At 43.1% G+C, this 72,089-nt stretch overlaps 1 long non-coding RNA gene across 1 annotated transcript; it reads right to left on the bottom strand.

The window, feature by feature from the left end:
* Positions 1 to 15,006: 15,006 nt before the first annotated feature.
* LOC311592087 lies at positions 15,007 to 32,241 on the bottom strand. The gene is made up of 3 exons (XR_014777288.1): positions 31,400 to 32,241; positions 29,952 to 30,077; positions 15,007 to 15,129 (listed from the first exon to the last, which is right to left on the bottom strand). It is a non-coding gene; the product is annotated as an uncharacterized lncRNA (long non-coding RNA).
* Between the last annotated feature and the right edge of the window lie 39,848 nt (positions 32,242 to 72,089).

Raw genomic sequence — 72,089 nt, forward strand, 5'->3', positions numbered from 1 at the left:
TCAGCCTACTTACAGGGGCCTCCTCTGCTTCCTGTTTGCAGCTGAGGATGTGCTCCCACTCAGCTTCTTGTTCTGGCTGCCATGTCTGCTGTTGGGCGTAATGACACTCAGCCATCATGAAACTATAAACAACTCTTCCCTGGGACACTTTGGGTCATGGGTGTTTTATCATGACAACAGAAAAGTAAACAAGATGCCCTGGAAGCAAACTCAGGGGCAGGTCTGTGATGGACTAATGGATTAGGGCAATGGAGGAAGGAAGACTCACCCTAAATGTGAGTGGCACCATTCCATGGGGTGGCATTCCCGAGTGAAAAAATAGAGTGGGCTGAACAGCAGAATTCACTGTTTTCTGCTTCTTGATTGTGGATGCAATATGACCAGCTGCCTCAAACTCTACCGGCCACCGTGCCTTCCATACCAAATTGGACTGTGTCTCCTTGAACTGTAAGTTAAAATGAGCCTTTCTTTTTTGACACTGACTTTGTCACAGCAAAAAGAAAGTAAGGAATATAGGGGTCATTATGCTCTTTGTATTTATGAACACCTTTATTAGTTTTCTTCTGTGCCCTATTTTAGGTACTAGATTATAAAAACAGAATACAAATACCCAACTATATGGGTTCCTCCTACCTGTGTTACCAAGAAAAATCACAACCCAAGCAATCAGGCTGGGATTATTCCTCCATCCAGAAGCTGGGCATTGCTTGTGCCCATCACACATTTTTTTTTCCTAGAGTATGAGGAAATAGGGGTGAGGGGTAAAAGTCTTTTGGAGATCAAGTTATTTAAGTATACCAAACCTTCCTTTCGCATAAAGCAACACACCAAATCTTCACCAAGAATGTATAGGAGTGAAAGTATGTAAATAGAACTTCCCTTTAGTATGGGACACCCTGTATTATAGAAAGATAACGAGGTCCTGGCTTGGTAATTGTATATCTCTCCAGTGTAGATTTTGGCCAGTACTTTCCTGGGGTTTCAATCCTCTGCAAACATAACTAGCTTGTGCATCTGATAAGCCAGAGGTGGCTTCACACTGGGCTCTGTAAGATTCACTAATGTTAGGATTTAAAAGTAAATAGAGTGACACACAACAGATCTGATATGGAAAGACTTGTTTGAGGGAAGGGAAGTGGAGAGGAGTTAGGGCCTGAGTGGGCCATGAGGGTAGAGAGAGGCAGAGAGAGAGAGAGAGAGAGAGAGAGAGAGAGAGAGAGAGAGAGAAGGGGAATGGGGCACCCCTTAGAGAGAGTGGAAGAAATGTGTGTGTGTGTGTGTGTGTGTGTGTGTGTGTGTGTGTGAGAGAGAGAGAGAGAGAGAGAGAGAGAGAGAGAGAGAGAGAGAGAGAGAGAGAGAGGCAGGTTGGTCCCTTTATAGTATAGTACACGCCTGGCAGTGGCAGGCAATGGCATCTGAGGTTGCTAAGCAACCTAGAGGCAGGTAGCTTATATGGCAACAACTGAGGACTAGATACAGAGTGTCAGTGATAAAGCTCAGAGATGGAGCACTTGGGTAGCACACACAAAACCCTGATCTCCAGCATCAAACAACAAAACAAACTCCTGATAGGAAAGCTGGTTATTTGAATATTCTACACTAACATACTAGATCAGTCTCTGTGGTACAGACACTTTGACCATGTGAAGTTTAGGGCTGACAGATGTTCAACCCTTTGGGTATATCTGGTGGAAACAGACACTTGGTGGGGAAACACTAATTTTGTCAAAGTGTAGCTTTACTCTGCTGTATTTTCATGAAAAAAATTACTGGCAATTGGGGATGGGAAATCTATTTTCTACCTAGGTAACAGTAGGTGTCAGCAAGGCAGGTAATAGAGACTGACAGGTCTCAGCCAATCATCTGGCCACACCGAGATATTAGTCCTGCGTTCAAATGAAAACTGAAGATCTTACTCTTTCTTAATTTTATTTTTATTATTTTCATTTTATGTGCATGCACAGATTGTCTGCATGTATGTCTGTGTACTATGTGTGTACTTAGAGCCCGAAGAGGCTGTAAAATCCCTTGGAACTGGGATGTTTATGAGCTGCCATGTAGAAGATGGGAATAGAGCCTTGGTCCTGTGCAAAAGCAGTCAGCACTCTTTACCTCTGGGCAGGCTCTTCAGCCCTGAAATTCCTATTTCTTAATGCTGATGCTTTATGATGCCTAGCCAGTTTCATTAACAGGGTATAGCCTTTTGTCAGGGTAAAATGTTCTTTGAACGTTTCTAGTGGAAATAATTCCTTTGTCTTCAGTATTTGAAGTTCAAAAGAGACACTGATAACCCCAGTAGGAGAGAGAAAGGACCCTTTTAGCGATCCTGGGATTCAACAGGGTGGCTCCAGGAAGTCTAGGGATTTCAAACTTGATGCTAAGACTACTGAGCTAGGAAGGAACAAATATCAGTCCCCAGATAAGGAGGGAGCTCAAAATAGTAGGAACAAAGAGAGCTTACACCATCTGTAGAATCCGAAGTGGTGACAAGCAGAGAGAGATGAAGCTCACGCGGAAGAGAAAGTCTCACAAGAGGTAGAACAAAGGAATCCTAAACGTCCCTCAATTCTGTTTCTAGGAGGAGAAAATATGCCAGGGACACTTCTACCTTTCAAAGGTGGTTGTTCAAACACAAGGGACCCCACTTGGCCAGCGTTTGTTCTTTATCTAGGCAACCAAGAGCTCTTGGATTTGATAATGTGAGCTGAAGATCACTGAGGCTGTCGTCCTCTAGGGGGTTTCTGAGGGTGGGGGTAGAGGGTGGAGATGTGGGTAGAGGGTGGGGGTGGGGGACCATCACACACTCTTGCTGCATCTACTTCTGGGGCAGGTGAAAGCTATGTTACTTCTTTTCCTTTACAATCAAAAGAGCGTTCAGCAGTTTTCTTGGGACTGTCATGGAAGCAGATGTCAAGAGGGGATACAGGAGTTGGCTGAACCATGTTTGGGGACCCTGAGCTGCCTCGGGTGTTTACTTTAGGCAATGGCATTCTCAACTGGGAAAATTTACATGTGTGTGTAATAACACATTCTGTCCCTTCATTGGCTTTATCTTTGTGGGTACTTGGAGAGGGCGCCTTCAAGTTTGCTTGTGACAGAGCTAATAGTCCAACAGAGACCCATCTGTCTGCCTCAGAGCTCATGTCAGAAGCTGCACGGGATGAATTCACTGTATTCCTGGGAAGACAGCATGACATAGCTATGAGTGGTTCTGGCTTGAAATGAGAGAATCGATGCAAACGCCATTAATTTGTTCAGGCCAAGATCAGTTTTGTAAACAGCAGGGTTAATACTATGTTGTGTGACATTGCCAATGCGTGCATTTATATTTTTACTTTTAGGGGCTTTATTAATAGGTAGGCTGTGCAAGCAGCCAAAGGCCTTGAGAAGAAGCAGAAAGTTAGACATTTGTTGAAATTTAGTAATTAATCATACCCTGTCTCCTTTTGAATCCTAGGCCAGATGGATAGTGGGATAAGATAAATGAGCAGTCAAGTTCCTCTGCTGCTGCTGGAAGCAGAAGGCTGGACAACATGGCTGAGAGGACAGGCTGCAATCAGGGCTTCAAGCTGCTTCCCCGTCGGTGGAGCCAGTTTCCTCACCCAGCTGCAGACAGCACAGTGAGGCCGCTGATGGATGTACTGGGACCACGTGTGCTGAGCCTGGGGCGAGCTGAGTGCACATGGAAGGAACAGTTGGAAGGGGCAAAGGTACGGTGTTAACAGTTCCTCCCTCCATCCTTGCCAATCTGGTACTTGACTCTTTAATGTTTAAGAAATGAATGAAATACAGAGAAGTCAGGCCTTTTTTTTCTCTTGTTTTTTTTTTTCCTTCTTCTTTCTTTCTTAGGAGTAGAATGGAATGCTTCTCTCTTTCAAGGAAGCAGAGACCTGTTTTCCATGAAAGAAAGGAACTGCGGTCTCAGAATTTTCTGTTGGATGTCTCCCAGTGTCCCTTGGTCCCTACCTGCTGCAGGGCATGGCTGACATATCTCACCCTCTACCCTGAACTTTCCAGCTCAGGGGCAGGGACTTCTCCTCCCCTTCACTCTATAAGTCAGACATTTTGGTTCCCATCTCTCTTTCCTCTCTCTCCCTCTCTCTCTCCCTCTCTCCCTCTCTCTCCCTCTCCCCCCCTCTCTACTCTCTTCCCCTCTCTCTCCCTCTTCTCTCTCTCTCTCTCTCTCTCTCTCTCTCTCTCTCTCTCTCTCTGCACATGCCTTTCTTTCCTTCTCTGCCCCTCCTCTTGCTGCTTCAAATAAAGGTGCATTTATGTACCTTAACTTGTTTTGCATTAGCTCATATTGCCACCTTTTAAGTATGTTTGTCACTTTCTATTTCAGATCTGAAAGGAGAGATTTAAGATCGGTTCTGATTAGTGACCTTGTGGTTAGAGACACACCTGTCACTTGTGCAAGCAAAGCTGTTGTGAAGTCATCTACTCGAAGTGAAACAACTCCACTCTGCCAGCAATGGAAATACTGGTTAGTTCTTGCTGGCTTCTTGACTAACCCTGAATCACCACGGAGGCGCATCTCAATGGAGAATGCTCTACACTGGGTTGGCCAGTGGGAGGTCTGTGAGGATTGTCTTAAGTTAACCAGGGTGAGACGATGCAGCCCACTTGGATAACACCATCTCTTCGGCAGGGAGCCCCAAATGGTACAATAGTAGAGAAATGCAGGTGAGCAGAAGTAAGCAAGCAAGCCTGCGTGTCTTCATTTCCTCTCTCTTCTTAATTTGGATGTGAGATGCAAAAGCTGTTGCAAGTCCCTGACACCTCACCTTCCCTGTAACAAAGGACTATATCCTGGGAAGGTGAGCTGAAACAAACCCTTCTCTTCCTTAAGTTGCTTTTCGTCAGGGTGTTTTGTCACAGCAACAGGAATGAAACTAGGATGAGAGGGAAAACAGTGTTGAACTGGACTGAAAAATAATGAGGAGGATAAAGTTAAAAGAAAACCCTCTGTTTCTGTTTCATTAGGGAGAATAGGCAGAATCAGTCTGAACACGTGGTGGAGAGGAGGATGTTAATTTAGGCCACCCCTGTGCCTCACAGAGGAGAAAGGCATAAATCAGAAGAGATGAGATCACAGCTACAGATAAATACACATGGCAAATACGCCTTTGATATTAGCAGAAACCGTTGACTAATTTGGTTGAGTCTGACATGATGAGACCACATCAGAACACTTGTCACCTTGCTGAGGGATGAGCACACGTGTTCAGGCTCCGCGATGGAATTTGGTGTGTAGGGCAGCTGTGTTGTTCTTACATTAACACACAATATTTAATTGAGGGAAGAGATTGAACTCAAGCTCCAGTTGACGCCTTTTAAGGCAAGGGGAAGCTAATGTTTGGATTGAACGGAGTGTCTTCCATGTCAGAGGTGCATTTAGACAGGGATGAGTTCAAAAATGTCATGTCAGTGTACTGTGAGCAGCTTGGTGGTACAAGCCGGCATTATCTAATGATGTTAGTCTTTTATTGACTAATGATTTTACTGAGGATTCTTCATGGTCGCCAACATGGCTATCACTTTTTTTTTTAAGCAAACACATCTGTTAGTCAGCCCTACCAACAAATGACCCTTTATAGAGACAAGGACTTGAATTCCATGTGAAACAGTTGCCCACTGTGAGTCTAGGGAAGTCCCCTATTCATCCCCATTCACAGCTAATTTTTAAAGCACCTACATCTTTTCAGCACTGGCCATGATTTCTTCTTTCTTGGGATCCAAAACTTGGTGGGGAAGACAGACCACAAAGGAAGTTAGTATTGCCAAGTGCAGTAATGCTATTTTAGGGGGCACGCAGGAAGGAACTAGTGGTGTAGAAAAGAAGATACATGTGTTCTGAAAGGTCGGATACAATTTCCTCATGCTTTAAGCTGAGACTTAACAGGTTCAAAGAGCCATAAGGAGTGAGCCGTTCACCAAGAAGAAACTTAGTCAGTGGGGCAACAGAGCGGTTAGCATGCTGCTCAGTTTAGAGAATTTCAGTGGTTTTTGTTTTGGGAGTATAAGGAAGATGATTTGGGTAGATGAACCAAGATAAGAGGAATGTGGTGAAATGAACCTAGGGAGATAGTTGCTTTGTTTCTTCAAGCATAAACCCGCAGTAATAATGTTCACGCAACATGCATAGCCTAATAATCCAAGAAGAAATGTCTGTAAGTGTGGGGAACTCAGGGATCCCCAAGGGAGGTCTAAGGAGGGGATGAAGCCCTGGGTGAAAGTGTGTCATTGAGAAGGACCAGTGCCTCAGACCCACAGCAACTGGCAAAGCCTTCCTCAGGTCCGGCTCAGGAATGGCAGAGCTGAGCCTTCCTCTCTCACAGTATGAGTGTTTAAAAATGTTTGACCACTGTGTGTAAGCAATGAATAACTATAGCTGTCTTCTTCTGGTTTTCTGCAGCCTGAGACTGCTCACCTCCAGAGACCCTCTAAGGAGTGGAGCTAATCTCTTCCTCTGTACTGTAGGGAATAAATATGTTGAGGTTCCAAGTTGGGTCACTGCATAGTTGGTGCTGCTCTATCGAAGTGAACATGCCCGCCTGAGCCCAGCTTTCTGTACTAATGTCTGTCCTTTCCTTGGTCCCTTGTCAATTCAGTCGGGTTTGCAAGGCCTTGCAGTATGTGGCACAAAGTCAGTTCGTAATGACAAATTGCTACACAAAAGCTAACTGTTGGTGCTGGTGGCTTGGGTACAGAATTAGGTCCAATTTTTCAACAACTAAAATGATTTTGAACAGAACAATTCTCTGGTTGTCTTATTTGACTAGCATTACAGTACAGCAAGACTTCTGAACAAAGATACAGATTGCGATGACATGGCACAGGTGTGTGTGTGTGTGTGTGTGTTTGTCTTCCTCATGGATTTTCATATATGCCTTTGTTAATTCAACATGTGGCACACGTGATCTAGGAATGGAAGCTCTTGTCCAGAACCCTCAAGCCCCATCATACAGGCAATCCTGACCGTGAACAGGGTTATAAGCTCTCTGAGCGACTGTTTTCTGCCCCATTACCATAAATTCTCAGCCCTCTCGGTGGAGAGTTGAGTGAAGCTTAAATATTTCTTTTAAACCCACTTCATGCACTCTCTGGTTTTGCTCCCAAGAATAATAAATTTGAGAAATGCACTGCGAGCCATTTTCACACTAGCCAGCCAGCATTTGTCCTCTGCTGGATAAACCCAAAACCTGGGGTTTTTGGCCCAGCATGTGGCTCAGTGCGCTCTGTAAGCCTAGGCTTTTGTATTTTTATGCTTTCTTCCTCTAATGAGAGAGACCCCAGCCCAGCAAGTGCTCGGCTTGCTTGATTGGGTCACTCAGATTTCCAATGGATTTTCTGCTTTCTAAGGAAATGTAGGTGTAGTGGGTAGATAGGGCCTCAGACCTTCTGTTCCCCTTTCCAAGCCATGGAGATTCTTGGGGGAGAGAATGAATGAAGTTTGGAGCCAGAGGCACCATGTGAAGCCATCAGTAGCTTCTCACGTCTTATGTTTCTCTTAAGAATAGAGAAAGGGAAATCCCGGAAACTATAGCGCTGTGCTCAGGACTGACAACTTGGTGTTCATTAAGACTTATCTGCACTGTAGTTTTTGGCACTGACTAGGTTTGTTGTGTTTTGGAATCACCGGTGTCTTTAGCTTTGAAGTATTTCTTTTGATACCTGGAAGCCTGTGTGTGAGTGTGTGTGTGTGTGTGTGTGTGTGTGTGTGTGTGTGTGTGTGTCTCAGTGAGACGTCAAGTTAACGATGTCTGTGTTGGAAGGGTGAAAGACGACATGGAACATGCAGCCAGCTGCTTTGGAGAGTTGAAGAGAACACACAAGCCATGTGTTTTCTGTTCTAGAGAAGTCCAGTTAACCTGGAATGTTCCCTGGGAGTCTGTGTATGTGTTTGTATATGCACGCATGGCGGTGGTAGGGTAACAAATGAGCCATAACAATGAAATTAAACGAGGCTCTGGCCTGAGATGATGGGCCCTTTGCTTTCTGATATCCAACATTTTTTCTTTGGCAAGGCACCTGGAAATCCCAGATGTCCATGGAAGCTGGTCACAGTCTCCCTTTGTGGTAGCTGTGGTCAGTGTCCAACCAGGCGGCCATAGCTTCTGCATTGCTAAACTTGAGCCTGACTCCATGCCAGGGATCCGGCTGTTTGGCTCTGGTGATCCAGCCCCCTGCACTTTAGCCCTGTGGTCCTCACTTCCTTGTAATGTGGTGGAGAGTTAGGTGACAGTTTCCTCTTCATTTCCAGAACGGCCCCACTCGCATTTATTACAGCGCCCCCTAGTGACACCACATTTCTGTTTGATTGCCTCTATGCCCGTACCCAGCTGTGTTAGTTTTAGCGAACAAAAAAACCGAGAGCTAAATTCGAGTTTTAGATCAACATTGCAGAGCGTTTTAGCATAGCTATGTCTCTGTTGTTGCATGGCGCATACTTAGCCTAACGCGTTTGTCGTTATTGTTATCTAAAATTCAGTTTAACTAGGTGTCACGCACAGCACTGACAACTTTGTAAGTTTTGACCCCAAATTAGTGCCTTCCCGTGTCGAGCCTCCCCATCAGACTTAGTGTGTAGTTGGATAATGGATAATGCAAGGAGAATAAAGAGTTTATAGATTTCTTTGGCTCTTCAGAATGGAGCTCTAGGCAATGCAGAAGCGGGCCAGGGAGCAGTTAATCCGTATAAAAGGCATCCTCTGTTTAAAGTTTTCGGCCTAAGCACTAGCTCTCTAATATAGATAGCCTGGCTATCCAGTTGTGTGGTTCTTGAATTTGGTCAATACACAGGGTTCTGCTCATTTCTTTTGCATACAACAAATAGAATAGATGATAGAATTTAATAACACAGACATGTGAATTTTGAAAATCAAAGTATGTACACACATCAGTTAGGAAATCCTAAGTCATTTCTTGGAAAATTCAGTATGGCTACCTATTTCCAACTTGTCTTTTCTGACGTAAAATATAGGAACAATATTTTTTTCATGGCAACCACATAAAATATTGTCAATTATTGGAAAAGTGGTTTGATGAGCCCTCAGAAATTAAATGTAAAGCCACCATAAAGCAACAGGCCACCTCTGGGTATATAGTCAGAGTAACAGAAAGCCAGGATTCAAACAGGCACTTACATGGTCATGTTTATAGCAGAAGTATTCACAACAGCCAAACATGGCCAACTCAATTGCCCATTTCAGGTGTTCAGCAGCAGGTAAAAGAAAGACAAAATCTATATAGGCTGTGACTGAATGTTATTCACCCTGAAAGGGGAAGGAATTATGACATGTGGCACAATACACGTGAGTCTTGAGACAGTGGATACAGAGAAAGGGCAAACATTGTGTGAGTCTTCCTCTAGGAGGAAACTACACTAGGTGAACTCACAGAAGTGGAGAGGAGGATTGGGACTGCTGCCACAGGCACGGGATACAGGGAAAGGGGGTCAGTGATGTTTAGTGATGAGAAAAATTTCTGGAGTTCTGTTGTGTAATCACGTGGAACTTTTAGCACCGTGGGATGGTGTGCTTAACGTTGGTTCAGATGGTTATGTTTTACTAGAATTTAAGGGCAAGCAAAAGAAAATCTACCCTCTTGGTTTTTCTATAAACCGGTATAAACACAGTATCAGTTTATTCTCTTAAGGTTGATTGGCCAGGTGCATCCCTCAGGTCACCCCTGTTAGACTGTCAATCTACCGGGAAGCCTCAAATTTTGTCCCAGTGGACTCCCACCTGGTTCTGGCATTTGTGGTTGGATTTAACATGCCTGGGCTCCAGCTAACTGCAAACACATTGGGTTCATAATTTGGATACAAATGGGAGGGAGGTTCTCCTTTATTTACACATAATTTTGGAAAATTAGACTAATACAGGAGATCGGTGAGGGAGACTGTGTGACAGCAGTGAGGAGAACAGATGTTTAAAGATTATCTTTAAAAAGAGCTGTACAAAACCACCTGGTGCCCGAGCCTTGCATAGTACCTGGCTTTACTTATATACATTGTTCCAGAAATACAAAGCTCTAAGACCTTTAGCTTCTAAATGGAAGAAGTAATAAGTAGAAAACCCAGACATCCACGGCCAGCTTCCCACTGCTGTAGGATTGGTCTGGCACATCACCAAATGGCCATACACCCAACACTTTTTCCTTAGAATAGTGTGAGTGGAAAGTGGTAGAAATTGTAAGAGGGAGGACCCAAAGGGAAGTTGCCACAGGATGCCCCCTAAGGGGCAGAAGGATCTTGACATTCTCTCCTCTTTCTTTCTGTCCAGGCATGGAGGTGAATGGTTTCCTCCACTATCCAGCCCACCAGATGATACTCCCTAAGCACAGGCCAAAGGGACAGTCTGAAACGGCAAGATGGGACCGATTTTTCCTTTTACTAGGTTATCTCAGGCATTGCTACAGGAATTGAAAGCTAATTCACCCAACCACCATTAGATGAGGCAAATGCAAAATATTTTAAAGCAATGAGTATATATATATATAAATAAGTTTATAGTGCATCAAGTGACTTCCTAAGCATCCTCTTTAACATGATGTTAATTTCTCTCTTTCGGCCAGCCACTCTCCAGCTAGTTCTCATTTGATGTATTTAGCTTAGAGATCATTTCAGTTCTCGGGGGTGGGGGAATACCTCCAGTTTTGACAGTTTTTGTAACCAAAGACTGGGCGATTGCTTGGCTTCACCACCATGCCAAGAGGTGGCTCTGCTTTCGCAAAACCTTACTGCTGTGAAAACAAACTGGGAGTCTTCAAACAGATGGGGGACTTTTGAAGTTTCGTGTGAAATATTTTGGAGAAAAATGTTCAATATAACATCTCTCATTTTCAGTGCTGAGGGTCTGTGGGCTGAGGCAGAATGTATAATAAAATAGACTCCTACTATTTCCATAATTCATTCATTCAATGGGAAAACATGAGCCACACAATTAATCCACATTGTAGTATTCTTAATTTGATCTCAGTACATGAGTAATTGGGTGTACCTTGAAGGAAGCCTCCAGGAAGGCTTTATTTCCCCAGTGGTCTTTCTTTGGTTCGAATAATCTAGAGAATTGTCCAAATTCTCACACTCCTTTCCCTTCTATTATGAACACTGATGATGGTCCCTAACCTCACACAAGAGAAGAGCTATGCTGTCCTCACACGCCAGACCACCCATCCCAGCAAAAGTTTCAGGACTTGTTTCCAGCTTTCTGTGTCATTGCATATTCACAATAATGGCCCACCAAGACCCACTCACCTCTCCCCTCATGTGACACAGGAAGTACTGCCTGGACACAGGAAGTATTTCATGTGGACTCAAGAGGTACTTCATGATGGACACAGGAAGTGCTTCATACAGACACAGGAAATGCTTCACTATGTGGGACTCTTTATCTCTGGCTTTCGTAGTTAAAAATTCTATGGCACAATACTCATCACCCTTCCAAAATTCCCTTTATACAAACTTTTATGGAATGCTGTCCAAATTCTGCAGATGACAGCAAAACACTTGGAACAAGAACAGGACAGAGGGCAAGTGTACAAATAGTGGGGTGAAGATCCTCCACTGAATGGCCGGTTAACAATGGTAGGCAGAGGTAAGCCAACTGACAGGCTGCATAGTCTAAATGAAAGAAACCCCCCACTGTAGTCCAGAGGCAGGAAATAATGTCCACAGAGAAATGTTTTCCATCTTGTTCCTGCAGTAATAAAATCTCATCACATGAGCTGTAACCAGCCTGTGACTTCAACCACGTGATGCTCCTGCCTTTGTTCTCTTTCTTTCACTTTGCCTGGGAAGACTTTACAGTTCCACTGGGAGAGGGGGTCAGAAAAAGATCTGCTTGGTTCAATTTAAGCTTTTAGAGAGCATTTATTCCCCCCCACCTTCCTACAACCACAGCCAGTTGCCATATTCCTCCCCCCTTTGAAGGAAACACGGCTGTACCTGCTCTTTCATCTCCTGTGTGGAAAATGTCTATCAGCTGGGAACCCTGCAACTCTTAATTTTGAAGGATTTTCATTGTAAGCTGTTGGAGGCCTGAGCTAACGGTTCAGGCAAAGGCAACTTCACTCGCCGAGTCTGGTTTCTGCCCCCACCTCTGTCCTGCAGAGCTTGCTTTCTGAGTGGATAAACTCTTTAGCTATTGTAAGTTTGTGCTTGCTTGTATCTGCTAGAGGTTCATGGGAACTGATACTTGAAAAAAAGAGGAAGGAGGCAAAAAAAGTAGGAAAGAAAGAAGAGAGAAGCAAAATAAGAAAGAAAGAAAGAAAGAAAGAAAGAAAGAAAGAAAGGGCAGAAGGAAGGAAAAGTTGAATCCCATGGCTTAGAAAGAGATTAGAAAAGTTCACTCCAGATGGAAAATTTTATGGGAGCTGGAGAAAAATGTATAAGTGAAATATCAGTATCATAAAATAACAGGAAATAGTGTAATCTACCTGATGGAGAAAATTGTCACTTTAAAAAATGTATTCTAATTTCCTTCAAAATTGTTCTTGTTTTTGAGCCAATAAACTGCAGCTAAGCTGACCACGGGCCTTCCTTCTGCCAAACTCATATTTGCCGGCAGAACCTCTGTGTGTGTTTACAATGGAAACTTTTCCATTCTATTTTTCTTCTAATTAAAACAAAGCCACCCAGAGGCAGACAGAAACCATGCAATAAGGAAAGAAAATTGCTAATAATGTGAGTGAATTATGATCTAAAAGTTTTGAGGAAAATCAGAGTTAGTGTAGGTGCAATGGATGCAAAGCAAATTTGGGGTCAACATGAAGAAAGGTACCATGGGAAATCCTGTGTTTTCCTTTAATAGGTAATAACAATAATACAATTTAGTTTAAGTATGGCCATGGTAGAGGAGAATTCAGCAGATGATTGCCCAAGCCACTCACTCTGGGGAAATATGATATTGATGCCCATTTTCTTCATCTCTTCTTTTTTCTCCCTTAACTCACTAGGTTAGATTTCACGACTTACCTTTCTTAACAGATTAAAAAAAAAAACATTCTTGGTTGTTCAGGTGGAATATTACCAGGGTTAATTTCCTTTATCTATGCAAATTATTTTGACTGAGATAATTGTAGCATTCTCAACAGTAAGGGTTAGGATTGGGTTCACAGCTCATCTCTCTCTCTCTCTCTCTCTCTCTCTCTCTCTCTCTCTTCTCTCTCTCTCTCTCTCTCTCACACACACACACACACACACACACACACACACATACATACATACACACCTGGCATGAAGTTTGTTCAGATATTGTATGAGGAGCAGTCAGTGGGAAATTGAATTAGAATTCAAAAGTGTAAACACAGAAGTAAGAATGATGCCAGGCGTGGAGCTGGGGAGGCGGTCAGAGCTGAAGCGCTCTTGCTGTTCTTGCAGAAGACCCAGGTTCGGCTCCCAGCACCCACACAGTGCTTCACAAACATCCATAACTCCAGTTCCAGGGGATCCAATATTCTCTTCTGACTTCTGTGTGCTCCAGGAACACACTATGCTGGATGTACACTCAGGGAAAACATGCATATACTAAAGCAAATAAAAATTAAAAAGAGAGGATGAAAGTGGAATACACCAGTAGGTAAGACATCAGGGAGTTTAGAGATGGAGGGAAAGAGAGGGGATGGATCCAGTGGCATCATCTTGGAAGGGTGACATTTCTCCTGCTCCATTAACATGCACAGCATGAGACACCATTTCACAAATTTGCATACATTTTATTTAAAAATTTTTTTCATTTAAAACTGTGTGTATGTGGGTAGGTATAACTGTATGAATGTGTGATTTCAGTTACCTGCCTGGTCCAGAAGAGGACATCACATATGGAGCTGGAGTTAATGGGAGGGTGTGAGCCATCTGACATGGGTGCTAGGGGCATGTCTTCTGAAAGAACAGAATTTACTCCTAACTGCTGAGCCATGTGTACATTTTGGCAACACTCTGTACATCTATCTGTTCACTCACTAATTTAACAAATATTTATCCTACTGCAGCACTGATACAGAGTGAGGCCAGGGAAGCAGTCTGCACACACGTCCCATGGAGCGGACATGTTTGCCAGTGTGATGATGTATTTGAGCACTGCCATCTTTGAATGCTTATTGACCTTGGACTGTTGGCAATAGCTGCAAATCTAGAAAACCACTAGGTTTTAGAAAAGATGCGAGGACATGCGCTGAGGGAGGGTCATGTATGTCTAGAAAAGTTCAAAAGAGGATGACAGAATGGTTGTGACTTTCCAAGGAAACAACAACCTGAGTTCTACGGATTATGTGGAATCCAGTGGGAAGCAGAGAAGGAGAAAGGTGGATGACAGTGATGAAGAAAGGCGTTGCTTCTACCAGAACCACTGATGAGAAGGAAAGAGAGAGAAGCAGTTTCCATGCCTCAGTGACGTGCACGGGTTTACTCTAGGAAGCACTGTGTTAATGATAGAAGGTCCGGGTGGGAAGTGGTCTCTGGGAGCAAGGCAAACAATCAAGTTCTTTGTCTTGCACAGTCTGTTCTGGAAGAGAAACAACCTCAGTGATAGCTGCAGAGCCTAGACAAGCCACGGGCAGAGCATGGATAATGAAAGTGTCATAACCCAGAAAAGTCTATGAACATAACACAGATAAGTGATTTCCATCCATAGAAATATCTGCTTGTATGGTGTATATAACTGAACAAATAAGCAGACAAATAAAATAAAAAAACAAACACATAAAAACAAACAATAACAACAAAAAATCCAAAGCAACAACAACAAAAACCACCAGTATGTCAATAAGTAAATTCATTTTGGTTTTAAGATATAGAATAAGCAAATATTTCTTTTTTCCTGGAGAGAGAGAGAGAGAGAGAGAGAGAGAGAGAGAGAGAGAGAGAGAGAGAGAGAGAGAGAGAGAGAGGGAAAGCGCATGTGTGTGCGTGCACGCGTGTGTGTCTGTTGTATGCATGAATGCACACTTGTGTGCAAATTCACTCACCTATGGGCATGTATGGAGGCCAGAGGTGACATCAAGCTGTCTTTTCTCAACCATTTCTCCAGCTTGCTTTCTGAAACACGGTCTCCTTGAACATGAAGCACTCTTCTCTGGTTGGGAGGCTGGCCAGTGGGCTCCCGGATCCTCATGTTTCCATGACCCCTAGTGTTGGGGAAATAGACATATGCTGCAGAACTTGAGTTTTCAGTGAGTTCTGGGATCCAAACCTAGGTTCTTAGTTTTGTGAAGCAAGCATTACACTCAGGGAGCCTTCTCCTTGACACCTTCAAGTAAGATTTCAAAGTGTGTGTGTGTGTGGGGGGGGCTGATCTAGCTTCTATTTTTAAATTTTTTATTCTAATAGAATAATAATTGGATATTCACAGTTCTAGTTCTTATACCCTGGATATTTTAGAAGGAAGGAAAAATCAAAGACAAGGAATGATACGTGCACAGATGGTTTTGTTGGCCTAATAAGTTTAGGATTTTGGAGTGAGAGAAGAGGTTGTCCGGAGAAAAAGGAAAGGTAGAAATCACACGACGGGTACATCACTTTCACTGAAATCACATGACGGGTACTCCACTTTCACTGAAATCACATGACGGGTACTTCACTTTTATTGCTTCATGACAGGCTGCAGAGACACATTGCACTTCGATAGGAAACTGTATGCCCAAGCCACGTGTAGTTGTGAATGCTTGTAATCCCAGCACAGGAGAGGCTGAGAAGAGAGTATCTGAAGTTTAAGGCTAGTCCAAATTACACAATGAAACCTCGCCTCAAAACTAAAAGTGTGTTCATTCATTTTATGGAGAGTAACTTTTTGAGAGATAGGCAAACATCTTCCCTCAGGGTGGTCAGAGAGCAGTGAGAAGCTGGGCCCAGGTCCCTCAGCTCTCCTGTTTCCTACTGTTTTAGATGTGATGCTCACTCAATAAGTTAATTTTTTTGAGGCTGCACCATCTTCCTCCTGTGTCTGCTCATGATGTCAGATCCCCTGCTCTTTAGTGTGGTATTCCAACCAGGGTTGGCAGGGGACAAGTAACTTGGTTTGTGTGGGGTTCTAGTGGAGAGAGTGAAGAAGCCAGTTGGAAGCCCCCTGAATAGAACACAGGGTTTCTATCCAACCCACCAGCCCAGGGATGCTAACAAAGTCCTTCCGCACAAGTTTGCCTCCCTTGTTGGTTCACAACTCTCACAGTGTACTTTATTCCGGTCCTCATTAGAACATTTTTCTTCTTCTATTCTTGTAAGATTCATAATGCAGGAATTGGGTTCAAATGTATCTCACCATCTCCAGCACTCAGCAGAGGACATGGCATATTAAAACTCCTCAAAAAAAAAAAAAATACCAGAATCGGAAGAAGAAAAAAGAGATAGAAAAATAGAAAAAGAAATAAAGAGGCAGTCGTGGTGATATCTACCTGCAAGGCCAGCATTTTGGAGGCTGAGGCTGAAGGACACCGAGTTTCTGAGGCCAACCTTGGCAATAGAGTGAGTAAGACACTGTCTCAAGCAAAGAAAGATATCTTAAAAGGGGCAAGCAGGGCCCTAGTTTGGGCAGCTGAAAACATCATTTCAACAACCTTTGTTTACACTGGAAAATATCAGCTGACAGAAGTGACTTCTAAACCAGAGGGAGTGGGCAGGAAGTACTGAGGAAAGACACCCATGTATTCAGAAAGTTCTCTGGGGCTGCCATTCATCTGCTCCTTTTCTCTGCAGGGGTAAGAACCACTGTAGCACACCAACTCACCCAACATCTGGACCAACATTCACACTAAAGGCAACAACTCAACCAAAGGCACAAAGACTAGGGGAGTTAGTGTTTTTAGAAAACAGTAGACATAATTTGGGAAAAGTATAACATTGGGGCTTGTGTCCCTATTTCATGATGTATTGAAAAGACTCAGGAAAATCCTTGCTGGCATCTGTGTTGCCCATCAGCTGGGATTTCTTTACAATGGCTGGGGGTGCATTCTTTACAGGCCAAATGAAGAAGGCCAAGTCTCTTTCCTCCACACCTAATTTTAGAATTATTTTCTGTAAGAAACCATTAATTCCTTAACCTGGAAATAAGAGTAGGAAAACACACATGGCTTTCAAAAAACACATGCTACCAGATGCCAAAGCCATACTTACTCCTACATCCGAGAGGAGTGTTGGTCTTCCCTTTCTGACTGCTTAGTGCTGTCAGCTGACTTGGGCTTAACCATAGCCCAGAATAATGTTGCTACAAAACAGAGGGGAAACACCAGGCCCAGTTTAACTCAATTTCTCTGGATCAGGGTGGGTCACGTCATCCTGAAATAGCATGTGAACAGCCAGGATTTTCTCAAACTAGTCTACCGTTGTATTAAATTACCAAAATAAATTGTGGCTGTATTTCATCTGCAGTATCAGCAAGATCGTATAACACAGCAGCAGAGGCTGGCATCACCTAAAATGCTGAGCTTGAAAAATGAAAATACAAAACCCATCATGGGCTATTGCAAAGACTGAGCACTAATGTGTGCCCCATTAACGTGCACCCCCAAACCATGAGCTCCATAGTGTAGTATGGTGAACCAAAACTTTCCATCTGGGTAATTGACTCGGGTTCCTTGTGTCCTGCCTGGCCCTAGAAACCAAACTCAGGGAGCCTCGTCTCAATAGCTTTCGGCACCGAAGTCTGTTGCCATGAGCAATAATTGTTCCTGGTCTGGGTTGCTAAAGAGACATTCATTGTAGTCCTGTTCCTAATCTGAAAGAGAGTGAACAAATTTAGTGTTTATTGGGTGAGTCAAAGAAGGAAATGCAGCTAAATGATAGGTGAAAATAATGTCATTTGATCTTCTATAAATTTTCTATGACTAGAAAATTAAAACTTGTCCTTGGATTTACATGGTGAATGTTTACTGATTTGTTTAATGTAAAATAGCATCATTGTGCGTTAAAAGCATGTATCACTTAAGGTAAGCACCAAGTGTTTTCAAATACTAGCAGGCCTGCTAAGTCAGCAATTCTTCTCATTTTTCTTAACCACTTTGTGCTTTAAAAAATGACTTGCTTGAAAGTTTAACAGCCCCAGCAATCTTGCTTATAATATAATATAAACATATTTTAAGTTGAGTGATTTGAAAATCTAACAAGTGAGTTTAAATTGTTGTGCTTACATCACAGTGAAAATAAATCACCTTAATTGCCAGGATCTCTTGATTAGGTGCTATAAAAATGGTAGCTTTAAAGGCACAGATGGTCTTCAACTCGTAATGTTTTGAGTTAATGATTTTTCAGCTTTCTGATGGTGAGAAAGTCACATGTGTTCAGTACAAAAAAATGAATTTTGAATTTCCTCCCCCCCCTTTTCTCCCCCCTGTGCTATGTTGTCTGGCCATCTCTGAACATTCTAGACAGCTGCAGTAGGCACCGCCAGCAGTTAGTAGAGGCACACCAGGGAATCTCACTGATAGTCTAGGATGTACTGTGCAATAAAGTGAGACTATCCCACAGGGGAGGTGTGAAGGGCACCTGCATTGTAACATCCAGAGCTTGAATGCTTGCAAAGCAGAGACAGGGCATCCCCAGGTCTTTGGATGAGAGTTGGATGAGAGCTGGAGAGACAGTCGAGATGTATCAGCAAGCCCGTGGTTCAGTCCAGAGATCCTGCCTCAGTGAGAGTGAGTGAGGAAGACTTCCAACAGCATCCTTGGGCTTACACACACACACACACACACACACACACACACACACACACACACACACATACTGCACATGTATATACACAAGAAAAAGGGAAAAGATGAGCTAAAACCTACAATTTTCCATCTGCTTGTCTTCCATTTTTCATTAGGGGGAGAAAACAGAAACTGGGCATGATTGTTTTTGTGACAGGGTAAGTTTTAAAATGTTTGCAGACAGCCACCACCTCCTTGCATTCCTCCCATTTTCACTTCCATGCCCTCCACTGTCAAGCAAGTTCTTCATTGCACACTTATTTAGCATTTGGAAGACAAATATAGAACTTTATATTTACATTTATTAAATTTGATTTTGTCATAATAAATACAAATAGTTGATATAAGACATAATTCAATCTCACTAGCAATGAAAAAAGTTTAAAAAATGAAATAGCATTCAAAACTTGGAAACAAGCAAAGATTAACAAAAAGTGAAGCCAAGAATTCTGGCAAAGAACAACAAAACAGCGACCTTCACACACTACCGGGGGCGGGGGGGGCGAGTAACTCTATATGGCCTTTTTGAAAATCAAGTTAGCAATATATATGTCAGCAATCACAATTCAGAAATTATCATAAGAAATTAATTGTTTTGGACAAAGATTCAGTTATAAGAATGTTCATGGTAACGACATCCAAAATAACAAAATTACACACAATCTTGTGATGGTTAAATCAATTATAGAATGCCTGCTGTGGTATTGGAAAATGATATCACAGAATATTTAATGATGCGGCATTGACTGGAAAAAATGGGTTATGTAACAGTCGTGTGAAGAATGAGCCCCATTCTCTTAAAAAAAAAAGAGGGTACATGTATGCAATGTCATGCAATGTACCATGCAAAATAGAGAGTCAGGCGTGTGCGAGCATAAACTTTAGAAGGATTTATACCAGTGTGAAGTGGTCATTTAAATGAGGCCTCTTTTTGTTTCATGTCATTATTTCACATCATCACTGCTAAGTGTTATTTGTTTTGGGAGGTAGGGAGGAGTGAGTTTTGGGGGACGGGCCTTGCTCCACAACGAGTTCTTTGCTTTCTGATCCATCAGGAGAATCAGCAGCAGTTGCTGTGGGCCTGCCCTGTCCTGCTGTTCCTGCTGTAAGAGACTGTTCCCCTCAAAACTGTGAGCCAAAGACCAACTTCCTCCCTCCTATTACTTCTGCCTTTCTCTCTGCATTTTTGTTATAGCCATGAGAACAAAAGACTCTATCGCCTGTTGCTAATATGAACTGTGTTTCTGGCATGTACCCTCTTTGTTTCTTCCATACCACTTAGCTTTTGATAATGCTCACATTTCACAAACAGTCTACCTTTGTGTTTATCTGGAAACTAAGAAGGTACCAAAGTAAGAGAAATGCTTTTTTTCTTTAAAGAGTCACACTGTTTCTGCTAATGAGTCAAAGTATATCAGCTTGATTCTTTAGAGTGCAAAGCACAATTTTATTAATTTAGTCAAGTGTTCTTTGATCTAATACCAAAAGAAACCACTAAAGCACCCAGAAAATACATTTGCCCTACATTCTGGGCTTCTCTACCATCCATGTATCAACGGCTTGTGCTGTTTTAAGGACATTTACAGCTGGGCTAAGGACTCCTCACATGTCCGTTCAGTATCCATTTCTTGAGCATCTTCTGTGAGTCAGCCAATCTAATGGATGCTGGGAAGTCGGCTGAGGTTACATTTTAGTGATGGTGGGTTAAGGAGGTGAACAGTTTTTCTGTAGCCCCCTTCTAAGATTTATGAGGTGGTTTTTATAGATGCAGGTAGGGTTAGAGCAGTGGAGGTTCGCTGGTCCTCGTTAAGGCTTCTGGCTAGAGAGCGATCCAGCGGAAGTGACACATAGAATTGTGACTCAAGAGCTTTCCCTAGCCAAGGTCACCATTCAGTGCGAGCCTGAAACTGTGAAGAGCAGCAGAGATGCATGGGGAAAACGATACGGCAAGGGAAAGGGTTCATTCCCGTGGAGACCAAGAGCCAAAGGTCCCTTGGGGGTCGAGGGGAGAGCATCTACACGCAGCACCGGAAAAAGTATAGAGTCTGTGACATCTGTGCAATGTGTCCTCTGTCGTGGAGGACAGAGTTGGAGAAGGAGGTAGCTTTCAGACCACAGGATGTCTTCATAGACTGAAGGATTTAGTTAGCCTTTAGGAGCAACTAGGTTTCGAAGGTTGTTAGGCTGAGGTGCGCTTGACTTGCTAAAACAAGTCATCTGGCTGTAGGGCAGGGACTACATTGGAGGGAGAAAATGTCGAGGTTCAGAGATTAAATGGGAGGCTACTGAAGGGGTTTAGGAAGAGCTTAGAATGGTGCCAATGGGAGGGAAGAGTAGGGATGCCTCAGAAGAATACTATGGCCACACTTGGGCCCCCAGGCTTTTGATTTGTAGTCTCCTTCTAGCTTACTTCTATCTGTGCCCCTCCCACTGAGAGCCCACTGTCTCTGCCTTCTAAACCATGTTCTTGTTTCCAGTTTGCATTTGGCTGTAGGGTCCAGGGTGGCTGCTATGGTCTGAATGTTGGTGTCTGCCCTGCCAACGTTCATAGAGCTCCTGGATGGGGTTAGAGGGCATCTAAAACAGGCCCCAGTGAACTACTTTGTCACTTCTGCCTCATGAAGACACTCTGAGGTACGTTCTTTGAGCCTGAGAATGGTTGTACCTTAGATACCACGTCATACCTCAGCCTCTGGAACTATGGGAAGTTTATTTCTGGTGTCTAAAAGCTACAAGACTTATGATATTTTGTCATAGCCACAGTAGCTTGAGCACAATCAGATGCCCACAAAGGGCTACTCTACCAACGCTATAGATCTCTTGTAGGGCCTGTAGGGCATGCGGCAGCAGTGCTGTCATGTGTATTGACAGCAGGACCCTTACAAGTGGGATGGGACAATGTTAAATAGCGCCTGTTTTCGAGACCAGGGGATGTGGGCCAGCTCTCCCCATGATGTTAATTAAAAACATGAACTCCCAAGGAAATGGAGACGTTTTGTTTGAATTTTCATTCTAGGTCATTATTAAAGAATATTTGGCAAGCGAGGAGGATATAAGCATCTTACTTAATACCTTATTTACTTTATTGTTATTCCTTATGTAGCATAGGGGAAACAATGCATTTCAGAATTATGTAGTGGTTATACCCACTAGTACCTGACTGACCCAAGGAAGTGGGTGATACTAAGCTATTCTGGGATACAGAGCAGCTGGAGAAGTCTAGGTTTAGAGAGAGGATCAACAGTTCAGTGTTGCTGTGTTGATTTTGGGCACCTCCGAGAAGATATAAAAGATGGAGGTAGATTTTTTCCGTCTCTAACACAGTCTGCTCATATTCCCCAGGAGAAAGTGGTCAGAGGGCTGCAACCCTCTCCCGCATGCTAAGTATGAATAACTGAAGGGTATAGGCGGGGCACCGATGGGCCCTCACCAAAGGCCACTTCCGCTTTCCCGAGCGATACAACACTGGACGTCAATAAGCCTAACCTACGGCAGAGCAATGGCAACCACATGTGGGCACTGAATCTCCTCGGCTCTTACTCTGTAACTATGACCTCTGCTGCGCAATCTCTTGTGTGTCAGACTTGCTTCCTGGGAGAGCTAGCCTCTTAGAGTTAGAGTTCCATCTGAAACTGTCCTGACCTCCCACTTTCTCACTCTTCTTTCCCCCCCTCTCCCTCTCATTCCTCCTAGGAAATATTCTAGGGACTAAGAGTTTTATTTGGATTTTGCCTTTTATATAATGTTGCTTTTCTTTTAAAAATATTTTATTCATTTTTAATCTATGTGTGTGGGTGTTTTTGCCTACATGTGTGTATATCTATGTATCACATGCATGCAGTGCTTTTAGAGGCCAGAAGAGGGCGTCTGGTTCAGCTGTAACTAAAGATAGATGGTTATGAGCCACCACGTGGGTGCTGACAATCGAACTCTGTCCTCTGCAAGTGCTTTTAACCTGTGAGCCATCTCTGGAGCCCAGGTTTGCTTTCTTAATACATGCATTCAAAGGGTCAGAGTGGAAATGCCTGCCCATTCCTATATGACCAAACACGTTGAACAGGAACACAAACACCTTGGGAGCCAGGTGATGGTCTAGCAGCAGACCTCACTTCTTGTTACTTTTATGCTGTATGTGTGGTTCCTGTCCTTAGATCAGGACAGGGAACCCCTGGTGCATGGCCTTCAGGGGGACCACAGAACGCAGGAGTAAGGATAGAATTGCTTCCCGCTAAATTAACTTGAGGTAAATGCAACCCAGTCAAAGTTGCAGTACTTTGTCAAGTTAAATGAGAGGACACCTTCCCAGAGCCCACACTGCTTGGAGAAATAGCAGCTAAGCCTGGGAGGTGGCCAACAGTCTCTTTGCTCGCTTGCAGAGACCAAGATGAGAGTGACTCATTTTAGAGATAAAAGTGGCCCCTTTCCACATTTAAAGCTACTTATACATGCTTATAATATGATGTTTATTTATGTGTCCCATGTGGTGAGGTAAGTACAAATGATCCCGTGACATATGGAGTACATTTTCTTTAAAATAAACAGACATGGTTAATATTCAGAAAGAACCAATAGTGGACAGAGCACAGCCTCCTGCTGTAAATCTCTAAGAGTTTGAAGCAATCATCAGCCTTGGGTTAGAGAAAAGAACTCATTTCCTATGGTATAAAAGTTTCTAAGCTAAGAAAACTGGGCTCTGTGTTTCAGGGGAGTGAGGTTTTCCCCAGTGCCTTCCAGTGTGCCAGGCTGATAAGATGGGATTCACCCTATGTTCAAGGTGGTGCTTAATTTTCAAGATGGAGTCCTACCTACACAGATTTTTCAAATATTCGTTCTTTCTAGAGGTGTGTGTGTGTGTGTGTGTGTGTGTGTGTGTGTGTGTGTGTGTGTGTGTGTGTGTGTGCACGTGTGCTCCATCACGACTGTGCATGGAGGCCAGAGGTCAATAGTAGGTATTGTATACCTTAGTTTTCTTCCTTCTATTTTGAGACACAGTGCCTCTCACCATTGCAGCTGGACTGGATCTGCCTATGTCTGCTTTCCTGGTGCTAGGGTCACAAGTACACATGGCTTCGCCTGGCTTGTATGCACATGCTGGAGATCTGAATGCCTATCCTTGCTTGAAAGGCAAGGACTTTGCCCACCGAACCACCTCCCCGCCCATAGGTGACCCCCACTTAGTCCTAATTCTGAGGTCTACTAGGCTGTGGCTAGCTTTACACTCAGATTTCAACTTATTAGATCTGTCCTAACCCATGAACAGAGATTCTGTTATATGCCGTACACTGTATACTTAACTGTTTACTTAGCTCACTGAAGTCTAATATTATACAGCACTTCACTTTGCCCTACATCTTTCTTTCTCTACCTCCTGGTTGCCATGGTAAGCCACTTGTTCTGCCACACCTTCCTGCCCTGATGTACCACTATCAGTAGGAGCCTAGCACCCTGGGACTCCCTCCCTGGCATTGCAGCATGAACCAAAATAAAATTTTCTCCCTACAAGTTGTGTCAGATTTATGGCAACATGAAGATATTCCAAAACTTAGGCAAAGCTCACATGCCTCTTCTCCTGCTAACTCCAAACAGGGGCAAGTCTGTTCTACGCAAATATGTCCTACTAATAGCAGACCACATCCATGTTAAATACTGCCTTTCCATCAGGGTCTCAGAGTTTCCCATGGTCACTCCACAGTTAACTAATACATACGGAGACATGAGATAGAGTGGATAGAGTACAGGGAATGTCACCAGTTTACAGGAATATTCAGCTACATAAAGCATTTTATTAGAGACGCGGACATCTTATAAGGGCCTTATGCAGCTGAGGTGGTTAGAAGGTTGAGCCTCAAACTTCACATCCAGAGTGAGGCTTAGGGGCCAATGAGAAGCATGGAGCTGGACTCACGCGTGCTTCTATTTCTTTCTTACGGCTTCCAGGCTTCTAGACACATTTATTAAATACATTTTATTTGCTTGGCCCAAACGATGAGGCTATTTTCAAAGTGCTACAAGGTGCTATGTGAGCTGTTGGGGAGAAAAAAAATCTTTTTTTAAAAAAATTTTTTATTAATTTATTCATATTACATCTCAATTGTTAGCCCATCCCTTGTATCCTTCCATTCCTCCCTTCCTCCTGCTTCCCCCCTACTCCCTTCTCCTATGTCTGTGACTGAGGGGGACCTCCTCCCCCTGTATTTGCTCATAGGGTATTGAGTCTCTTCTTGGTGACCTATTATCCTTCCTCTGAGTGCCACCAGGCCTCCCCATCCAAGGGACATGGTCCAATATGGGGCACCAGAGTTTGTGTGAAAGTCAGAATGGATAAAGAAACTGTGGTACATTTACACTATGGAATACTATTCAGCTATTAAAAACAAGGAATTCCCGAAATTTGTGGACAAATGGATTGATCTAGAAATTATCATAATGAGTGAGTTCACCCAGAAACAAAAAAGAGTCAAATGGTATATACTCACTTATATCGAGACACTAGTCCAAGAGACTTTAGGAGTGAGAAGCCTGGGAGAGTGGGGAAATGGAAGGATCCAGAGGGTCCTGGAAAACTACAGGCGGGACTGGGCTCTGAGGTCAAACTATGGCACCAGCCAAGGAAAATATAGGCAGTAAACTTCGAACCCCTACCCAGTCTAGCCGATGGACGGGACATTCTTCTCCGTTAAGTGGAGAAAAAAATCTGAACAGTCTTACCCATGTGTATACCAACTTGTTAGGCAAGATGTGCCCATAAGTGCAATTGTGGATAACTGGGAGAGAGGTGAACAGCCACTGTCAGATTGTCTCTGGAGGGAGTATATACCTGATAGGATGAGCCTGGTTGAAAACCTACAACTGGGAGGTCTTGGGCCTATTGGGAACTTATTCCTGTTGTTTAGATAAATTAATACAGGGTCAAAGTGCATTCTAAATATTTATGTTTATATTCATAGAAAAATGCCACTCCCAACCTTAGTCAAAGAAGCTTTTCTTTGTAGTGAATGGTGGTAACATTGACTCATGGCTGCTCAAGACGTGGAGAATAAGTCATATCAGCCTTAAATAGGACATTTATGATTCCCTCTTAAGCTCAGGGGGCATTACAGAAGAGAGAGAAAAAGGAATGTAAGAGCCAAGGAGAGGGAGAAGGGCTATAAAATGCTTTCCTCAGGGCATGTCACAGCCATTGCAAGCATGGCATCACAGCAGCCATGACTGCCTGTGCTGGATCTGCACAATCCTGGGACTGTCAACAGTCAACCGTGGATTGGGGAAGAGCTCATAAGCCTTTACTTCTCTGTGTTGAACTTTGCCTACAAAAGGTTCTGGAATAGAGAGAGTCACTGTAGTCAGTTGTGCAATAAAAGGTCAGCCCATCAGTGGAGAGTTAAAAACCCAAGCTCAAACTAATAGTCTTGGCTACAGCCAGTGCATCACAAAAGAGCAGAAAGAAGCAAGCATGTGAAAAAAGGCCTTTTAGGGAGGAGGAGGGTTGACTGGATGGTAGGGAGATGAGAAAGGATGAAAGGTGAGGGTAAAAAAACACATTATGGTTGTGTATTAAACCGCAAAAGAACAAATTTAATCAATAAAAAAAGAAAGATTTGCTTTGTTGAATGGACCTGGTGTTGCTTCAAGCCTATGGGCTGATCCCTGTGGATCATGACGGGAAGGCTGTCCTACAGTCCTTGGTGAGAATAATTCCTTTAAACTGACAATATTTGACACCATCTGTTTTATCTTTAGGTGATATGAACATTAAACATGGAGTTGCTACTAGTATTTCAGGGAATGTTCATCACATTATTCAATAATTAATAAAGAGAAATGTAGACACGGCACATTGAAAATATTTTTCAGCAAGAGGGAACAGCAAAGTTTTAGCTATTCAGGAGAAATCTACTTTTATATCGTGAAAAAAAATACTATTTGGGAAACATCTTGGTTATGAACGAGGAGATCACATTCTACAACAGTTCAAGAAAAGAATATTAAAAAAAAAACAAAAGCATTCTCTGAGAGTAAAACATATCATAAAATTCTAAAAAGCAGACGTTAGTATTTTAGGACACTTTAAGAATGAATTAGACAATGAATTCGAAAGTGGCTTCAAAATTGAGAAGAAATTAGCATAAGAGTAAAACACAAAAGAATTGTTAGCAAACACAGAACGAAATCCACCAGTGCCCAATGTCCAGAAGAAGAAAGACATTCAAAGCCAGCATGCCAGATATGACAGATGGCTTTGTGAGAGGTGACTGTCTTTTTCTGACCAGCACTATACACAAATTATTTAAGGCTCACGTGAAACTGAATCAGGCTTTGCAACGAGTGAGGGAACAAGTTGAGACTTTGAGAGCTTTGGTCTTACAGGATAGTATTTTGCATGTGAAAATGACATGACTTTAGGGGTGGGACAGAAGCTTATACAATCACTGAGTGTTTGTGTCTATTCAAAACTCACATGCTAAAACCTAACCAGTGTGTTGCTATACAGAAGTGGGCTCTTGGGAGGTGACTAGCTTATAGAGACAGTGCTCCCGCGAGCGCCATCAGTGCCCTTATGAAAGGCTGCAGGGGGGAGAGTGGTGCCTTTTTCCTTCTGCCACTCAGCGATATCCAGGAGCCATTGCTTTGATGGGTGAGCCATCACCAAACACTTCATCTTTCCATGTCTTGACCTTGGACTTCCCAGTCTCAAGAACTATAAGCATTAATGATCTGTTGCTTATGACGTGCACGCTTCAGGCGTTTTGTTATAGCAACCTGAACAAAGCAAAATGTTGTCTTCTGGCTTCATCCTTAAAACGGTGAAGTACGAGACAATAGCTACCAAGTCTTTTCAGAAAAGGAGTTGATGGAGAAATTGAAAAAAGAGTCAAATAGATATGTTTTTCATGTTTGTAACAATTTATAAAATGTATCAGATGACTGTCACAGAAAACTGCCCAAACAAATTGTTCTAGGCCTCATAAAATACAGTCAAATAAGAAATACATGTGTAAAAACAAGAATAAAGAAATTGTATGAATTTTCTCTGCTGTGCTTTGGCTACATAATTTTGCCTAGTTTTTCACTTGAGTGTTTTTTATTGGAGCATGTACACTAAATGTAAATTTATCATTAGAATGAGACTTTCTATTAAATATAGAAAAATAACTGTTGTTTCATTATATAAAAATGAAACATCTTCCTAGATTATACTTAACATGTAGCTAAAATGTAGGTATGTGTAGGTAAATTAGCACAGTTATATTAGGAATAATTTTAATATGTACCAAGAAAATGCTGCTTTTAAGCTATCAAAAAACTTATTTTATTTTATTTAATGTATATTAATATCTTGCTTGGAAGTATATATGTGTGGCATATATATGCCTCATGCTTGCAGAGGTCAGAGAGGAGATTTGGTTCCCTGGAGCAGTTGTGAGCTACCACATAGATGCTGGGAACTGAAACCAGGTCCTCTGAAAAGGCAGCAAGTGTTCTTTGCCAGCATTGGAAATGCTATTTCGACATGAGTAAGAATAATCCATCGCTGACTTGAATGTCTCCTCCCTGAGGACCAGAGGTAACACACAGACGAGAAGCAACCAAAACTCTTACCCAGATATGGTGCCTATGAACCATCCGTGACCAACATAGTACTATAACCCTAAACATGCAATAGTGGCACACATACTTTGGAGGTAACCAATAGCTCTAACTGGACTTAAGGCCTGCTCCAACAGAGGGAAACATGTTTGGCATTAGAAACCTAGGTGACTACACGGGGCCAGTGAAATCAGGGGTCATGGAGGAAAATCTACACCATTACTTTACTGAAGTAGCACAATTCCTAACAACCATCTGAAGTTTGTCCTTATCCTCACAGATAAATATAGTCTTTGTCTCTCATCATGAAAACTTCTCTTTGCAACAGATGACAACCTTTACAGAAAACCACAGCCAATCAAAACGCAGAGTTATGGAGCCCAGTCCCATCTGCAAAGCAGCTGCTTCACCTGAAGTTCAGGGAACACGTCAGAAGAGGAAAAAGGATTGTGAGAGTCAGAAGGGCAGGGAGTTTGCGGTGAGAGTTTGTGTCCCAGTGATGTCAGAAGCTGTACCCACAAAGCCTGTCAGCTGAACATGGATGACACTAAGGGACATGCCAAAATGAACAATGAAAAGTCTATGAGGCCTCAACTCTACACCAAGAACTACGGTCAACTACGGAATGCCGGGAGTGGAAGAAGTAGTCTACTCCAGGGAAGAGCACACCGATTGGTTATCCTATGCCAAAGGGTCAGCCCTGAGAACACATATAGAAGTAACATTGTATGGGCTGAACAGATTATATTTAGGATTATATATGTACATACACACATATATACATACATATATATACACATATATTTATATTTAGGAATATATATATATATATGTATATACACATACACACACATATACCTACACATATATGCATGCAATAGCAGTCAGTGAAAAAGGAGGCCCTGAATTTGAAAGAGAGCAAAAAGGTGTTTATGGGAGGGCTTGGAAAGAAGAAAGGGAGAAATGCTGTAATTACATTATAATCTCAAAAAAGCAAAATCAACAACAAAAAAGATAGACCAGATAATCAGCACATCTAAAAAAAATCACATTTTTGCATATGTATAAGTGCATTAGTGTGTGAGTGTGTGTGTGTGTGTGTGTGTGTGTGTGTGTGTGTGTGTGTGTAGAGCTCAGAAGACTACGTTGGTTGTTATTCTTCAGACATCATCTGCCTTGTGTTTTTAAGACAGAGTCTATCACTGACCTTAGCCAAGTAAGCTAAGTTGGCTGCCACGTGACCTTCATCATCTACCTGCCTCTGTCTCCCCAGTGCTGGGCTTGGAAGGCTATGCCTGCATATACATCTTTTTAAATCTGGTCTCTGGACCTTGAATCAAGGTCCTCATACTTGCAAGGCAAACAGTTTACTGGTTAAGCTTTCTCTCCAGGCCCCTAAATCACATTTAACTTGTATTGTTAAATAATATAAATCACTGTACCTTATATTGAAATTTGGGAGAGTAAGAAGCCACAACTTTATCCAAATTTTATGCCCTAATTTGTTATTAGAACTAAAGTATTTTGTAAGGAACTAAATTGGGCATTAACGTAACCATTGGCTTTAAATCTGTTATTTCAAAATACAAAAATAAATTCAGGCTTCTTCTCAAAACATTAGCTACTGAATTAGTAAGCTGTTGTAATACAATTTAAAAGTTAAACAATTTCACAGTTACCAAATACAGGGTCACGCATTGTTCGTCAGCAAAGCATAAAGTGGTTGACACTGTGAACAACTGAAGGCTCCTCTCATTAAGCAGATTTGGATGTCTTTGTTTCCACCCGTTGGTCCCTTTATGTGACTACAAGGAAACACAAAGAGAGACATTTGTCAATGTTCAAAGTAAAAGTTCTAGCAAACTCTACAGTTTGGACAAGGAGACAGTGGCTAGAGCTAGGGTGCTCTCTGTAGTTGAACCTTTTCTACATTAGAAAAAGCATATTAAAAATACTCTAGCTGTTCTTTTCAGTTTTTCCTTTTCCACAGAAAAGTATAACTCAGGAGAAATTGCCTATTTTTAGACCCAAACCTGCTGTTACAGGAAGTGATTCATCTGACCCCTCCTTGGTGTCCACAGACCCTCTGTCTCCTCCAGCAATCAGCGTGCCCACCGGTCTTTTAAACTCTCCCCGGACCTCTGAAAATGTCGTCATTAAAGTCAGACTCCAGCAAATCCACAAACCCCAAAGCGGCAAGTGATAGGAAACTCGGCTGAAGTGCTGACCATGCAAAGCCAACCTAAATTGCCATCGTGTTTTTTAGGTTAAAGGATTCTGGCAGGTCATTCTTTTTTTCCAAATTAATTCTGGATCATAAGCTTCTATTAGTAGGCTTTTGCAAGCACCGCGTTGCCGAGAGAGTCACAAGAAACAGGAGCCTTGGAGTCGTACGCGTCTGTCTAACGCGCCCCAGACCCATTGTAGAACCCAGGAAGACTCGGGTTTAGGTGAACTGACTAGAAAAAAAGTGAAGCAATGAGTTCTCTAAGTATCGCCCAGCCTTATTTCACTAAGAGTCACGTTTGCATTTATAAAAAGGCAGGGCCAAGAGACCAATATGCACTGGCCTTCCTTCCTTCCAAAACTTTCCCCACAGTTCCCTGCCAACTCATGAGCTGAAGTTTCAATTTTTTTTTTTTGGCATGGCTGTTTTTCAAATACAGGAAAATTATGTGGGGCAATTCTCAATGGTCTTGTTGGGCTATGCACCTCCCTTTAGCTTAAAGTCTTCCTGCAGATCTTTGGCCATGAGCATCTAAAAGACCTCAGGAACCGGATCAGCTGCCACTAAAGCCACACCCCACCATAGTGTTGCTACTGAGGCAAACAAAACCACGTGGAAAGAATACTATAGGTGTTGGTAGCATTTTGGGACCTTCATATTGTATAGAAAAGACACAGAGAGAAGGTTACATGGATAACTGCCGTCATCAAACTCTGTTTCCATTGAACTTGCTGGAATGAAGCTAACTAAAGTGGCAGACACAGGCAGCTCCTCTCAGTGAATGGGTACCCACTTGCCAGACTTCCAGCTTCAGGATGATTTGTATCTGTCTCCCCGTGGGTGACCCTGCACACCAGCCCCCTCACTATGGCCTCCTATAGCGCTGCCACTGCCACTGACTTTTGAGATGAGCTGGTTCCCTCCTCTCCTTTTGTTTGTAGAGGAATACGTAGCTCAGAGGGGATGAGTGGCTCTCCCAGGGTCTCTCAGCCAGTCTGGATCCCAGAGAAGGTGAGATGAGCGTCTAGGTTTTTCCATGCTTGGCAGCTGCAGATAGTCTTGGAGGCTGACCACGTCTTTGAGTCAGAAACATTCTGAACAGCAATCGGGTCGTTACTGTTTGTTCTCCGTGTCATTATATCACAATTTCTAGGCTAAGTCTTTAAGACGTTTATAAAAATGGCTCAGGATTCCTGATAATCACAAATGACTATACACATTCAAGTGTTTGCCTGACTGAATTCAGAGAGGGCCACAAAGTGAGAGCACGTAGAGCTCATGACCGTGAGATGCACGCCTGCCTTCTGCGGGGGTTAGGTAGTACCTATACGAATCCAGGGTGCTTCCTACCATCCAGTGTCTGCGTGATACATTCTTCCCATTCACATTGACTTTTCCGAATTAGCAGCAACATGAATTCAAGACATCCCCTGGTCACCTTGTGCATCTCACGCCCGCTGTGATTGGGTGGTCCCAACTCTGGCTCTGATGATTTCCCCATCTTTTCACTGGCTCAGCTGAGCGAGCAACCGTCTCATGGCTTAGAACCAATTGCATGCACTGTTCTGTGTTGGTCAATTGACTATAGCATCCTCACAGGTGCGCAGAAAGGTGATCGTAAGTAAGTAACTTTCTTGGAGTTGTCTCAGACTCGCCATTGTCTGACTTAACAAAATACACAAAAAGCTACAGTAGGATGTGTACCCGTCACCAAGCACTTACTAATCTCTTTAAAAGACAGAAAGCACATGAGAGAGGAGAGAGGAGAGAGAGAGAAAGAGAGAGAGAGAGGAGAGAGAGAGAGAGAGAGAGAGAGAGAGAGAGAGAGAGAGAGAGAGAGAAGCTAGTTCTGCAACACACGTAGGTCATTTGAGCAGCCTGTGCGCTAGTTGCTGGAGGAACTCAGAGGAGGGATTCCACTGAGCTGCAATAGGCTGGGAAGGTTTCATACTCAAGTCAGGACTAAGTTAGGATGGACAGCATGGATGGATGTGATCCCAGCTAGATGGAAGGAGCGCTTCAGTCGGGCACGGGGGTTGCAGTTCAGAGGGTGAGCATTGGTCTAGGTACATGTGAGGCCCTAGATTTGATATCTAGCCCTACAAATCAAATACGTTTGAGTTAGAGGTACAAGTTAACCAAGTGTCATTGATAAGTCTTAGCTCTTGAGTGTCCCTGGGGAAACCACATGTTGAAGGCTTGTTCTCTAGCTTGGTGTCGTTGGGAGATGGTGGGGACTTTAAGAGGTTGGAGCTAGTGTGAGATTGTCTTAAACCAATGGGCGAGCGACATCAACTGTGGATTGTGGGATACAGTCTCTGCTTTCTGTTTACCTCTATGAGGTGAGTGGCCATCTTGCCTGATGCTCCAAATGGAGCAAAATGATGATGGTCTGAAATTTTGGAATTGCCAGTCAAACAATCCTGTCTTCTTTACAGGCTGCTTGCCTCAGATAATTCCTTCCACTGATAGAAAGATGCCAAAAACACTCACTAGGTTCAAGATGGGCCATAAGATGAACAGTACTACAGCTATGGGGAGGGACAGGATTCTAACAACTCCATTCAGATGCAAAGAGCCAGTATTTTGTGTGTCTGAGGAGGACTGTGGAGCATGTAAGTATGCCTGCATAGTGTGTGTCCACCTACACTATGTGTGCATGGCTGTGTGCACTCATATGTGCATGTGGAAGCCACAGCAGGGTGCTGCATGCCCTGCTTTACCACACTTTGCCTTATTCCCCTCAGACAGGGTCTTGTGCAGATCTCGGGGCTCACTGTTTCAGGCAGGTTGGCAGGCCATAAGTTGGGGGGATCTATCTACATCTACCTTCCTCAGAGCCAGGGTCACAGGAGCATTCACAAAAGAGCTAGTTTTTTACGTGGGTGATTTGAAAATTTGGGCTCTGATGCTTGTTTACAAAGCACTCTGATCTGCTGAACCAGTGCCTTAGCCCAGGCTAAGGATAACATATTGTAAGTATACAAAATATTATATAAATATATATTACTAACTAAAATAAAATATAATATTTGAGAGTATTAAATTGATTTTTCTTTTCCTTTATGCTATCTTTCCCTCCCTCCTTTCCTTCTTTTCTGTTTTCCTTTTCCACTTATTTTCTTTCCACCCTGCTCCCTTTCCTTTCTTTCTTTCTACAATGAGAGCAGGAAGTGAAGAGATCTAGCAATGACATGTCCTAGAGATGCCCACTGTTTGGGCTGCACAAACCTGCATGCTGTGTCACATGGTGCCTGACCTTGGGATGGGAAGAGATGATGTGGGAGCAACTGTAAAATAAAGGAAGGGCTATTGAACAAACGGGGAGTGAGGAATTAAAGGCTTGATCGCTTGATACCATTTCCCTAATAGCATTTTTGGGCACACTTTTGATACTTTAAGTCCCCAAGCTAACTTGAGAATTTCATTCTGAAGGTGGGACCAGGAGGTGAATGTGGTTTTGGTCAAAGGCTTTTTTGATGAGTTTTAAGAAACAATGTCCCCATGCTTCTTTCATTTGTCAGCTTGACCCCATGTGGAGGTGTGGACTACAGAAATAAATAGCAAGGATAAGAAGGTCTTTATTCCTCACACATTCCCTTCACTTTGTCCTTTGTGTCATGGAAAACTGGAAAGGCACATTGAAGCATTGATAACAGCTGTGGGAGGGCTTACGGTGGCCCCTGAGGAGGACTTTTTTAGTATGTTATACTGTAAGAATATGAAACTTTGCATTGAATCATTTGATTCAATTCCCCCTAGAAAGGATAAACAGTGTCTAGCTTTTCAGAGAATGTGCACTAAACCTGTAAAAGAAGGAGACTCACAAACTTCCCGTGAACATTTTTTGGGTACCTGTTGTGGGTGCCCTTGTGGGTTGGCTACCTGGCAGGTATGTTGCTCCTCAAAGAATTGTGAAGAATTAAGTGGATGATATGCTGGTCCCAGAGAGAGGAGGTCAGAGGCCTCAAGAACAGATGAATGTTTGTTGTCATCTAGACCTGAGGGTGGGAAGGTTTCAGGACTGGTATGAGGGAAAAGGCAGAGGAAGGCCATGCCAAGAGCAAATTTGTGGTACATTTCAGTTCACTGAGTAGAGGGGAACCATTAAGGATGAGGGGAGAAAGGGGCTTTTGAATCTGTGGAATGGTATTGATGGTATGAGAAGCTGACACCATGGGATTCGCTTATGTAAGTTTGGGTGGGGGCCTTGCATAGAGACATTATGAAGCTAGAACTTTCCACTTCATGTTTAGGGCAAAACCTGAACTATAACTGCCTCAATTTATCAGTTAGTACAAGTGTACATGTCTGCTCGTAAGGGCAATAGAGATGGCACAATGCAAAACAACTTTTAAAAAGATGTCTGTCTCATCAGAGTTTCTGTTGTGAAACTAGTATATTTTGTTTAATCACCAAATGCATGCAAAACTACTAAAACAAGTGGAAGTGTGAACTGTGCTGATAAGGTGTTCAAACCAAGGAACAATGCTGTAGAGGGCCTTTCTCCATCCTGTATCCTTATCCCCACCTTGAGAACTGGTCCCAACATGGTGGCAGGAATGGCATCTGGGTTTCGGAAAAGGACATGGATACAGGGGAGACTCATGCTAAGGAAGAACAAGGCCTTAAGACTCTGAGGAAAGGATGGAGGTGGAAGCTGAGATTTATGACTGAAGGTAAGATGTGTATGCCACTAAGGGAGATTTCACAGGGATCCCACAAGGTTCATCAACTAGCAAAGATGTGAAAAAGCAAAGCAAAGCAAAGCAAAACTAATGAATAAGCAAACAAGAAATAAGCAAAGAAAGTCCAGCGGGTGACCAGTTTCCAAACTGGACTCATGAGGTCCTTGTTTGTGGCCTTACAGCCTGCAACACTGATAGTCAAGGGATTTTTAAAATCAAGGAGGGATAGGTCCTTGAACCTAGTTACTTGAAACTATGTATATATTTTAAGCGAAAACGGTTGAGTTTGTGGGTTTTTTTTTTCAGGAGGCAGTATTGACTCTATGTAGTCCATCACAAGATCTCAGATATAGAGTCTCCTTTTGAGGCCTGAAGGCCAGTCATTGTTAGCATCAGGGAAAACACAGTCCATCTAAGGTCGAGTCATGTTTCCAGCAGGGACTGGCAATGGCTCTCTCATTGGGTAGCTAACAAAGAATTTTCAGTGTTAGGGCCCAGGAGGGTGGGAACTGTGCTCCAGCCTTCAGGTAGCCAGTGTGCTCGCTCCTGTGGTTGGGCATGGAATGAAGACATCACTGACCACACAGGGAAGATTTCCAGGCTACTGCCCTGTGGGATTTTGTTTATTGGTCAGTTTTGCAAACAACTCCCCTCTGACCAAACATTCAAATTGCTGAAGCTTGGACATAATTAGGGAAGTGATTCTGTGGATTCGTGGAGTTCTAGGCTTTGCTGGGCTCTGAGAGATGATCTGGGCCAGGACACTAGCCTGGGTCTCTTCAGCCATGTAATATCTGTCTCCAAAGGATGCTCTGCTGATTGCTCCCTGATGGCTTCCAGCAAGGGGGGATCCCTGCATTGTGAAGGAGTCCTCTCAGAAATTATCCATATCTTAGAGCCACTGCAGCTTCTTGGCCTAGTGCAAATGCACATGTGTGTGTTTGTGTGTGTGTGTGTGTGTGCGTGAGAGAGAAAAAGAGAAAAAGAGAGAGAGAGAGAGAGAGAGAGAGAGAGAGAGAGAGAGAGAGAGAGAGAAACTCCATAGAAACTATGCAATAAAATGTTGCTATTAATATATATAGTTTTTTTACATGAAGAAAATCAGACGTAGACTAGGTCTGCACCTTCCCTAAGGTCAAAAGAGTTGAATTATGCTATTGCTTTCATGTTTGAGCTCCTAACAGAAAAGAGAATAAAAAAAACAGCATTCCCCTTCTACCCATATCAAGTTAATTTACTGGTTGAGACCCACTAACTTGGACTACAAAAAAGAGAGATTAGCTGAAGGAAAGCAAGGAGAAGTTGTTAGCACGGTGCAAGGCACACACAGAGGACCTCCCATCGCTGAGAATCTCGGCAGGTTCTTGGACTTGCTCTCAGACAGGATATGACAGAATCATCAGAGTTCAAAAAAGTACAAAGCAAAGAAGGAGCACCTTCTAGGCTGACAGGGAGAGAAGGAAACCATGGAGGTGCTAATGGTAGATAAAGGGTAAGTTCTCTGGGGATATTTTTGGGGTGACAAAAGGTCAGCATTTTTTTGTGGTGATTAGCCTCTGTCTTCCCTATAGAAAGAAAAGGGAGGGCCCCTTAACAGTCATATCTCTTATTAGGCAAACAGAAGGAAGGAAAGCGCTTACCTTCTGGTTGCTTCTTAAAAAATCCTCTCTCATATGTTACATCCTGACCACAGGCTCCTCTCCCTCCGCTCCTCCCAGTACCTTCCACCCCACCTCCCCTCTCCTGTAAGTCTACATCTCCATTTCCGTTCAGAAAAGAGCAGGCCTCCCAGGGTTATCAACCAAACATGGCATAACAAGTTACAGTAAGACTAGACAGTCAAGTCTGGACAAGGCAATCCAGAAGGAGAGAAATGGTCACAAAAGTGGATGAAACAGTCAGAGACAGCCCCTTCTGCCACTATTAGGAGTCCCACAAGAACCCCACACTACACAACCATGCAGAGTTCCTAAGCCAGACCCATGCAGGCTCCTGGATTGTCGCTTCAGTCTCTATGAGCCCATAGAAACCCAGAATAGCACTTGTGGTATGCTTGACCCTTCTGGCTTCTTCCTCCCCCTCTTCTGTGGGGTTCCCCAATTTCTGCCTCATGTTAGGCTCTTGTTCTCTGCATCAGCCCCTTTCAGTTGCTGGATGAAGCCTCTCTGGTGATGATTATGTTAGGATCCAGTCTACAAGTATAGCAGGATACCATTAGAAATTTTTCACTGACTTTTTTCTTTTTCTTTCTTTCTTTCTTTCTTTCTTTCTTTCTTTCTTTCTTCCTTCCTTTTTTTTTTCCAGTCTTATCCAGCCTCTGGTTTCTGTCCCTCCAGGCAGTGTCAGGTGTGGGCTCCCTCTCGTGGCATGGGTCTGAAGTTGGACCAGTCATTGGCTGGCCACTCCCACAAGCTCTGCATCACCTTTACCCCAGCACATCTTGCAGACTGGAAAAATTGTAGGTAAAAGGTTTTATGGCTGGGTTGGTGTCCAAGTACCTCAACCGGAAGCCTTGACTGGTGGTAGAAGATAGCTGGTTCAGCCTATGTAGCTCCATTACTAGGAGTCTTCACGAGGGTCAGCCTCCTAGTTTTCTGGAAGTTTCCATTGCACTAGGTTTCTAACTCATCATCAAAATGTCCAGTTCCAGTCTTAGTGACCCCAGGCAGGCAGAATTTGCAGTGTATTTTTGCCCTTCTCTGGTTTTCTTCCTCATATAAGCCTTCTTGCTGTTAACTCCAGTATCTGGAGACGGTTATTAGTGATTCTCTCAGTATGCTTTTTCTCAAGCTAACTGAACCATGTGATCGTGATTATGTAAAATTTAGTTTGTCAGTAGAAGTGTAAAGTTTAGTTTGTCAGCTATCCCTTAAAATTGGTTTCCAGAAATTAATTCAGACTCCAGTAGGATCTGACATGATGGGAAAGAATCGTACAAATAGAAGGTTCTAGAATCGGCATGCCATCCCTTAACAATCCACAGTGGAACATAACACGATGGTGTGGAAACAGAACTGTACAGATATTCTAGTTGTCCTGAAAGGAGAGTAGGGAAGTTGTTTTGTGGGTATCTGAACCTTCAAAACATTTGCCCCAGTAGTAAAGGAGAAATAATGAGAAAATACAGGCTTAGCATAGAGAGTGTCAGGCTTTGCCAGTCATCACATACTGTTCACAGTGAGACAGAACATTCAAGAGGGCAACCACTGGTTATTGGCAGGTAAAACCCCTCATTACTTATTTTTATTACTTTTATCCATGCACATGTATATGTGTCTGTGTGGGTAAATGTCATGTGTGGATGCCCAAAGAGGCCGAAAGGGGCCATCACATCTCCTGAGTTACAGACAGTTGTGAGCACTGGAAAGGCAGCCAATGCTCCTAACCTCTGAGCCATCTCTTGATCCCCCAAACCCACTTTTTATGTAAAACTCAGACCATAGATGTAGACACATACAGCATGTATTAAAATTCTACACAGAGAGTAAACCGCAGAAACAGGTTTACATGTTTAGCAAGTTTCCTTAGGACGGATATGACAGAAGTCTCTTGGATTGGGACCTCATATTAATGCAATTCTTACTTGCATGTATGTTAGCTATTGTAGTGCATACATCCTAATTTTAAAGAAAAAAAATATATCTGTTTTACTAAAGAAATTTGATTGAGTGTCTTCTACTTGAAGTGGTTGACTGCATGGTAGAATATCCACTGGTTAATTTTGGAGGCTGGCATTTCTATTTGCATTGCCTCCTGAATGGAAGGGCCTATTCAGGCGAGCCAGGAGATGAAACCGTTTAGCACCTATCTTACACATCGGTTAGCCAAAAATTGTCTACTGAATGAATACACACAAAGAGACAGGCCAACTCTTTTACCTTTGGTTTCTGACTTAGAAGGTATGCATTGTCCTTGAAGGATAGCAGGTTACCAAGAAGAGACTTGATACCCTACGAGCATATACAGGGGGAGGAAATCCCCCTCAGGAACAGTCATAGGGGAGGGGAATAAGGGGAAAATGGGAGGGAGGGAAGAATGGGAGGAGACAAGGGATGGGATAACCATTGAGATGTAACAAGAACAAATTAATAAAATTATATATATCTTGGGAAAAAAAAAAGAAGGTATGCATTCTGATGCCAGAGTGAGACAAGAAACAAATCCACAGCCATGGCCAGTTCTTTTAAAAAAAATTTCCCTGAGATGAAGAAGAAACACTCAGCAGGTTAAAAGGTTTAACTGAGCAGGGTGAGCGGGGTGAGTAGAACGGAGCAAAGGCAGCCCTCCCCCCGAAACTGCAAGAAAGCCTTAAGGGAACAGGATAGGTGGTAAGCTAATAAAGAAAAGCATTCTCTCCTGTATCTCTACTCCACCACCAGAAAGCAAAGACTTTCAAAGCTCACACCCTCTTTGGAGTGAAGAATTGTGTTTCATTCGTTTGTGAAGCCTGGAACGCCGGAGTTCTGCAGACCTGTTGTCAGGGTCTCTGTTCTTCATACTTGGATCTTCATTTCCTTTCCCCACAACCCGACTCTTAGAAACGTCTTTGTTTCTAGAGAAGAAATTATCTAGTTAAGGCAAGAATACCGTTTTATACACTAAAATACCACTTAGTTGGAAAATAATATTGTCCCGGGGATGGTTTGGAGGAGAGGGCAGAAGATCAAAGCTCAGTTGTTCTGCTTTAAAACTTGACGCGCTTACCCTGTCCTTCACCCCCTTTCTGGAGAAGGAGGGAAGTGAGGAACATGGCAGGATGGAGAAAGGCTCTTTTGGCTACGGCCTGGGGAGAGAGGGGCAGCTGGATCGAACGGCCACAATATTATTTTAAAAGATCCTCAGTGTCTTCTTCCTTCCAAGGTTCGGTGGTAAATTATAATCCTCCCTCCATTATCTATCATTTTAGTATTATTTGAAAATGAAAAACATTTCAGATAATTATAGCAGACACTTGTGTGTTCACTAAAGCAGAACAGATGTGGACGTTCAGTATATTTACTTCAGATCTATTTTTATTTTTTTACATAAGCCTACAAGACTAAATCTCCATCTGTGCTGCTTCTTCTGGTTTCTTATCTAGAAGTGTTAGTTCTTCATAATGAGCGGGCTGCATTGCTAGGGTTTTAAAAAGAAGAAATATATATATTATATATATGTGTGTATACATATATGTGTGTTGTTATATAGTCTATTATCTGTCTGTCTATCTATCTATCTATCTATCTATCTATCTATCTATCTATCTATGTATCTATCTATCCACCATCTATTATCTGCCTATCTCTTCTATCGATCCTATTTACCAGTGTCTATTTGCCATAGACTAGATCCATCTGAGAGGAGAAGCCTCAAGTGATAAATTGCCTAGATCATATTAGTTTGTGGGCATATCTACAGGGGACTTTCTTTTTTATTATAATTTATTCAGACACATCTTGATTGTTATCCCCTCACTTGTATCTTCCTGTTCCCCTCCCCCTTCCCTCCTTTACCCTATTCCCCTCCCCCAGACTTCCTCCACCAAATGACCCCAGCCTATCAGGTCTCATCCGGATTATAGGGGACTTTATTTATTGTTAATTGATGTAGAAAGGGCTCTGGGATGCATAAGAACACTAGCTATGCCTGAGTTGGTGAATGAGCCAGCAAGCAGCATTCCTCTATAGTTCCTGCTTTAAGTTCCTGCCTTCCTTCAGTGATGGGCTATGGCTTGGACATGCAGGATGGAATCAACCCTCTCCTCCTCTAAGTTGCTTTTGGTCACAGTGTTTTATCGCGGCTTCAGAAAGAAAGCTGCAGTGACAATACTTATTACCATTATTCCCCCCTGATTCTGAGTGTTTCAATCCTTTATGTAAATATTACTGAACTGTATGTCTGACAACAAATTTAATCTGTCCTGTGTCTCTCTTTTTAATTCTACATTAGGTGCTTGAGTTTTAGAAACACACGCATATACCTTGGTTCATTGATGTAACTCTACTACAATAGTCACGATCTTTATAAACTTTATCTGTTCCCCTATTGAAAGAAATTGAATTGCTAATTTCTTTCTTTTATTTTTTTTAAACTGTTACTGTAAAAGCCCTCCTCCTCCTTCCTTCCTGTGTCACCCACATTTTTCTTCCCCCTGCATACTCAGACTGGCTGTTTTTATCTGCATAGTATAGTTACTACTTCCTTTACTCTCTTCTGTGATTTAGATAGGTATCCTTGATAGCCAAGATGTTAAAGACCTCATCCCAAGCCCATGCCATAACAAGCAGCTGGTAAAACCTTGAGGAGGTACAGCCAGGCTGGCAGGAGCTTTCCTGGTTATTGCAGGCATAGCTTTCAATCATACTCTGGAACCCCGGCCCTGCTGATCAGGTTCTAGCCACTGTGAGCTGAGCAGCTTGCTCTGTTCTGCACAAATTCAAAAGCAATGGGGCTGGCCCACTTGACCAGTCAAGTCAAGGCCATCTCTCTCACTACCCCTCCCTTCCTGTGTCACATCTCCTCCCTAAGGAGTTGCATATTTCTTTACCATGCTAAAACGTAAAATCTCTTCCCTGTTAGCCCAAGTTCTCTGCTAAATTCAAAGCAAAATCCTCAAAACACTTTTCTGTACTAAGGTCTTCAGTTTCTTACCTTCTCACAAAAACCAGTTCTGCAAGGCTTTTGCTCATGAGACATTTTTGAATTGGAAATTTTATATATATATACACAAACATATATGTATATACATAAAACCAACATTAAATTTCTCATTGCCTGTAAATGAAAAAGATTTAAAAAAAAAATTGCTTAGTCACACAGAAGGCAAAACCTAATAGCCAGCTGTGAACAGTTAAAATAAACACAGTAAGTAACTGCAAGAACACTTTACAAGTACAGTTTTAGCTTTGACCAACAGTTAGTCACCATGTGGGCAGCTGAAGGTGGGTCCCCAGTCAGAGCTGGCTCTGCCCATGTCTCTATGGCTGAGCTCTGCTGGATCATTCACGGGTTCTCGTAACCAGCTTATTAATTCACTCTATAGTCTCCTCTCCCACTTTCTTCCCCTGTTTGCCTCCTCCTCTTCCCCTGTGGGCTTATATGTGGGACTCTGGACCACTTGAGAAGTCCTACCATTTGCCACATGGCCAGCTCCATAGGAGTCTTCTGCCCTCCGTGCATACCACTTCGCTGTGTGCTTTACTATACTCTCCTATATAGTGAGTCACTCAGCCTGTTGCTCATTCTTGCTGCTTGCACTTAAAATAGAGAGCCGCATTTATAGAGTTCTGTGTCACCACAGGAGCAACCCAGTGACTATGCTCACTTCCCATTTACTCCAAGTCATTTAATAACACGGTGATGTTTGACTGGTTTGTGTTTCTAAGCCCTGACTACTTCCTAGGTTCGCTTCTGTCACTCACACGGGCCCAGCTTGTGCACGGTTACTTCCATCTCAGCACAGGCCTCAGACTCCAACAGTTCTTGCCAAGAGGTGCGCTCTGCTTTGTGAGCCACTCAGCTGCGGCTCTAAGGTAGATGGTCCCATTTTAACTAATTAACTTGGGAAAAGCGATAAATACTACAACCTGGCCTGGAACCCCTCCTCAAGGTGCCCAGCAAGGAGTCACGCAGAGCCGCTGAAACCTTTAGAAAGCAGAGCCTAGTTGAAGGGTCTCCAGATTATTTGGGGGCATGCCCTCAAAGGAGCCTGAGGAATTCCACTGTCTTCCTCCCCGTTTTCCTCCCAGGCTCAGTGAGCAGTTTTGCTTTGCTGTGTATTTCTGTCCTGCTGTGCTGACATTTCTCCCACAGTCCAGATATAATATCTCTGCAAGCCTTTCTTGCCCAGGACTTGGGACAAGCAAGGCTGGAAGGAGACGGTACACCAACCTCCCAGAGTGTGCACTCCCCAAACTCAGTGTTAAGGTTCCCTTAGCCTGCACTTCTGTCCCTCCTTTGGTGATAACTTGCTCCATACACAGAGGTACCTGCAGACAGCAGTCCCCGGGGGGGGGGGGTGGGGGTGAATTAAGTGTGTTGTTATGGGCAAGGCTCTGGCAGAGAGGGCCCTGATCAACAGAACAGGCCTCAGAGGCCAGTGACCACAGGACAGGACAGGGTCATGGTGAGGGGCTGGCAGGAGACCGTGTACCTGACTTGGATCACTCTGAGTGCTCACAGCCTGCAGTCACTGTTTGGATCACGGTCACTTGGCATCACTTCATATTATTTCCTCTGAGCCTGAGCTGGTGAGAGTAATTGATCTGTATTCTGGATATTTTATCCATGAATAATTAGGGAGTAACATTCAGACATAATAAACACCTGTGTAATATCTTAGCTTACTTAAAGTAAATGCGCATTTAAATGTTAACTTTAATATTCTTTAAGCAACAAATTATTTACTCATAAAATGTTGTCTTTCGGAAAAGTTGCTTTTAGCATGCATGTACATATGTGCATGTGTATGTGTATATACGTAAATGGAAGCTACAGAGACGCAAAGATGGAAAATTAGCCAAGCACGGATTTCCTAGGCACGAAGTTAACTTCATTGGTTAAAGGTATTTGTACATAAAAGATTCACTAGATATTAATACAAGTATCATTTTAGCATCTGAGATTAAGTCACGAATAGTGCAGGTCAAATTAAGAATGCTTCCTGTACATCTCATATGTCAAGGTAGAGTGCTGTCCTGTTTCTTCCCAGGTAGAACATCTCACCGTCTGCCCATCCTGTATTTCAAATGTTGTGTGTTCTTCACCTGAACGCTTTGTATATTTACTAAGTGTAAAACAGTGGATACTACTAAGTTCCTCTCTTCCCCCATGAAAACTCTTAAGGAGAAAATGACTTAATGACTACCGTAGACAAGTTACGCATGAAACCAACAAATTCTTCACAAACGATTCTGAGCTCAAGAGTTAGTTTTACCTGTCAACTCAAAACCACCTACAATCACCTAGAAAGAGAGTCTTAATGAGGAAGTTTCTAGACCCGGCTGGCCTGTGGGCGTGTCTGTGGGAGAGTGTCTGGATTGTTAACTGGCGTGGGGGAGACACTCAGTCCTCAGTGTGGGAGCTTTCTTGTAATGGGCTGGGCCTTCAACTGTGAAGTGTGAAGAGAGCTTGCTGATTTTAGCCAGCGAGCGAGTGAGTGAGGATACATTGCTTCTCTCTTTTTTCCTGAGCGTGCATGTGACGCAACTCCCTGAGGTAGGGCAATGTAACCTGGAACTGGAAACAGAACCTCCTCTGAGGTGCTTTCAATCAAGTGGAGTTTTGTTTGTTTGTTTGTTTGTTTTTGCTTTTTGTTTGTTTTGTAATTGTTTTGTAATTACAGCAACAGAAATGAAACTAGAAAGCCAGAAAAGTACATTCAATTATTAACACAACAAAGAAGACAGCAACTGCTCTAAGAGGCATGAAACAGTGATGTAGAGCACCTGTGGTTAACCAGCTTTAAATCCCAAGTCTGCCGTTAGCCTGTGGGTAACTTTAGAGACTGAAACAGGGAAGCGAACATGTAGAGAGCACCTGGCTGGGTTGGAATAGAATAGTTTTTTAACTGGCAGGTGTGTCACTCCCCCACCTTCCCCCTCCTTTTTCTCTTCCTCCTCTTCCTTCCCTCCCTCTCCTCCTCCTCCTGACCCACTATTACAGCTACAATAAGGATTATTACATTTTATCATGAGAGGTGAATTTCAGGGGAAATCTGGTAAGAGAAAGACAGGGATGAGTTAAAAGGATGAAACTAAGCATTCATCGTCCATCTGATGAAAGATACAGGGCCCATGCTCATGTGTGTAGACACCGGGACGTGGCAGTGCTCCCCGATGGGCCTTCCTTCTTAGGGCATCTCCAGGGCCTTGATCTTCTCTGCTGGAAAGATTTAGCCAGCGAGTAGATTCCAGTGGGGCAGAACTGCAGCCTTACTCAAACCTCAGCTTCAATGGCAATGTAAGCTTGTGTCCTTGAAGGGGAGAATTTTGCCCTGCGATCCTGGAAAAATAATTGTAATAACTGTATCTGTTACAGAAATTCAGACTTCAAAGACATGACCATTGCATTTTAGATTAGATTAAATTATTTTATTTAAACTGATTTGTTTTTTGGACAATGAAGCTAACATTTTTTTTTCCTCTTTGAATAGAATAATTTCACGATACATTTCATTTAATCACACTGGGTATTTTTTTTTCTTTCAAATTTTTTTTTCTTTTTTAGAATGCAAAAGTGAATGCTGAACCCTTAGGGGTGAGACAAGGCTGAAGTTTTAAACGTGTTCGATTGTGCTCAAGCAGCAAGGAAAGCTCTGTCAATAGCCTGCGCTTAAGCAGAATATCCCAGCACTCTTGATGAGTTTTGAGTTTAAGTAGGACATCTTTGTATTTCAGCATGTTCCAGCTTTCTGGCCAACACTCAAGCATCTGTCACAATGGGAGGAAGGGGATCTGGGTCAAGGATAACAAGCTTTAGACTGTGCAGAAGCAGCCATGGGGCTCTCGTTCCAGTGTGCCACTTATCTGGCAAATCTGCATGACCAACGGAAGGGCTCCACCTTCTCAGATTTTACTTTGCTCACCATATGGATGTGCGAGCTTGGAAAATACAAATGCCACTTACTGCAAAATTTTGCTATTTACAGTGATTCCTCAGGCATTTTTGTAAAGAAATTTCATATTTACAGTAGAGAGCAATAAAAGTATGTTAGTTGGGTGGTTTTGAAGGGCAATTACAATAAAAAGTTAGTTAATAACTACCGTAATTGTTATTCATAATCTAGATAATACCATATGTTGCTGCAATATCGTAGCGACACGAGTATATGGTACCAGTCTAGAATCATCCGAGAGTCTCAATGGCGGACTGTAGATCAGGTTGACCTCTGGCCATGTCTGTGGGGACCATCTTCATTATGTTGAGGTGGGAAGGTCTTTTTCCCCCTAGGGTGGGTTCTGGGCTCCAAGAACATGCATGAATATTTCAGCAAGAGGAAGAGTTCCAAGAAGGCCTGTGCAACCTAAATGTTTCCAATGCCCGGACAGCACAAATAAGACACACCAGGCTCTCGAAAAATGAGATCCCTGGCCGTGGGTCCTGGGCTGTGTAAGAGCAGCAAAGGAGAGCTGAGTGCAGGCATCATGCGCACTGCTATCCTCTCTCTGCTCTTGATTAGCTGTGTCTACTGAGTAGCTTGTAATGATGCAACTGGCTGCCTTAGATTCCTGCCTAGATGCTCTCCGGTGCAACGGACGGCAACCTGAAACTGTAGGCCATGCCAAGCTTTGCTTTCTTCAAGTTGGTTTTGTCAGGGTATTTTATCGTACCGTCTGGACATGAAACTAAAACAGCCACCATGTGAGATATTAATAACCTCAATTAGCTGGATGGTGGTGGCGCGCGCCTTTAATCCCTGTACTCGGGAGGCAGAGGCAGTTGGATCTCTTTGAGTTTGAGGCCAGCCTGGTCTACAGAGTGAATTCCAGGACAGCCAAGGCTACACAGAGAAACTCTGTCTTGAAAAGCAAGCAAACAAACAAATAACAAAAACCAACCAAACAAACAAAAAACAAAAACAAAAAAAGAGGAAAAAGCAACCTCAATTTAGTTAACCTTTCCAAAAGCTTTGAAATTATTATCATTATGCTCATTTTAGAAGTGAACCCTTATCGATGCCTAGATTTTCCCAGATGAAATTCTGATTTTCAGTTTCCTTTGTACTTAGACCTTCCTATCAGTTACTTTTTTTGGGTTGGGACTCTATTTGTTCTCTGACCTTCACAAGCATGCCTTGCATGTGTACACACACACACACACACACACACACACACATACACACACACTGAACAAATCAATGTGACTAAAGAAAAAAAATAGAACAAAGCAACAAATCAAAGTAACAATAATCTGTAAGAGTGGTTTTATCAATAAATGAACCACATTTCTAGGAAGAAAATCCAAAATTTTCAGAGCTTTATAAAGATTAATTTAAAACAACACCAAGGCATATTATATTTCTCTAAGGGCTAGTGACTATCACTAAGGATTGTGTTTTCTAAATTAATTTTTTGGTGATATTATTGTTATCGAAATCATATCAGAATTTTATGACTAAAATAACTCCAAGTTTCAGTTACTAGAAGGCTCTGAGGGAAGGTAGCCTAACTGAAATTATAGCTCAGTGGCTGATAGCTTGCTTGGGGTGCATGAGCTCTGAGCTTGTTTACACAGGGACAGCTTGAGTGGGGGGGGGGCTGGGGAGAAATGAGAGTGGACAATCCCACTTTAAAGCATACAAGCATATCCTGTTTTTTATTGTATGTGTGTGGGTGTTTTGTTTTGTTTTGTTTTGTATGTATGTGTGCACACTGAGTGCCTACCTGGTGCTCACACGGGCCAGAAGAGGGTACTAGATCCCTTGGTGAACCACCATGTGCATGCTGGGAGTTAAACCCAGAACCTCTGGAAGAGCAGCCAGCATTCTCAACCTGGGATCCGTCTCTCCAGCCACTAGAAAAAAAATGTGCTTTGGTGGCCCTAAAAGACTAAATCCATGAGTTTAGCATCAAACATTTTAAAACTATCATCTATCTATCTATCTATCTATCTATCTATCTATCTATCTTTCTATCTATCTCTCTCTCTCATCTCCTATCTATCTATCTACTTATCTATCATTTATTTATGGCTGTGTCTATATGTGTGTACGCACCTCTGTGCTTACATGCAGAATCAGAAGAAAACTTGGGAGCCACTTTTCTCCTCTCTGTGTGAGACCTGGGAGTTGGATTCCAGCCATCAGGCTTAATAGCAAGCAGCTCTACCCACTGAGCTATCCTGCTGGCCTGGAAAACTTTATTAGTTTAAAAAAAATTATTATTTACTTTTACTTTATATGTGTGTATATATGAGTGTTTTGTCTGAATGTATGTATATGGACCAAATGCACACCTGGTGCCTCAGAAAGTCAGGTCACCTGGAACCCAAGTCATAGACAGATGAGCGCTTGGTACTGGGAATGGAACTTGGGTCCTCTTTGCTAGCAGCCCATGCTCTGAACCACTGAGCTATGAATCCAGCTCCCACCTCTCACCCCAATGTTCTTTTGTTATCAACTTCCATTTATTTATTTTTTGTGAGTTTCACACCTTGCACCCCAGACCTACTCATCTCCCCATCCCCTCATATCTGCCCTTACAGCCTCTACCCCCAAATAAAATAAAAAACCCAAACAAACAAACAAAAAATAAAACAAAGGCTAAGAAACATTTCGATGTGGAAGCTGAAGTGTGTCCCACGATATACCCCTCTGTCCACACATCTTCACTTACAAACGTTCATGGCAATGAGTCATTTTACCCCAACATAGTAATCTGGCCAGGCTGGTGACAAATGCCAGTGCAAATTCTCTCCATGCACTTTTTCTGTAGGCTTCAACGGATTCTCCAAAACAATGTTTCCAAGAAACCAAAAGCATCTCCTGGGCCTCAGTGACCAGCATGCTGTTGATAGGGTCCGGTCCATGTTTCTAACTGTTGATCTTTTCTCCAAGAAAACTGGAGCAGAGACATAGTGGCCCCAGGCCTGAGGCAGAGAAGATAAACAATGCATCTTTTCTCTGAGAAAAATAAGAAAGTGTTAGGAAAGACCCCTGAGGGTAACTAGAGAGAGGGAAAACACAGGCTGGGAATGGACACCCAATGACCCTTGTACAGTTAGGAAGTACTGTGAATAAAGGGACCAAGTCTTTGCTTATACTGAGACTAAAAGGTAAAGAAAGAAGGAAGCCATATTTGTTTTGTTGTCCATCTGCTTAGAGTCTATTAACTTCCAGCTGAAAACTGATAAATACAGAATGAAGGCTAAACCAAGAACACCATGTACCACCATGATCAAAGACAATGCCATGAGTGGAAACTAACATCATTCAGAATCTGTTGCGTAAGCAGATACTTAGCCTCATGTCATCTTCTCACAGACTACATGTTGACAAGGCAGGTTTATAATGAGCCCCTCCCCCTTTCAAACAGGCATTTGGCCAACAGCAACTTAAATAATACAGGTTTGCATCCCTAAAATGGGGCTGGCCCAAGTCATGTGCCTTTCGACGAGAGACACATGCCACTTCAGACGCATCCCTGAGAGAATCTGTCTCCTGACATCCACCAGGGAGCAACAGGCGGACGGAAGTAACTGGAGGAGCATTGAGCAGCGCAACCAGTCCGTGTTCTCCCAGGGACTGTACTTATAGCATGCCCTTCCCATTCAATAAATCTTCTGGTTCTGCTGACTTCAACTCTGAACTATTGCTAGAACCCATGCGCCTCTCCCTTCTCTGTTACATCGTCTCACCTAACCGCTAAAACATTTGCTGGCGGTGTTCCCTAGAATCCATGCCTCACAGGTTAGCCTGAGTGGTGCGTCAACAACATAAATCCTACCACGGCACTTTCCGGTGGTAAAGGGCTCAGCGGCTCTCAGCATCAGCGCATCAGGGCAGACTTCTGTGTGTCCAGCTAAGCCGATCCTGACCCGGCTTCCGCTTCGCTTTCTAGCTATATTCTTCCATCACCTTCTGTCACCAATGTCATATTCTTGTGACTTAGCTGGCTTCCCTGTCTCTGAGCAGAAGAATTTCTGTTGTTTGTTTGTTTTTTTAAAATAAGACATTTTAAATTTGTTATTTATGTATATGTGCCTGGAGGAATTTAAGTGCACCATGTGCATGCTGGGTATCCACGGAGGTCAGAAGATTCCCTGCAACTGGATACAGGTGGTTGTGAGCCACATGATGCGGGTACTGGGAACTGAATCTGGATCCTTTGCAAGAGCAGTGAGTGTACTTAATTGCTGAGCCATGTCTCCAGCCTGGTATGTTCTGTTTTACAGGCTTTCTATATAGGCCTACAGATTTTCTCTTTCTGCTCTCTCCACCTCACCACCCTCACCTTTGGAAACTAGCCCCTATTCAAAGCAAATACTTTGACCCAGTTGCGGTTTCCTTCTAAACACCTTTCTCGCCCTCCTCCTCCACCGCATTCAAATCTCAGCAGCACCAGCCAAGGAGAAATAGGCAGTAAACTTCGAACCCCTACCCAGACCTAGCCGATGAACACGATATTCTCCACCGTTGAGTGGAGAGTGAGATCTGACTCTCACATGAACTCTGGTGCCCCTTTTCTGACCACGTCCCCTGGATGGGGAGGCCTGGTGGCACTCAGAGGAAGGATAGCAAGTTACCAAGAAGAGACTCGATAATCTTAGAGCATATATAGGGGGTGGAAGTCTCCCTCAATCACAGACATAGGGGAGGGGAGAAGGGGGGAAGTGGGAGGGAGGGAAGAATGGGAGGAAACAGGGGAAGGACTAACAATCAAGATGTAATATGAATAAATTAATAAAAAATGGTAAAAAATAAAATAAAATAAAAATGCAAAAAAAAAAAAAAAAAACCAAAAAAACAAATCTCAGCAGTTTGCGAATCTCACACGCCCGACCTCAGCACTTCACGCATCGCATTTTAACTTTTTGTTTGTCTGTCTGTTTAAGATCTAGCTCCTCTAGCAGTCTGGAAGCCTCCCATGGGGAGGGATTGACTCTGCTTCTTCACTGCAGGCCAGATAGCCGAAGCAGAAGCCGCCTTTTTGATTGAGTAGACAGATGACATCGCTGCAGTGAGGGGCAAGGAGAGGAGAGGCATTTTACAAAATACCCTGGGTTCCAAATGGTGGAGATGGGGACATTTATGGCCCGAGGGGGTGATTTTCTGAACTCTCTATTGAAAAGCCTTTGTCACCCAGCTATTAGTTTCAGAGTTATTCTCCAATGCGAGGGCTTTAGAAGTGGCCGTTTATGGGTCGTATTATGGAGCCTGGATGCACAGGGGTGCCTGTTTCCTTCTGAGCACTTCCTTGTATCTAGATGCTATATGCTCTGGGCCTCTAACTCTATTCAGAAGGCTGAGGCAGAGTATCATGAATTCAATGCCTGCCTATTGGACAGAGTGAGTTCAAGGTCTGTGGGGGCTACAAGGTGGGTTCAAGGTCAGTCTAAGTAACTCAGCCAGATTCTGTTTTTTAAAAAAAATGACGGGGCCTGCATGGCTGTATAGTTCAGCGATAGAGTACCTCCCTGAAAGAAGTGTGTGCCCTGGGAGTGTTCCATTTTTGAAAGGACACAGAGGTCAACCAGTGAGGATCCAAACAGCTAAAAGTAGAACAATTTGAGTCATGAAATCAAAAGCCTTGAGTTCTATAGCCCCAGAGGTAAGATGTGTGTTTATGAATTCATGTAGGTATAAATTAACTGAAAAGATAGTTGCTTACATAAAAACAAAACAAAACACTGTCCATCTACATCATCCAAGCATCTTAAAGCCAGCAGGGAAATGTGTAGGAGGCTATTTGTATATCTTTAAAATATTGCTCCCAGTATGTTTTGCTAGTTATGGAGGAAAAGTGGTGACATTTCCAAAGAACCCTGGTGTGCATCAGCTGAGTGATAGAGGGTATCTGATGATGACAGTCACGATAGTCATCCTTCTGTCAGCACAGGAAACACTGGAGAGGATCTCTGCACTATAGAAAGGCATCTCTACGGCTGTAGCTGTCAGTGCATCACCAAAACCCCTTGATTTGGGGTGGACAGGCCAGGGATGTGAGAGGGAGAAACCTGTGTTCCTATTTTTCTTTCCTATTTATTTCATACTTATTGTTTTAAGTCTGTAATGACTTGAAACATCTCACTAGGCCTTCCCTTCCCCTCCTCCTTGTGTGTGTGTGTGTGTGTGTGTGTGTGTGTGTGTGTGTGTGTGTGTGTTTTGTACATCTATCCATATATGGTGTGCATGCAGACCAGAGGAAGACATCAGATGTCCCCCTCTAACACTTAGCAAATTATTCTCTCCAGATAGGGTCTCTCCTTGAATCTGGTGCTAGGATGGTAGTCTGTAAGCCCCAGCAATCCTCCTGCCTCTGTGCCCTCATACCCTCAGCACTGAGCTTATAGGCACATGCACACAACTTTCTAGATGTGCTTTGAGGATTTGAACTCAGGTCCTCAAGTATTCTCACCAACTGAGGCATCGCCCCAGTCCTCCATACCCCTTAAAGGTTCCAGTATCCTTCAATAGCCCCCAGGTTGGCACCAAGAGGGAGACATGGGCCATTGAGCAAACCCATATCCAAACCTGAGCAACTGGTCAGATGACTCCTGGATACCTCAGGCAAACCCGCCACATCACCTGTGTGGCATGCTTGTAAGAGATACACAGCCTGGATCTAGTCATAAGGAAGTACCAGAGCAACCAGAACTGAGAGGCAATCCACAGAGTGGCTGACGGAGGCCTTTCAAAACGTGTGCAGCTGAGAAAAGATGAAGAATGGCCAAGAAACCACCGTTGCCTGCAGGGAACTAAGGGGACATGACAGCTAGATGAGGTTCTGGCCCTGTACTAGGTGCTGGCTCAGAAAACATGACACGAATGGAAAAAACTGGCAAAGTCCAAACAAAGTCTGTGAGGAGGTTAATGGTGGAGGAAATGGGTTGTCTTAGCAACCAGATTGTTGTGGAAGAAAACAACTGTTTGCAAACACATCAAAGTACATCGTAAACGCAAGATATGAAACGGCACATGATATGCAAGTAGTTGAAATGCTCAAACTTCTCCATAAGTTAGAACAAGTCCTAAAACATGCCTGCCATTTGCCAGCATGTTGGGGCTGTCTAATAACACCCCTGAACACTGCTGTGTTCTCCCTCTCCCTGGCATGTTACCAGAATCTATGGTGTGTGTGGTCAAGGTTGCCCACAAGCTGTGTGTTGACTGTTGGTCTTTCTGCTTTGGCGTGCTGATTCCTCAAATTTGGTGATGCCTCTGGGATGGAGGTTTAAAGTCATGCTCACATTTGAGGCTGGCTTAGGAGTTCCTGGGTGCAGACAGTCTCCATTTCCATGTCCATGGGATCACAAAGCCATTGTCATCCTGCTAGGGTTGGGTCCTTGGGTACAAATGAGGTTATAAATTATGTAATAAACAGTGTCCCACCCTTCTCTCTATTCTCTCGTGTGTCATCACCTCTTAGAAAAGGTCCCTGAAGGGCAGGGCCAGCGCTGCCTCAGCACAGCCTGCAGCTTCCCCTCTCTCCAGGTCTCCTATATGAGTGCTCATTTGTGTGTGTGTGTGTGTGTGTGTGTGTGTGTGTGTATGTATGTGTGTGCACAAGTGTATGTGTATGGTTGTGTGCACTTATGCATGTGTACACACACACATTTGTCCACATATTTACGTGTGTATACATATGCATTTAGATGTGCTTGCATGCATGTTTGTGTATGTGTGTATTGTGTGTGCATGTGTGGAAAGAGCTGTGTATAGGACAGGCTTCACACCAGGACCTCCCCATTTCTGCCATCTCCCAAGCTCTTCCTTGGCTGTATCAGTCCAAATTTCATGTATACTAAGTTGTACTCTTCTGAGGAAAATTGATTCCAATTCCTTTAAATTTAACATTATGTACTATAATCTAATACGCACTTAGGAGAGAAAATAATACGACAAACACCCATTTAAAATATTAGTATTTTTTTAGTAGAAAATTGCCTTGTTATCTCTTCACTGAGGAGCAAATGGCAAGGCAAAGTGTGGAGTAATTAAATTACAACGCATCACTTGGTCAGAGCAGCTTCCTCCCTATACACATGATTTCACTTTATTTTGATGTACTTATTCAAAACAAATAATACATGTACAAAAGAACTGGATTAAGCAAGACTTTGAAGTTATTACACTTGCAAGAACTTGAAAGCCATAAATAGTATTTCTTTTCAAAATATTATTAACTCAGTTTTTTCCAGTTTACTTTTCCACAAATTAATGAGTTAAAAATTTTTTTTGCCAAAATCTAGGGGCTACATTTTCATTTTATGACTCACTTCCTGCATCCTAATGCTCCAAAGAGGTTATTTGAATTTATAATATTTTACTCACAGAATAATTAGGATGGCAATTTATTCAGGGGTGGGGTACTTGGCCCACACATCTTTTGCATTTTTGGAAAGAGTGTTCCCTATGAAGAATAGTCTAAAAGGAACCCCCTCAAACAACTCATGACTAAGCCTGAGCACATTTCAGACTTTTTTCCTAAATGAATAAGCCAAGTGCATTTACTCACTATCCAATGCCTTGTCCTGCTGCCTGGGACCAGCACACTGGAGCAAGCAGGCTGGGTGTGCACTTCATTCAAATGATGAACTTGTGTGAGACTGGCTTTGACTGCAGCAGTGCCACCTTCTCCTCAGACACTTGAAGAAATCCTTGCTAGAGACACCACACTCTAGAAAATTCTCTTGACAGTATAGCTTTAAGAGAGAGACCCTTCATGGGGGTTGATGACAATGAAAAAAGCAGGTGCCGGAACCCATCTTTCTTGGATAAGGAATTTATGGAGCAAATCCTGAGCATTAACTCAGAGTGGTTTCCCTTCCATGGCCACATCAGGGTGACTGTAAGGCTGATCTCACAGCTGACCGTCCTCTCCAAATTCTGTCATGCTGTTGTTGATGAAGAACAGGAGGCGGCACGCTTCCCCATCTTGCCCTTTCTCCATCTGCTCCATTTATAGGGCTGGAACAGAGGGTGCTTGATCTGATGTGTTAGCAAAGCCCAGCGACACACATAGCTGTTGCTGCGAAACCGCTCTACACATGTTATTAATGTTTAGGATCTGTTGGCTTTAAGAGGTCAGTTATCCTGGGTAACTGGGTGAGCCTTGTACAATCAGATGATGGCCTTAGCAGCTAAGACGGGTGTTCCCACACAAGCAATTCTGTCTCAAAACAATACCGACCTGAAGAGAACCAGCACGATATCTTGGAACATACGTGTGCTTGCTGCCAAGCCTGGCAAGCTGAATTTCAGCTGCAGGACCCATAGGGTAGAAGGAGAGCACTAACCCCTGAAATCTGTCTTTTGACTTAAACACACACACACACACACACACACACACACACACACACACACACACACACCATTAAATAAAATTAAAAATAAATAAAATATGTGTAACCTTGAAGATATTCCATTTTCTGACTGAACTACAGATTACAGAAATGCTGGTCCCACAACTGTGTGAACCAATTCTCTAAATAAACACACACACTCACATACACACACACACACACACACACACACACACACACACACCATGTGGATCAAGCATAACTGATTTCAGCATTATTTATCATTAGTCTATTATCTATCTAGTTCCTATCTATATGTCTGTCTGTTTATCTATCTATCTATCTATCTATCTATCTATCTATTATCTATCTTTCTATCAATCATCTATCTATTGTTATCATCTGTCTACCTGTAATCTATCTACAATCTGTTTATCTAGCTTCTATCTATCTATCTATCTATCTATCTATCTATCTATCTATCTAATCATGTATCTAGCAGCAGCCTATCTCCCTATCTATGCTATTGGTGTTTTCTCTGATTAATATATCTCCTTATCGACCTCCCTCTTGCTCTCCCTCCCTTCTTCTCCCTTCCCCCATCTCCTTCTTCCTTTCTCCCACATTGACCTCAGGAAACTCTTTAAAGCCAAGTCATGGGTTCTTGAGAGTAGGTGATCACATGGAACTACGTCCAGGACCTTGCTGTGGTATGACGGGAGAGTGGTCCACACTCTGCCTGGGAGGTAATTTCTATTAGCTGTTCTGGTGTGAGTTACAGCACAGTAGGAATTAGACTCACAGATGGGCACACCCTTTCTTCACGCTGCAGGCAGGCCCAGTTATTATTTTCCAATAGCATTTTCCCCTAATCGGGCTAATTTTGGAGAGTACACTTGAATGTGGAAACAGACATTTTACTTTGGAAGCAATTCTTATGAACACACATTGCTGCAGCAAATGGTGGCATTAAGCTTTGACTTTCTTTCTCTTTCCTTCCTCCTTTCTCTTTTCTTTTTCTTTATTTCTTTTTCACTTTTTGTTTTTGTTTTGTTTTGTTTTGTTTTGTTTTGCTCCTGACTTTCAGCTAGAATGGGGTGTTTATGGAAGCACAGACTGACTGAGCTCCTCCATGGTGTCTTTGTGAGTCAGCTCCTGCAGTGGACAGGTTTTTGATAAAGAAGCCTGCAGGTGACCATTCACCCAATGCCAGCTTAACTACCCGGTCTATTCATCACTGAGCAGCCTCTAATAGGGACACAATGCCTGGTTGTGCTTCTGTCATTCAGATCCTGTTCAATTTCTAAAATTCCTAGCTTCACTGAGAATTCTTTTCACTGAGAATGAAGTTGAGCATTTGTTGTTATTTCTCTGTCTAAGAAAAGGAAGAACCTCAAACACCACCCCCACTCCCAACAGCAAAGCAATAAGTAAGTTAGCATGTGATGCCTGTGACTTCAGCTGTAAAAATTTATGGTGGCTCTTATTTATTCTTGTCAATTTTAAGAGTTAATGTAACTTCTTGAAAAATCGTTGAAGGGCCATGTGGTTAAGCAAGAGTTTGTCTCTCAGATGAAATGTGAGATGTGTTCATATACAAAATCGAAATGGATCATAAAACAGCCACTTGCACCTTTTGCCAATTGTCTGTAGAAGGAAACCCCTAATGACACATGCAGAATCCGGCTTCGCCTCATGCCCCAGGGAGGCTTTTGGCCTTAGGATTCTGTCTCTTTGCTGCCAACGGCTAAAGCCAAGTGCATTGCTTCGGCTTTAGACACATTTTCATCAATAAAACTTCTTATAAAACAGACCCTGCAAATGCTAAATTTATCTGCCAAATAGCCGATTAATTATTTTACATCCTTGTTGGACAATGAAGTAATTTATGGTGGCAAGCATTTTACAAACACAAATGAACACTCCGCAAACCACAGGGCCTGCCTTTTGATTAGAAAGATGGATCACAATTAGGGACAAAAAAAAAGCCATGCTGTGTGTTGAAAATTTTCCCCACAAGGAAATAAAACTCCCACGGAACAATGGCCTAACTTAAGGCAGTTAGGCTTTTAGAGAAATGGATTCTTTTGAAAGAGAAAAGTTTTAGCACAACCCAGATTCCTTGGGCTCTTAAGTCTCTCCCTTCCCCAAAGGCATTCGGTTCATGATGTGGAGCCAGTTGGTGTGAATTCTCCTGCCCACCAAGCTTTGGGGTGTGTTAATCCCAGTTCAGACATTGTCTGTGATTTCCCTCTGCCACTGACAGTCATAATTTCCTGCACTGGGCTAATGGGGAACGGTGCCTCTAAATGCTCAGCGTTCTCCAGAGAAGAGGAAAATATAAACTGAAGTAGCAGTCGTGCAGTCGATTGGGCTTCTTCAGTGCAGCCCAGGGGCACCAAAGAGAAGGCCTGTCTGTAGAGCTTGCTTCAGATCCTAGACATCTATTCTCCTCTTAACACAAGTCATTTGGAGATGACACAGTCACTGTGTGGACCATGTCACTAAGTGTCCTATCTATTTACCCAGAATAAAACCATTGACTTGCAGGAAGCTATAATGAGCAGGCAGTTCAGGCAGAACAGGGAGGTGTCCTCAGGTCCAGGGGAGAGGGAAAATAGAACCCTCCCTCATTCAAGGGTGAGTTTGTAGGGTCCATTTCAGATGATACAATGAGATGAGGTTTGGATTTAACACCTCAAATTGCCTTCTTGCCAATCTCAATATCTCAGAGTTTTATCCCAGATCATATTTAGTCTCAACTTTCTAAATAAACTTGCTCAAGAAAACATCCAATCTAGCTGGCTGCCTTGGAGCTAAACGCCCTGAGTGGTGAGTTCTGCACTTGGAATCCATGCTGACTCTTGTTGGGATTCCTGAAACCATTCTTCTATCCTAGGTGCTGACACATTTGGCCAGGCTTTTCTTCTTTACCCAGTCCTGGGTGAAATTCTATCTTCTCGAAATTTTGAAGTGTAAAATATTGCTTAGGATTGTGTTTAATAGTTGTACCTTCTCCTATCTCATGAGGTGAATGTTTAGCTCAGCTCTTGGGCACATTTCTATCTCTGTGTTGCTGGCCATGTTATGTGAAGAACTTTTGGATCATTTTCTGTTTGGTACAAGCCTTAGGTTGGTCCAATATACAATAGAAATTATCTTTACAAATATAATGAATATAACTTATATGCATTTTATTATACCCATAAGATACCAAGAGTTCCTTAATAATGTCATTTTCAGTGCTTCTTTATACTTAATCCAATATCTAGAACAAGATTCAGTAAGACATCTATCTACTTTGGGGGCCATTTTAATAGAACTATCGGCCATGGACTTTAAGCAGTCCATTCCTCCAAAGTTTCACAAACCTGAAACACACACACACACACACACATACACACACACACACACACACACACACACACACACACATACACACATACACACAGACACACACACACACACATACACACACACACACACACACACACACACACACACACAGACACACACACAGATACACACACACACCCAAAACCAAAACAAAACAAAACTCAAACAAAATAGGATTTATGCATTATGAAGGAATTATTTTCTTCGGAAAGTAAAAATTCTATTCATGTTACAACAATTAAATAAAAAGAGGCCATGAATTTGAGAGAAAGGAAGGGGCTCATGGGAGGGCTTGAGGAATGAGAGGGAGAGGAGAGGATGATGTAATTATAGTATACGTTCAAAAATGTTATTATGAAACAATTTCTATTATGAAACTGTGAAACTCCGATTTGCTCAGATCTGACTTTGTATGTTTAGCTCAGTTCTGTCTCCCTCTGGTTGTGTGGCGGTGGAGCTTGATCGTCAACCTGACACACTGGGGAGAGAAAACCTCAACTGAGGAGTCACCACCGTCAGACTGGGCTGTGGGCATGTCTGTGTGGCCACCTTCTTGATAACGGGCTAGTGTGGGAGGGCACAGCCCATTGTGAGCCCTGCCATCCCTGGCACGTGTGCCTGGACTTTCTCAGAAAGGGAGCTGATCAGGCCAAGGAAAGCCAGCCAGCAAGAGTTGTTCCCCCATGGTCACTACTTCAGTTCCTGCCTTGAGCTCTTGTCCTGGCCTCCCTCAGTGATGGACTGCAATCTGTGAATAAACACCAAATACCTTAGCCCTCACATTTTGGTCATGCTGTTTATCACAGACGAGGGCAGAGCTTGCATCTAGGATCATGGCAGGTTGCAGCAGCAGACCTGGCCATGTGCTGTTTATGCCTTGAACTCTTTTGTGAGAGGAAGGATAGACGATTTTGGGAACTTTGAGCTAGAAAAACAAACTCAGCATTCAGAGCTAAATGTGTTTCTGCAGGAAACTGGAAGATGGTGCTGAGACAGTAAGGTAGACAAATGTCTGACTTGTGAAAATTCAGAGGGAAGTTTGAAAGTCCCTCAACAACTCTATCGGGGCCGTTTGTATGCCGTCTTTGAATTCAGAATTCACAGAAGTGAAATCTTTGCCTTACTGGAACAATGGATGCTGCAACTAAAAGGAAAAAAAAAGTCAGCTGTGATGAATAAGAGACTTGCAACAAGACTAAGGTGAAATCTTCTTCTTGGAAGCATTTCCTCTGGGTGGGCACAAAGAAGCTGTAGTCTGGAGGGGGCCAAGGCTGCATCTGAAGCTGGTAGCCGAGCGTGATGATGTGGAAGGCTCTTCCACGTGGTACTGCTTTAGACGTCATGAAGGGGTCAAGGAGAGGCCATTGGTGTTGATCACAGCAACAGAGAACAAACTGGAACAGGTTGTTGTAATCAATACTCCATAGACTTGGTGGCTTTGACTCATATTGAATGCCTAGTTCTAGAAGATGAGAAGGAGCCGATTAGGAGAAGGAGAAGGCCCCCTGCAGGCTACTGAGGGCTATTTCCAGGTGTGCCAATGATGCACTCATTCCCACAAGGCACAGGGGGAGACAGAGAGGAACAGAGAGAATTGCTTGTGCCTCTTGATATGTTTTGAGACAGAGTCTTACTATGTAGCCTAGGCTGGCCTTGAACTTACCACCCTCCTGTCTCTGTTTGCCAAGTGCTGAGATTGTGAGCTTGTGCCACTAGATCTGGCATCATTGTCTTCTTGTTAGAACATTAATCCATTCACAAGGTCTCTACCCTCATTATCTAATTACTGGCCAAAGCTAAGCTGCTGCATCTGGTGGTGGTGGTGGTGGTGGTGGTGGTGGTGGTGGTGTGTGTGTGTGTGTGTGTGTGTGTGACAAATTTTCTATACAGAGCAATAGTATAGCAGAAACAGAAGGTCCTCTGACAGAAAGACTCTTGTATAGCAAGGTCCCCATTTCCTCTTGAGCTTGGAGATCCAACCAAACACCAAACTTCCTGCCTTTGTTGCAGAGCCAGTACTAATAGCCCAGCAAAGTTTATCTTCATCTCTTCCACTTGGATATTTTCGGTACTTTGGCTTGCCCTCATCACATGACCAAAACCACATGATCAGCCCCTTTGGAGGCACATGTGACTATTCAGAGGGAATTTCTAAGGGGCGCTATCATAGACTAGGGCTCGGAGCTGGAGGGTTGATTGACACCCAAGGCTGAGTCTATTGAGAGGACTTTCATGAGGGATTGACACTGCCTTAAAAAATCTGGCTTCTGATTTTGCTAAGTTTTTTTTTCCATTAAAAAATATATATGCATGACTTTGTCGCTTTGTAAGGAGAGGCTAAATAACATTGCAGTGGCAACTATGCAATGTCTTCATTCCCTAAAAGGTTGCAAATGTCTGATCTTGGAAACTGATGAAAGAGATTCAATTAGAAAGGAGGGACATAAATATAAAAAAAATAATTTTAAGAATCCCAATAATGGAAAGAAAGAAAGAAACAAAGAAAGAACGAAATAAAGAAAGAAAGAAACAAAGAAAGCCAGCATTTTATCATTTACCAAATTTGGTGGCTCTGGGCAAGTATTTTAGTATCTGTGAGTCTCTGTTTCCTCAGCCTGACTGTGGGAAAAGTGACTCCTACCTCAGTGATGCCTGGAAGCCAAGCAGGGCAGTTCCTGGAACCCACGGCTGAAAATGGAAGCCTGCATTACCAACAGCCACTTTGAAATGGGTGTTTTGTTCCACTGGCTGCGTTAGCTTTCAGATCCTCAGCTGTGTTCTGTAGCTCTCTCCCTCTCTCCACCACGCCCCCAATCTCTGTGCTGTGCGCATGCATTAACCTTCCCTACCAAATTGTTCCCAAAGTATTTAAACCACCCCGCAGGCCTCCAAGTCACTGGGAGCATTTCACTAGCATCCCATCTTTACACAGCAATATTGTGGTCTATTCTAGAAGTTTCTGTGTATGTTATTATATATGCCTATATGTATGTTCACGTGTTCCTGGATGTGAGTACTGACATAGTATATGCATGCCACAGCACACATGTGGAGGTCAGAGGGCAACCTCTGATGTTGGTCTTCACCTAAAATCTAGATTGAGAGAGGCCCCCTTGTTAGCTGTTGTGTACCCCAGGCTAGCTGGCCTGTGGCCTTCCAGGAATCCTCGTGTCTCTACTTTTCATTTCGGGTTAGAAGCACGGGGATGACAAAAGTGTGCCACGGCATCTGGCTTTCCACGGGTTCTGGGCACCTGAACTCAGGTGCTCATGTTTTCACAGCAAGTGCTCCCCTGTGCCCACCACTGTCACCACACCCAGCATCGCCAAGCTCTTTTAACTTCAGCCAGCACAAGGTGGCATGTGGAGGCCCACTCCTGCCGTTTCGGTAAGGATTTTGCTGTCATGACTGGTGATGTCCTAGTTAAGAAATAACTCTATTCCAAGACTGTGAAGACCTTTACATGCTCTGGAGTTTTTTGGGCTCAGCTTTTATGGGCTGCCTGTGACCGGTCTGACTTTTTTTAGGGCATGATGTAACATGTTGGACACTTCTGCTATGGCTGTCCCGGCATCTCCGCATCTCCCACTGAATTAGATTGACACCTTTGTTGTAAATCAGTTGCTTGTGTATATGTAGGGAGTAATATACTTCTGGACCCTCCATCTTTTGATACACATAGCATAATCTTCCTGCACGTCCATCTGCACCACAGTCTTGCATAGTATCGTCTTACAATTAATCCTGAAATCTGAGGCTGTGAAGCCTTCAAATTAATCTTTATTTCTCCAAAATGCTTAGACTTCTTCTTATAATGCTAACATCAGCCTTTCACTTTCTTCTACATGAGTACGGGACTTGTGTGGAGATAGCATGATGTCTATAAATAAAAAGACCACTTCTCTGCCTTTTCTAGCCTATCTGGGTTGGTTTCAAATATTACTGCCCTACAAACTATTATAACTGAGGGCTGAAACCGTGCTTACAACTCTTGAAAATACATATGGATTAGAAATATGCCATAGAGTATAATGTTGCCTTTTGTCTTCCTTTTAGTAAAGGGTCCCCCACATGTGACTCTGTACCACATGCAAAGAATAAGCAAAAGCGTGAGCTAAGTCTCATCTGAGACCTTGTTTAAACAGACCTGGTCTACCAGGACATTTCCCTTGTTAGTGTAAGCCCGCGCACACATACCTCTTGCTTCTGATAGCAGGCAAATGCAGTTCACACTCAATGCATGTTTGTTTCTGTATTATTAATTTTAGCACCATCGTGAAAGCATAACTGACAAAAGAAACATAGTAAAGAGTTTGTTTGGGTTGATAGTTTATAGCGACGCAGTCTGCGTTGACGGGAAAGGCATGAAGCCATGAGAATTGGAATCTGAGGCAGGTGGTCACATTGTCCCCATGGCTGGGAAGCAGAGAGAGATGAATGCTGGTGCTAGGCCTTCTTTTTCGCTTTTTCTTTTTTCAGTCCAGCTCCCTGACCTGCGGCTTGCTGCTGCCTACATGTCGAGTGTGCCTTCCTACCTCAGCGTAGGTATGCGAACCTCAGACCCAGACCCAGAGCTCTGCCTCTTTGGCGATTCCATATCCTGTCACTATTGTTAACAGTCAGTATTCACCACCTCACTTCAAACTTGTCACCTGCTTTGCCGCTGTGATCTCAGTCTTCAGTTTATTCGGTTCTTAATTTTTGTCCTTTTGCTGCTCGTTTAGTTAATCCACGGTGTTCTCAGACAATGTCAGATTAGAGTCACCCCATGGACCAGGCTGCTAATGTGTCATATAAATGATTTACTTAAAAAATAGGCTTTCTAGATTTTTATTAAGCATCTTAACAACCAAAGGATTCTTTGAGGGGTGCCCGGGGTCCTGCTCTACAGACTGTGCTACGTACCCCGGTATTTGCTGACTTTGCTGCCTCAGCTTGGCTGTGCCCAGGACCTCAGAGGAGGGACATTACTTACTGTGCCTTTAGCTTGTGTGGTTTTTGTGCTATTGGAGGTGATCCTCACCCTCTGGGGAAAAATAATCAGAGGATTATATAGAATTATCTACCCCAAAGGCTGTGAAGACATAGTCCATTAGCCACCTTAGGTGGCGGTATGGCTGATTATGTGATATTTCGTCCTTGCTACTCTCTGACTCAGACTAGTAAGAATGTAAAGTGAGACTCAGAAACACCTGCCACTGATTGGCTGAGCTCGTCCCGGGCAATCTGGAAAAGCCTTTCCCATTTAATGCACACAGTCTCCCCAACACTCTAAGCTATTACCCAGGTCATTTCTCGTCTTCATTTTATACTTAGGACTGCAGTCCATGCCAAGAAGACATTTTCATACTCCCCTGTCTCCTCCCTACCAGCACTGAAGGAATGTCAACATGAAAGAAGCGAGGATATTATTTAGGGTGGCCTGAGGGGTAATAAGTAGGATTAATGAGATGAAATTGAGCAAAGGAAAATTTAAAGTGAACGTTGGGAACATTTTCCAAAGATTGAGAGCAATGATTCTGTGGAATTAAGATCCCCGGGGAGCTTGCGGGAGCCCTTCTACTTGAAAAAGTTCAAACCCGACCGGACCAAATATTTGAATATAATCCTACCTTGGCAGAGAATAAAACTTCGATGGCTGCAAGATGGAAAAAGTGACTTCATAGGTCTTTTCCATGCCTGCCTCCTATGAGTCATGCGATGTACGCTGTTATGCGTACACAGTCAGCCAGACCCCAGGTCATTCGCTATACATTTCAGCCACAAAATCCACAGTCCTGACTCGCCCTCACCCCCGCCCCCAAAGAAACGGCTACTTCAGCAGAGGCTGAAAGCTCCCTTGGGATCTCTGGTTACTTTACAATCGACTTAAAGATCAGAAATGAATATAGAGATCTATCAGAGAAGCTGAGGGTGTGTGTGTTTGGAGGGGGACTGGTAATCGAATGCCTGCTCTTGAACTCTGGGAGTTCCCTCATTTTTACTCTTCGTAGAGAGGTAGATAGGCAAAAACCTTCCCATACTAGGTGGCATCTGTAGCTCCATTCAAGCTAGGCTTGGCTAGCTTAAGGACCGACTGTGCTGCAGTTGTCTCGCCTCTGCTCTCGGCACTAGATTGGAAGCACTCTGTCTCCTGTCGCCTTGGGGCAGGCTGGGGTTGGCTGGGTTCTCAGCAGTCCAGTGCCCTATGTGAAGCAGTCAGTCTCTCAGTCTTCCCTTCCTCTATACTGCTTCACTGTGCTCAGCCCACCTGTGACCCACAGCATGGTCTTACAAGACCATAATTATGATCAGTTGCAGTCTTCTTCCACAGGCAATTTTAGAAGGCTGGGAGGGTTAGCTCAGTCAATAAAGTGTTTTCTGTGCAAGAAGGAAGGCCCAAGTCCAATCGCCCATTCCCATGTAAAATAGTCAGATGCAGTGGCACACTGCAATACCACACTGTAATACCAAGACTGGAAGACGGAGACAGGGATTTCTCTAAGGTTTGTTTGGCAGTCTGTGAGTTCCAGGCAAGTGAGAGACTAGGAGCACTCGTGACATTGTCCTCTTGCCTCCACACACATGAGTGGACACTCTTATATGTGCACAGTATCTCCCTAACACACACTCACATGCATGCACGCATAAGCACACAGGACAACTTTTAAGAGTCCAGGTAGATGAAAAGCATCACTCCTTGGGGTTAAAGACCCAGGAAGTAAGACCCAGAACCTCTGAGAATCGTCATCCCAGCCACCAGCCTGGTTTGTCCCTTTTTCTCAAAGCTTCACCAAAGAACAGGTAGACACCGCCATAAGACACAGATTCAGACTCTGCCGCTAGGCATTTGGCAGTGCCTCACAGAAGTGGGTAGAGCGATTGCTGTGTCAGTGGTCATGACAGAGCTGAGGACCAGGTACCTGTCTTAGGCCTTGGTGGTGGATTCGCCCTCCCTCCCTCCCTCCTTCTCTCCATGCCTCCCTTCCTTTCATTTCCTGTAACTTCCTATGGGATGGTGTCTTTTCTTGGTTACTGGAAAGTTATTGGAGGAAGAGCATCATAAGATAATTGGAAGAGAGAAGGAAGGAAGGGAGAAAATGAGGGAAGGAAGAAAGAAGCAAAGAAGGAAGGAAGGAAGGAAGGAAGGAAGGAAGGAAGGAAAAAGAGGCATATTTAATTCTGTTTCACTTGGTAGATCTGCTGTGTATGCCGTTTCCTTGATATCTAGGAAAACAATGCTCTTGGATTCAAGTTCATTTCCTGCATCCTCAACATGCACATCTTTCTTGGTGTTTTCAATTCTGTGGAGCAGAGAGACATGGATTTGTGCATGGCGGCACAGTTCTTCTCCACACATCAACTCTGCCTTTAGCAGAACCCAAAGTTCCTCCCTTCTTTGGATTTCTTTGGTTGTCTTGTATGTTCATGAACAGGGAGATTGGAATCCACATTAAGCTAGGAAACTAGTTAACAAAAATGGGGGTTACAGAATTTTAGCCAAGCCAGACATTTCATCTCCTTACTAGACTTAGTCCTGGAAGAGCCAGCGTTACTCCCTCCAATCCTGAATGAGGCAAAGCAACCAAAGCTCTAGCCAAGTGGCTACACTTAAAATAGAGAGCGAGCTGTAAACTCAGGCTTGGTCTCAGTGTTCATACTTTTCTGTTTGCTCCACATTTCTCAAAGAAACTCAGAGTGAAGAATAAGAATATGAATCTGAGGAAAATGTGGCAACTTTTAGAGAAAAGATTAGTGTACAAGTTTCCTTTGAGGGTGATCTCTTAGAAGCCAGCCCACAGATAATTTTGCGAGAAGACACAGGAGACATATGGATTACAAACATGGAAAATCCATATGCGTAGGAGAATGGAGAGAGTGGAAGGATTTTGCCAGAAACATTTGCTTTTTCAATATAGTGTATATATATATACACACACACACATATATATTATCAAATTTAAAACATTTGAGAAGCAGTCCCAGGCGTTTCAAGGAAAACCACAGGGTGGTTCATACACTGTACTAATGAGTTCCAATCCTTCTGTTGTGTGGTCTTTCAACTCCAAGGGTTAGGACCCCATTACGTCGGTTATGCTTCAGCCTGAGTTCTGTCTGTTTTATACATTTTAAGATCAGTATAAAGAGACGAAATCTCATTCTGCCATACAGGAACCCAACTCCCAGGAGTCAGCATTTAGCCAAATGGCTTCATTGTATTTTTGAAGTGTTTTTAGTCCATTTACAAATAAATTAGGCTATACAGTGCCTTTGTAATGTACATCATGAAAAATGAACAGCCAGCTTAAAATAGATTTTCTTTTCCTGCCAAGTATACTATGGGAAAAATTTACTCCATCTGGCAGCATGAACCATGTGGCCATGTGGATGGAGCTTAGATAAGGGACAGTCCTTTGTGTTAAGAGGACGCCTCTTGAGACCCTGGTTTTTATCAGGACTTTTGCCAAGATGGAGGGAGAAGCCCATTATTTAGCAAGCTACCCCCTCTTACACGAACACAGAGGTTTTCCCCTCCTGCCAACCACAGCACCAGACATGAGGGAGCCCAGAGGGAGCTATCTTCTGCTTTGCTTTCTCTTTAATACCACAGCCTTAGGTTAACTGCCCACATTGGGTGTGATGTTCACATCCAGAGCAGTTGCTATCACAGTGTGCATAGTGTTCCCCCACAGAAATGCACAAAATAATCATAAAGTCACACGGAAGCAAGAAAGACTCCAGATAGTCAAAGAAACAGTGAACATCACACTGCCAGACTTCAAATTATGCCACAGATCCACAGTAACAAAAATAGTGTAGTGTAGACACAAACACACAGGGTAATAGAACAGAAAACATATCCATAATGCCATGCAGCTAGAGTCAAGTGATTTTTAACAAAAATATCTAAAATATACATTGTAAAAAAGACAGCCTCTTCTACACATGGTGCTGGCAAAATTGGGATCTCCACATAGAAGAATGAAACTAGATCCCCCATCTCTTACCCTGTACAAAAATAAGTTAAAAGTGTATCAAGACTTGGAAATACTTGAGATACAGGCTTATGCAAAGACTGGGGTCAGAGGACCCCAACAATCCCAGAAGCAATTCCAGGAATCTAGAGATGGAGTCAGGCATGGTGGTGCACGCCTTTATTCACATCACTTGGGGAGGCAGTGACAGGTGGATCTCTGTGAGTTCAAGATCAACCTGGGCTATACATCGAGAATCTGTCTTGAAAGAAAGAAAGAAAGAAAGAAAGAAAGAAAGAAAGAAACAAAGAAACAAAGAAACAAAGAAACAAAGAAACAAAGAATCAAAGAAAGAGAAAGAACTGAAAGATTGGAGTGTGAAACTGAAGTCTTAGCATGGCACAGAAAACACTCAGCTTCTGGTGAACAATCATCAGTTGTAGCAATAGCTTGTGTTTCAGAGGGACTCTGGGTACCTCCCTAACCAACAACTCACAGGGAGTTAGATGGCACCATACCTGTCTCTGGGATTTCTATTTCATAACCTGTGTTTGCTTGTTTTGTTTTATTTTTTGTTTTTTTGGTAAGAACAACATCCATCCATACAAAGTACCTCCATTCCAACTCTTTTTTAAAAAATCATATTTTTAATAAGCTTAGAAAAATAGTAGGTTGCTATCTTGTTTTTTCAGAATCCTTAATTTTGGCTCATCTTTTCATCTACCCCTATTCACCAACACCCCCGCTCCTTAGATTTTTCCACAGAACTTCCAGAACTAACATGATGTGCAAGTGCTTTGATTTTTAGTCCACTGAGAAGCCAACCTTAAGCTTCAGCCTCCAGAATGTGTGGATAATGACATACTGTTGCTTGACACCAGTGGGTGTGTTAACTGAAGCAGAAATGGGAAACTAATATAATTGTTCTGGTATTGCTATCTCTGGTACTCAGGGTGAAATTTTCTCTGAGCCATTTTGTTTTTTGTTTGTTTGTTTGTTTGTTTGTTTCCATTTAGGACAAGGCACTGTTTCAAAATGAAATCAAATACTTTCTGATCACAGCCACTTATCTATAAATAGGTTAATAGAAGGTTACATGCAAGTCTTTCCAACTCATTATTATCTTCAAAATAAATCATTAAAAGGCACCTTTTTAAAAACCACCTGCTTGATCAGTGTTGTGTTCCATCTGGCTATTGCCTTAAGCATATGTAGATGTCCTCTCTCAACTAATCCTGAGCTTTGACCTCAGACTTAAAAGCCCTCATGTTTTTGAAAAGGTTTATAAAACCGATCTCTGACTCCCTAGCAGAAAGTGGATCTCACGCTGTGTAAAGCCACTGTGTTGCCATTTCTCAGGTTACTTTTCAGGAGAAGAGCCTGGAGAAGGAATCAGGAAATTAGTCTTTTGTCTTCCTGTGATCTCTAAGGAGCACTGTTAATTCTTGTGAGCTCTTCCTCTGTTCCTAATCTGTTTCTCTCTGCTGATTTATTCAGTCATGTGTAACTACACCTCTCATTCTTTTGCAATCTTCACCTACTGTTTTCGTAAGCTCCCTGTAGTTTAAAATGTACACTAACTATGAACATTAATTCATTTCATCAATCCCACTTTTCTCCCTAAACAAGCTTTCTTTTGTTTCCTCTATTTACTTCAAGCATCTAGTGTTAACTTTTTTTCATCCTTTTATTCACACTTTATCCCTGTCCACCTGTTCCCTGCACCCAACACCCCACTGAGGTTATGTTAGTCAAAGTCAGGGATGGCCACTTGCTTTCTCAGTCCCACGAGAGCAAGCAATCCACGTCAAACATATAGTCACTACTAAAAGGCTCATAGCAACGTAGACAAATGTTTCAAAATGAATTATGAAAAAACTCAGACCCTTTGAAGAATGAGAATTTGATCCAGTTGCCTGTTAGTTCTTGCTTCCCTGGAGCCTATGAGATATACATTTAAATCTTTAGAAGCTCATGACTCACCATACAGACAATCATTTTATTTATGTAATTGGTTATTTACTTATCTATTTGTTCTTTGAGACAAAGTCTCATTTTGTGGTGCAGGCTGATCCAGAACCTCTTTGTAGCTACATTTGGCCTTGCACTTGTGAGCCTCTCGCCTCTCCCTCCTAAGTGCTGAGATTTTAGGCCTGCACTCGCATCGGAGGTGTACATATGACATTTGATTTGATTTTTAAAAGAACTCTAAAAGGTAAGGCAGGCAGTGTTCTTAGGATTCCCCTTTGAACAATAAGGCAAGTGGTGCTGAGGACAGCCTTTCATATAGTGAACCACACCCTGGTCTTCCGTACTGCATGTTCCTCCAGGTCTCTTGTTTGGGCCACTCTGCTTCCTGTAGCTGCTATACTGCGTAATTTACTGCATGGTAACTGGGATACTGGACCAGATGACTTTTCTTTCTTTCTTTCTTTCTTTTTTAAGTTTAAACATTTTTTTCTTTCTTTACATTTTTTCCAGGTGATTTTTTCTAAAATAGCAACTGGGACATATGAAGTGGTGGGTCTACAAAGTCTATCCCAGAAGTATTTGGTTGTCTGTGCATGGACTAAAACTCCTCAAAGGCTAATGAAATACAAGACATTTATAAAGTGTAGAAGCAACAGTTCCAGGGGCAGTAGACAATGGGCTGAGGGTTAAGTGTAACACTCCAAAGATCCTTGTTATTGGAATGTTTTCCCACAAACAAAACAGAAACAGATCATAATAGCTGTGCTCTTAATATTTGTAAGTGTAGAAACAGTACACTTATCAACAGGGAAAAGCAGACATCCAAATACAAAAGGACAAAACTGCATCTTTATTCCATATTGTATACAAAAGTCAACTCAAGTAGATTAAACATGCAAATGTAAGATCTGAAATTGTAAGGCTAGTAGGAAAAAAAAAACCCACAGGGGAACATCCCATGGTATAGGTGTGGGGAATGAGATTTTTGGACATGACTCCTAGAGCTCAGACAACAAAAGCGAAGTTACATATGATATTGTATCAAATATGGCGGAATGAAGAGCCCACCTCACCCAGTGGAGAGGGGGATTTGGCAACTGTGTACCAGGCAAAGGGCCAGCCTGTGATGTACACCGGGGTGTGGACAATGCCAGACCCTCCTGTTGCACCTCCACAGGGCTGGGTTACAGTGAGCAGGGCTGTGCCTGGTCTTTTCGTACCTAGGTTCTGGAGCTCTACCTTGGGTCTGCATGCTCGCCTGGCATGTATTTTATTGACCAGCCCTTCTCTGCATTCTCCACAACTCCTTTGACTACATTCCTTAATTCCCATTTGTCCTCGGTTCACATCTCAGTTGCAAAATCATTTATATACTTAATGCCTGTGTTTCTCCTTCATCATAGCCATCCATGGCAGGCATGTTTTAATCTTATATATGTACCTGGCGAGTATATTTTACCAAAAATAGTGTTGATGATTTGGAATCCAAAAATATAAAACAATAAAAACTATTGTATTGGGCCAGTATCATGAACTGTAGGTAAAGAGTTTCTGGAAGCTCGGGGTGTGGCCATTCTCTCTGTGTGGTTAGGGTGCTGCTGTGTTTGAGCTCGTGTTTCTCAGACTTGTGGACCTTCCGGGATGCTGCTCTCACTGGTATGTTGCCCTCCTGGTCGTGCATATACTTGAGACATGGTACATCTTTGTTCCAATGTCATCTATTAGCACATACAAATGTCAACAAAACAGATCATGCTTACCTTTTCCCAGAGCCCGAGTAGGGGACCCCATGTTAGAAGCTCGTTAGAATGCCAGCGATGGGATTGCCAAGATGGAGTGTGGCTTTAGACTGCTTCCATCTACACACACACACACACACACACACACACACACACACACACACACACACACACAGAGAGAGAGAGAGAGAGAGAGAGAGAGAGAGAGAGAGAGAGAGAGAGAGACAGACAGATAGACAGACAGACAGACAGACAGACAGACAGAGGAACAATTTCCATACAAAACACTTTCGTGAAATATGCTCACAATTGCATACTCACTGCTGTGTTTGGGATAACCAGCCCTCCGATGATACAATTAATTTTCTTCCTCTAAACTCACTTGCTGGATAGACACACACTTGTTAAAGCTTATTTGACTGGGTATCCCAGAGAAAAGTTTCGGGGGGGGGGAGAGCCCCTCACACTCTTACCCACATCTCCCACTGGAATTTGGGAAAGCACCAGTGACCTTTGGAAAATGCACCACACCTCAGTTCTCATTTCTCTGCTCTGAGTGCTGTTCTTTCTTTCCGATCCTGTTCTCTGCTGAAGCAAGCCAGACGACTCCAGGTATTTCCCTTAAACACTCTAGCAGCTGGTCTGTGGCACCTAGACCAGCAGTATCACCTTGTTTATTAGCATAAGCCACCTATTCCTATTAGTCGGAGCAAAAGTCCAAATGACTTCAGCTAAGGCAAGCTTCAATCCCGTCCAGCTGGCACTTGTGGTGAAGTTTCCTGTTGGCTCTCTGAGGTGACCTGCTGCCTGCTGACCAGGTCTTGGTTGGAGTTCAGGGCATAGTCATGAAAGGGCACACCCTTCCTCAACCGCTGGAGAGGGGATTCAGAGAATGAAGTCC

Source organism: Acomys minous (assembly GCF_964271855.1).
Source record: "Acomys minous genome assembly, chromosome: 1".
Classification (NCBI taxonomy): domain Eukaryota; kingdom Metazoa; phylum Chordata; class Mammalia; order Rodentia; family Muridae; genus Acomys; species Acomys minous.